This window comes from Salminus brasiliensis, chromosome 2 (assembly GCF_030463535.1).
Source record: "Salminus brasiliensis chromosome 2, fSalBra1.hap2, whole genome shotgun sequence".
NCBI lineage: Eukaryota > Metazoa > Chordata > Actinopteri > Characiformes > Bryconidae > Salminus > Salminus brasiliensis.
In genome coordinates this window covers 13,881,471-13,953,559 of record NC_132879.1, presented here as the reverse complement: position 1 = coordinate 13,953,559, position 72,089 = coordinate 13,881,471, and the positions used below count along the sequence as shown (strand labels likewise).

General features: G+C 40.4%; 1 protein-coding gene across 1 annotated transcript; it reads left to right on the top strand.

Moving 5' to 3' along the window:
- Positions 1–48,857: 48,857 nt before the first annotated feature.
- On the top strand, positions 48,858–59,795 carry stc2a (stanniocalcin 2a). The gene is made up of 4 exons (XM_072673572.1): positions 48,858–48,999; positions 53,679–53,821; positions 56,751–56,962; positions 58,436–59,795. Exons 1-4 carry the CDS (start codon positions 48,858–48,860, stop codon positions 58,782–58,784), a joined length of 846 nt encoding a protein of 281 aa, XP_072529673.1. The 3' UTR covers positions 58,785–59,795.
- Positions 59,796–72,089: the final 12,294 nt, after the last annotated feature.

Here is a 72,089-nt window from a genome sequence, read left to right as displayed (position 1 = left end):
GTATTATTTGACACAGCAAATGTAAAAGGCCTGACTGCATTCATTTTAACACTGTAAATTATAAAATTAAATATTATTTGGACAAAATGCCTGGAAAGTTATATTAATATAACAAAATAGAAATATATATTAATATGTAAAAAATTGTTTTACATATTTTACAAATAGTTCAAAATATCCTGAAAATAAGCCATAAAATCAAGACAACAAATAAGTTACTTAATTTAAGTAACAAAATTAACCAAATAGCCATGCCGCTTTGCCATCAGTGGCAATTGATAACCCCAATTGGCCATGCTCTCTCCGGGTGGGTAGACGATTCTTTCTTCCCTCATCACTCTAAAAGCTATGTTGGCCGGCACAGGGGTATGCTGGGGGGCTGCTGTGGCGAAGCTGGGGATGGAGGATGTATTGGATGAGACATGTTAAGTCCTTACACTCTTATGGCCCTATTGTAGCGATATTTGGTGAGCCATCAACCTTGCATCTTGATTTAGGGCTGTCTTTGCTACCGTAATGGCGGGAAAAGTATGCCTTGCGCGTCTCGAAACGAGCAAAAGGAATGTACTAAGTCTCTTAATTATTCATGAGTGTTTGCTATTTGAATGGTGTAAAGTGGGGGGTGTACATACGTTGGGCATGCGCCTGTGTTGACAATTCACGGCCAAGGTAGCAATGAACGTTTGACAGTTGACGTCTGCCTAGGTTTTCAGTCAGTGGCGCACCTGTGTTTTCCATTGCCAATATATCAACACACCAGACATTTACCTGAACACACCTTATTTCAAAACCACCATAGATAGACATAGATATATTTGCAAGCACCGCTGCCATTTAAACAATGCAGATGTAAGGCATTAAAATCGACTGTTGACGATGTGTAAGATAGCAATGAGCATCGCGGCACACCTTTTGGAAGCATTGCTAGTGCTGGAGGAGCTATAAATGGCAGTAAAATGGGAAAAATCTATGTACAGAATAGTATAAAATATGTGTAAATATGTCAAGATTTTAACCTAATAACTTAAAATAGACAGAAAAAGTATATTATCATTATATTATCAACAATATTCAAAATATCTGGAAAAATTTAGTCCAAATAGTTATTCAGAATATAAGTTTTAATATAAAAAATAAGTTAAAAAGTTAAAAATGTAATCAAATCATTTGCAATTTCCAGAAAACAAGTCTTGTGCTTATGTGGTCACTTACACTGAAAAGCCTGTGTTTGTTCCCCCTTTAGTGAAAGAGGGGGTGTATGTGCTTCTCTTGTTCCATTGCTCAGGCCTAAGGTCTAATAGGGAAATCCAAACCATCTCTTCAGCTTCTGTCGATTGTGTTTAACATTAGGCTTGTGTGAAAATGTGTGAAATGTTCTGCAATTCTAAAGACAGAATTTCAGACCAACACAAAATGACTGACAGATGTGATTGTCAACACTGGCGGCAGGAACATCAAAGAACATCATCATTTTAGTACTGTGGCAAAAAACAGACACACTGACTCACATTGAGAAATGCTTTGATCAACCACTCCAGGCTTCAAACACCGCCGGCCTAGACTGACCAGTGCTGCCTTATCATGCATGTTATTGAGTTGTAATATGTTTTCAGACACACACACACATGCAAACTCCAGTTGCCACACTCATTACTCTGTTCCCTGTTTCTCCTCTGTTTAGTGTATAACAGGGAAGCATGACTTTCATAACACACTGGCTAGGTCAGCCAGTCAAATCGTGCAGCACAACAGGTGTTATGATATACATAATATCGTCCTTTTTGTTGAGCAATGGTCCTACAAACTGAAAAAGGAGACACATTAAATGTTTTAACATAGGCTACAATGTTAAAACCAAGTGATAACTAAAGCTTAAAGCTAAAGCTCCAGCTGCATAGCTACACTGTAAAAATTACAAGATCACCAAATCAAATCAAATGTATTTGTATAAAATGTTTACAACAGTTTTTGCAAAGCGGCTGTACAGAAATCCAGAAAGACAAAAGAGCAACAACATATAAAACATAAAACCACAAATGAGCAGGCCAAAGAAAACCTCCCCCAAAGCTGGATCAAGAAACCTTAAAAGGAACCAAGACTCACAAGGAGAGCCTATCAAGCTATAAAGGTGTATTGATATCATATATATGCTTAACAGTAGTGATAATTTACTTGTAATAATAATAAAAATAATAATAATAATAGTTATTGTCCATCTAAACTTCAGTGTAGTTGTTAATATAGAGTGGACAACTAGCCAGAGGCAGGTAGCAGTAGCTAGAAGGTGAGCATCTGGTCTGAGGCAGGTAGCAGGGCACCGTCTTCCATTCATGTCAGGCCAGACTGGTGGGCCATCATTAACTTGGAAAAAGGTAAGGAGATGGGATTTGTTCTGTTTGGATTAATGAAGTACAGAGAACGAGAACATTACCCATGTGTGGCTAATGACTCCGGCATATCTGACTATAGCAGCCTAACAAAGAGTAGACAGCTAGAAGGTAACACAGACATGGTAGCACCTTTAAATACTAGCCTCTATCCACTCCACCAGAGTGATTATGTGCAAGTTGGAAGACAGAACTAACCTCTCAGTGAAATAAATGTCAAATTAACCTCTGCGTTAAAGAAGAAAAATAATCACATGGTTTTAGGTTTTAGACACTGGTGTTTATCTGACGCTGCAATCAAGCTTTCTCCTATTTGTTCTCAGACCAGGAAACAGTTCAAATACATATGTTCTCTAAAAGGCAAACTAAACACTGCAATGTTTTAGAAGTGTTTAAAAGGACCCCAGAATTTCAAACTGTATTTTCCTGGGCAAAATTGAATAATGAGAGATCTGTACATGGAAGTGATAAACCATGAATCTCAAACACTGTTGTTCTTTCTTCAGAAGAAAATCAAACCAAACCAAAAAAAAAGAGCTGTGAAACGGGCCAATTTCAAAACCCCAACTTGACCAAATGACCCAAAACGTACATAGTCACTAGTGAAAGCCCTAGTCAAAGATGCTGAAGTGGTCAATTGTGAAGACAACTTCAGATGAATATGGTGCAGTTTATACTGGGGAGCAGCACATCAGCACCAGTTAGTTATGAGAAGTTATGAGAATACGAGTTGCTATGTGAACTAGGCCTCGTAAGCGCCACTTTTCCTGTGCCAGTGTTTGCAGAAGGGTAGCTTAAACATGCGATGAAGGGAAAGCCGGGGGAACAACCAGGGATCCACACTTGGCTAAAAACTTAAGATAGTATTCGCTCCCTGGAAAACAAAATAGACTACGTCAGCTGAACCAAACTGGAGGTAAACACACATCAGAGGGGGTCAAGGCTACAATCTCTATAGCTTGCTAACAGCTTTTATTTAATGTGCTTTTGTTAACGTATTAAAACTATGCTATAATATGCGATTACTGTGAGCCATCAGAGTGCCATAAACCTGTCAATAAATGCAGAGCTCATAGGCCCTTTCCCCACAAGCCCTCCATAAAAGGAAAATTAGCAGGTTTCATTCTGAGGCAAAATAACAGGGTTTTAAACAGGCTTGTTAAAGAACATCTGAGCATTTCTCACCCCAACCAAAGTCACATACATACTATTTATACCTGAAAGAACATAACATAACAACTTAAAATACTCAATAAATGCATTCTTTGGCACCTTTAACAATTTTCCAAAGGGAAACGTTCATTGTGTGAACAATGTTGTTATAGACAAACAGTTACAACAGTTATTACAACAGGTATTACAAGGTCAGTATTACTCTCTCTGTAACTGGCAGTATTAAATACTTTTAAAAAGGAAGAAAGACAGCTGGTCGGATCTTATAGGGTTTAGTTTCCGCCTTTCTCCAAATCTCCAAAAAGCTGCACATCTGATGCCAACCTTAATATGTTCCCATTATCTTGCTGACAGAAGGTTTTACTTCTGTAATGACTCTGTGATTGCAGAGCACTGGCATGGATGCAGTTATTAACAAGCTCCAGAATCTAGCCAAAAGAAACTCTGTCTTATGAAATATCCCTATTCATCCTATTAATTCATCAAAACCGAGCATTTGGTGCAGGTGAACGGTCCGAATGGATTGGGTTTGTTCTCGGTGTGACAGTACATGATGTAGGGTCACAAATTCACAGCAGGTTTTTCTTCCTAGCTCAGCCTTGATCCAAATGGCCAGGCCATTATGAGTCTAAGCCAAAACATCATTAGGAATAGATGTATTTCAATAACTACAGGGCACCTTTGGAAGAAATGTAAACACAAGTAAATGGCTGTGCTCTGCACCGCTTGTTCTAGCACAGACACACACACACACACACACACACACACACACAAACACACACTGAAGAGAAAGAGAGAGAGAATGTTCCCAATCCCCGTTAAGCTCAGAAAAGGAGTCCTTGACCGTACGCTGGGCATTTTCCAAGCTGAATAGTGATCTGCTCTCACTCATCAGTCCTCAGATGCATTTAAATGCTCAAATGTTCTGAACTGTCATCCCTCAGCATTTCACACCTGGCCATTTTGACAGTTTGCATATTATACCCATTATAGACACTGTGGACAGGCAGGAGCAGTTCTACTATGTAATTCAATGCATTTCATTTTATTCTTATATCCTATATAGGTGAAACAGATTAACATGCCCCTCCCCGTTCCTTACCTACAGTGTCTATTTACTGGAAAACTGAACACACCAGTGCATGAGTTTAGCATGCACAGTATATTAAGGCATAAATCTACAAACAATTACAATGAATAAACTGAAACGGCTTTTATCACAAACAAAAAAGAAAATCAACATATATACTGCCGTAAGTATTTGGACAGTAATACATTTTCTGTATTTTCGCCTCGGTAAACATCTCAACAAATGTAAAATGAAGGAATTAAGATCTGTTTGAAGTGCAGACCTTCAGATTTAAACCAATGGGCTTAACAATTTTTTTTACATAGTCCCTCAATTTTCACAGGATCAGACGTAATTGGATAATTGACTGGTAAGCAGTTTGATGGGCAGGTGTGGCCTGTGCACTCGTTAATGTATGACAACGTAAGAATAAAAGGTCAGGAGATCATTCCAAGTGCTGACATTTGTTTTGGTAGCTGTTAATGGGAACTATCAATGTAAGGCCAAAGAGGCATCAACAAGTGGCCAAATCAACAGTTCGGTGTATTCTTAAAAAGAAGGAATGCGCTGGCGAGCTCTGCAACACCAAAAGCTCCGAGAGACCATGTAGGTAGTGCAATTAAACAGAATGAATGCATTTATTTTGATAAAGGAAAGCCCTTTCACAACATCAAGTCAAGAACACTAATAAGGAGTTAGGTGTATTATGGTCAATCTCTGCCATTAAAGGATGCATCATGTATTTAAATACTGAGATTTACTTTGCTTTACTAATAACGCTCAACAACAGAAAAGTCAGAATACACTAATAAAAAACACCTTTAAAAGCTTTCCAGATCATCTGTTAAACATGGTGATGGCACTGTTATGGCATGGACATGTATGGCCGCCAGAGAAACTGGGTCACTGGTGTTTATGATAAAAGTAGCAGGATGAATTGTATAGAGCTCATATTCAGTGAAATGTTGCAAAACAGATAGGATGGTGCTCAACAGTACACATGAATAATGACCTAAGACAAACTACGAAAGCATCCCGAGAGCTTTTCCAAGCAAAGAAATGGTTCAACCAAATTGAGCAGCTTTTTACTTACTGTAGACAAAACTAAAGGCCAAACCAGCAGTAACTAAAGGCAGCTGTGACTGTATCTCAATATTGTATGTTACTGTATATGTAACTGCACCTATGTTGTACATTTAGCACCTTAGGAACTGAACTTGATTGTAACTGTTTTGCTGATCATAGCTAAACTCATATACAGTAAGATGGTTAAATATGTGGTCTTCTTGTTAACAAATTAGTTAGCAAAACATGTAATGCTAATTTTAGCTAGATTATGTTAAGTCTTAAAATAATATTTTTGGTGTAATATCCTAAAGCTTTTTTTGCCCCATGATAAGGGACATCCTGCCTTAAATGTGTAATTTTACATTTTTAACTGTAAAGAAAAAACTCTGAAAACTAGATGTGTTTTGTAGTTTTTCTCTCACACATATATTCTAGTACTTTCTCTCACATATTTGGCGTTTTGTTTCTTCTGTAAAAGTTAATACAAGTTCCCCTGATGCAGATTAAGCCCAAGCCAAAAATAAGATGCATTTCCACTATTGATTCACCACTGGCACTGCAATTTAGTCCAAGACTAAACCTATATAAATTATATCTGTAAGACCGGGCCTAAAACCTAGTACAGTGGTAGGACATAGATATTTATAGTGCAATAAACTCACTCCCTGCATTCCACTAAATGTGCAAGGCAGGCTTTTGAATCTGAATTGAAGTGTTGGGTATGTTGTGTACTTATGTGGCTGAACACCACGATACATTCCTACCAAATTCAGGTCTAAACTGACTAAAATTGATTGTGATTCTGATATTATGACCTTATGATAACTGACAGTTTGTACCATCCTGAAATGTGCTAAATGCCTGAGGCAGAGCGTGTCCGGTACATTCATTTCCGAGGTCATCCTCAATTTTACAATTGGCCTACTATTTTTAGCGGCGGTTAAATATATGCTGGAATTTGTCTCCACATCCCTCGACCGCATGCATGTGGGAAATCAAGCCTTATTACAGCAATTCAGGACTGGAAGGGAACGCTGAGAAAGTGAGCAGGGTTTGTGAAGGGTGTGTGTGTGTGTTGGGGGTTTGGGGGGGGGGCTTAAGTGTAGAAGTAGCCCAATGCGCATCTGAGTTGTCATTCCACGGGCTGGGGATTTAGTGAACACATTCACGAGTGCCCAGAGTGCCCAGAGTGCTCAGCGGGAGGCACAGAGTTTCTGGCACCGCTGGCATGCTATGCTGCTGCGCTCTGCTGAATGCCAGTCATTTCTAAACTAGGCCCAAACTAGGCAGCTGACTGTGGGATAGGAATCGCACCGCGGTTCTTCGAATACACAGATATCCACACTCATCTTTGTATCTGCTTACTCAATCAGGTATTCGAATAAGGCATGTGCAGCGAGTAAATCATGCACTGTCTTGCTCTTTTAGATTTTTTTTTTATTCAACATGTTAAATAGGGCCTCAGAGAATGTCAGGACACAAGCAGCTGATATTGTGTTACAAGTTCAGTAGGTCAACACTAGGTAGTTAAACTGCATACGGCCAAATTAAAATAACCAAAAGATCAGATAGATTATCTCTTTAGCTATCTTTATACATTAAAGGTTCCACCTTCTGATTTTATTTATTAGTTCTATTATAACAGTATAAAAGTGATATAAAATGTGTAAAAATGTAAAAGTGACTGTCCTACAGGGTCAAATGCTGATATGGCCTAGTAAATCATGTAAAATGAAAATCTGGAAAATATGTTGCTCCCAATAATATTTTAGCTATGATTCAAAATACCACTCCTTTAATATTGAGTTGAACTGCTTATAGAGTGGTGAACTGGACTGATACAAAATTAACTACTATAAATGCAGACCTAGAAATAAAAAAATCACTTTAAAGGTACCCTACAATGATATTTATCGTTCATCTGAATAGTGACAAACCTGATCCTCAAACACTGTTGTTTTGCTGAAAAGCAAAACCCACATAATTAAAACAGAGCTGTAAAACTGGCAAATTCCAAAAAACCCAAATTGTTCTAACAGTTGTGGATCATTTTATTTACCTCCCCAAAATTTACACACACTCAGCCCACCAGCGAAAGCCTTTCGAGGATAAACGCAGCAATTACTTTGGGAGAGGAATGGCACAAGGCAAAAAAAGGCTCAAAGCAAATTCTAGCCGATTGGGTGAAGCGCTGCTTAGAGAAAGGCAGGCTTGAGAAAGCACTGCTGAGGGTATCTGCAAAATGGCCAGTGAAGCCTGTGAAGTGAGCAGGTGCTACATGGGTGCTAGGCTAAAAGTTAACCCTACCATACTCTACTACAATTTCTTCAGCTAGGTAACCGCACACCATGCTGACTGGACATTGAGTGGACGCAGAGAGACCAGCAATTGTTCAGTACGATTTTTAGTGATAACAATGTAAAAGTGCTAAAAACTATGCTATGCTTTGCTATGAGCGTTACTTCATGGTAATGTAAACCAGCCAGATCAGATCATTAATTTTTCACAAGCCCACCATCAAAGGAAAATCAATGTGTTTTCTTCTGATGTAAAATAACAGGGTTGTAAATAGGTTGTAAATTACATCTGAGCAATTCTCTTCCAAGCAAAGTCACATACTTTCACATACTTACTATTTATACTTCAATGAATCAACTAAGTCAATAACTCAATAAAGGCATTTTATAGCACCCTTAAGTCTACTCACATTCATTTACTAAATGAACAATCAATTAAAAATGAATGATTCATAGGTTTGAAAGAAGCAAAGGCATGCTACATAAAATTTACAAAAGATAAAAACCAATACAACTCAAATAACTAGAACCTGTTGTTAAGATGGATAACCATGAATCCAGTTGATTTAAAGGGAAATAGAAATCATTGTATTTTATACCCTGATAAAATCTCATATCTGTTCAGTCATTCTGAAAGCAGCTAAACTAAATGATTTAAGCTATATTTTTTTAGGCAAAAGAAATTTAACAGCTTAAAAACTGGAAAAAATCTGGAAAATTCGTGACATGACCTGCCAGGCCTGATGGCTGCTGAATTGTCCACATTTGTAGTGATTATAAATATATATAAATGTTAATAATTCATATATATTAATGCTTATGAATACATATTTGTAGTGTTTTTATAAATAAAAAACATGGATATTACAATAGCAAAAATGGCTAGAATGCTCATCCCTCTGGTGGAGCTGCCATCCCCACTGCACCAGAAAAGCCTGTCTGACTGTGTATCTGCCACTGTTGCCCCATGGGTTTGAGCCTGCGTCTCATTACATCGCTATGGGTTTTGATAAATCACATCTAATTGCCGTCAGCGATTTGAAGCAGCAGATTCCCGATGTGAGAGAGCTTTTCGTGAGCAGAAACTGTGGCCATGCACGACAGGTCCAGACCTCAACCCTCCCCCAAACATCACCACCACCAGTCTCACGGCTGAGTTGCGTGGGACGAGAAGCAATGCTGTGCGGTTTGCTCTCATCTTCTCCAAGCACATGTGTCACGTTCGGGAGAAAGAGGAACAAATTCTGCCGAGTTGTGGATCCAGACGAGTAAAATTAAACCCATGCAGATGAACAGCCAGTTCACTTTGTCCAAACAGTGAGGGGGCTGTACGAGTTCAAGGCCAAAGCAGTGGCGTCTGGGTTAATCTCAACTGCCTATTTTTAGCCTGTTGTACACTGATTGGTTTCAGCATCTGAGGCTGTTCTGAGGCACCAGATGCCCAGGTGCTTCTGACAGGCAGCATCAGCATATGGACGCAATTTACTTGCAAGTGAATAAACAAAGGCGAGGCAATATTGAGGCCATACTGTCAAACACAAACAAAACAAATCTTATTTTTCATCTTTTTCTTCTTCTTCTTCTTCTTCTTCTTCTTTTTAATCTCCATCTCCTTCTTCTCCTCCTCCTCCTTCTCTTTCTTCTTCATCTCCTTCTTCTTCCACTTTGTTTTAGTCTTCTTCTTTAAATCTGCAGCCTCTTCCTCAGCACATTTGTCTTCTTATTTTTCTTTGATCTCCAGCCTCCTCTTCATCACATTTCTTCTTTATTATTCTCTGATCTCTAGTTTCTTTTTAATCATGTTTCTTTTTTTGCTTCTTCTTCTTCTTCTCTGATCTCCAGCCTCTTCATCATATTTTCCTTCTTCCTTATCTTTTTCTTCACTGATCTCACCAGTCTCTTCTTCATAATTTTTCTTCTGCTTTCATTTCCAGCCTCTTCTTTATCATATTTTTCTTATATTTCATCTTTGACTCCTGCATGTTTACTCCACATTCCTTTACTTATTTATCTCATTTTTCTCCTTCATCCTCATTGTTGCCTTTTTTGTTTTCTCCTTATTATTATTATTATTGTTTATCCTTTATTATTTTTGTATTTTTTACTTGTCCTACGTCTTCTTCTCCTTTTTTCATCTTCTTCATTCATCGTCATTGTCATTCTTCCTCATCTCCATCCTTATCTTTCCATTTTTCTTTTGTCGTCTTTGTCTCCATTTTCATTTCTTCATTTCCAACCTTTTCATCAGCAGCCTCTTCTTTGTCTTCTTCATGTTCCTGATCCATGAAAACACAGTTCCATCACTCAAACAGCTTAACGGAGCTCTGACGTGTCCAAACATTGTAATTTCAATTTGCTCGTCCAAATCATTACACAAAATGCAGGTATTTTAGGTAAATTGTTTTATTATTTTTAACACACTAATTGCAAGGCAAATTCCCTTAATTGTAACCCCAGACTCTGAAATAAACAAGGCTGAAAAATGTAACCGACAATTATGGTTTTCAAAGGCCTGATGTGGTATTTGTGATGCTTTTGCCAAGTCCGTTTTCATGTTTCAGTTTCGAGTTACTGCCGAACATAGACTCTCTGAATCATTCATCAGAACGCAGCCCTTAATGAATAAGAGTCTGAAAGATTTGCTGAGTTAGGAGACGTATGCATGCAGCTCTGCCTCCACGATTCATTTCTCCACCGGTGGAATGTTCCATATATAATGTCCTCCTTAATAAATCAAGAGACTGATGAACTATCCCTAAAAAGAACTGGCCTATGCCATCGCCATACACTTCATTCCATGTCCTGTGGGCCTAGCTCTTTCATTACAAAGTTATCTCAGGTCATATGCTAATCCTATACACCCATCCTCGTATTGGATCAGCCAGCACTGCACTCAACTCCACCCGTACACACTAACGTCTCTTCTATAGCCATATTGATTTTAAGATTAATTTTCAGGCCTGGCTGGCATGTCCGTGTGGGTGTCTGTTTGAACATCGTAACGGTGCAATTCTGTGACTAGGATAAGAAATTCAGTCTTTACATACACATTGCAATGATTTTAAGGTAACTAAGCAAGTCTAAACATATTTGTAACATTGATTATGATATTGGCCTTCACACAAGAAGGTCAGATGTTCTTTCAGCCTTTTATTCCTTCGCAGCTCACGTTCAGACGACTCTCAGGTAGGTCTGATCTGCTCATCAGGGGCTTTTACTCAAACTTCTGGAGCCTATACATGCTGTCAAGAAAGCAAAAGGAAGACACACCACCAAATACTAAGAAACTCACATAACTCATAAAATTCATGGTACAAATGACAACAGCCTCAATTGAAGACACAGAAGAGGGACACACACATATACAAACACACACTCTCACACACTTGAGAAGGGTTTGGGAGTGTGCTGTTTTTTTATGTGGCACTAAGATTAGCTCAGTGATGACAGTGTCACTCATTTAACGCAGCAGCATTGAGCTGTGTGGGACATGAAAGCCGAACTATGATTACAAACACCGTTGAGTAAGCAGCGCCAGCAATCTTCCATAAAGAAGCCAACAATTGCATGCAAGTTCTTTTTCTGTCTGTTCAAAGGCTTGAACATCTCAACAATACACAAATCAGCCATAACTTTAAAACCAGGCAGGTGAAGTGAATAACATAGATTATCTGCTTCCAATGGCACCTGTCAGGGGGTAGGGTCTACATATTAGACAGCAGGTGAACTGTCAGTTCTTGAAGGTGTTGTGTTCAAAGCTTGACAAATGGTCAAGTGTAAGGACCTGAGCTACTTTGACAAGTACCAGATGTGACTGGGTCAGAACATCTCAAAAACATCAGGCAGGTATTGTAGGGTGTTCCCAGTGGGCAGCGGTCAGTAGCTACCAAAGGTGCTCCAAGAAAGGGCAATCGGTGAACTGGTATCAGGGTTACCTCGCAGGATTTAAAGAATCAACTGCTAACGTCTTTGTGCAGAGAACAAAGGACACCCTCAGAGGTCTTGTGGAATCCATGCCTCGGTGGGTCAGACCTGTTTTGGCAGCATGAGGGAGAACTACACAATATTAGTCAGGTGGTTTTAATGTGTGCAATCAGCACAGAATACTTTTCTGTTGATTTTACTTCTGGCAAATTGGATTGGCAACTACATACACTATATGTCCAAATGTTTGTGGACACCCCTTCTAATTAAGGCAGTCCAATACTTTAAGTTGCACTCATTGCTGACACAGATGTGCAAATGCACACAATAAAAGAGGACTGTCTGGAATGTGTCCTCTGGAATAAGGAGTTGTGGATGAGGTGGGGTGGTGAACATTCAACATCCTGACCTCACTAATGCATCTCCCTGAATGCAATCAAATACTGACAGTAATGCATCATAATCTAGTAGAAAGCCTTTCCTGACAGTAGAGACAGTTACTCCAACAAAAGCAGGATCGACTCTTTTTTACATCAAGGGTGGTCCCTAGTGTCCAGGGAAGGCTTTCTGTATGTTTGTCTGTATGTCTGTCTGTAAATTGCAATCTGCAATTGTGTCAGATGGTGGTGGAAAATCCCAACCTTGTCTTAGAAGCAGAAGTTCCCAGCTCCAGTCTCGGGGACCCCAATGCCCTGCACAGTTTCAAATACTCCTTACCATTGTCTTACAAGCCAGACTTCTGCCTCTTGTCAGAAAGTTTGCATGGTTTGTGACCAAGAATGTGACCTACTTTGACAGGAAGAGGATTTAATTAAGATGTGATGCAACTAATCACAGTCCGGTGTTTTACTGTAGTGTGTAGGATGTGCCTGAAAGGTTCCAGCACTTTATTAGGACCACCTGCACACCAACTCATCAGCCAATTGTGTGGCAGCAGTACAATGCATACAATTATGCAGATACAGATCAAAAGCTTTAGGCTCACCTTCAGCCATCAGGATTTAAAACATTGATCTCAGTGATTTTCAAAGTAGCATGTGTATTGGTGTCAGACTGAATGAAGTAATAAAGAGAAACAAACATCCAGTGAGGGACAGGTCTTTAAAATGGGCCCTACACAGTATTCATATACACTCTTTTAAAAATGAAAAGTTTGGGTGCATGTATCTGTCACTGTACAGCGATATGTGTCCTCTGCATTTTACCCAACTGTGATGGTGAACAAGTGTGTCTAAAATGGCTCATTTTAGACACACTAGTGGAACTAGGGGCAGTGAGCACACACACCCCCACAGCAGTGGACAGCCAACTCCAGCATCCCCAGAAGCAGAGAGGGTAAAGGGCCTTGCTCAAGGGCCCATCAGTGGGGGCTTGCCGAGCCCAGGTATTGAACCCACAACCCTGTTATCAATAGCCCGGAGCTCTTACTGCTGAGCCACCACTGGCCCATGTTCTGTATGTTTGTAATAGAGATGCATAAGAGATGTGCTCTTCATTTGATGTGTGAAGTAAAGTCCTCTTTACTTGATGTAAAGTATCTATCACAAACATGGTTCTTAAGGGAACCAAAGACGGTTCCTTTATGGCATTGCTCAAAAAATCATTTGAAGAGTGTATTGTCCCTAATAAATTGTTTCTGAATGTGTCCTGAATGGCTCATTTTTCATCACAATGTCCAGTTCAAGTAGGAGTTAACTATCGCTGACTAGAAAACTTTTGATTTCTGTGAAAATAATAACAAAGCAGCATTGGAGTGTCAGCCAATCAGAATGCAACTGTCAAAATCCTGATAGTTGTAACCAGCTTAATGCACAATCGATGTGGGATGGGACAGGTTCCTCGTCTAAGCCTTAGACACTCTGGCCACATGTAAACAAAGCATCTGAGGCTGAGACAATGGACCTGTCCCAAAGTCCACACTTGCGGTTTGTGGTTACGGTTAAGTGTACACTAACGTAACGCATTTGCGAATTTACTAGAAGTGTGTAAGTGCTTGTTACGACTGCGAGTGGACGAATATGTATTGTATTTTTGTGGGACAGATCGTTGCCGAATGTTAACATTCTTCCTCAATATTTCCAAAACAGCGTGGTATACTTAGCCCAATAGTGCTTTGATGCGGCATTTGGTCTAGGGTGCGTTTAGTGTGTATTTAGTGTGGTCTTGTGCACTGTAATTTTGCGTGTTTGTGAAATGGGACACACTTGAAAACTTACCGGAAAACACATGAACATGCACACCAGTACATAAAACCGCAAGTACAAACTTTGAGACAGGCCGTATGCTTACCCCAGCACACCTAATCCAGCTCATGAGGGGCTTAGTAAATAGCTGGTGATCTGGATCAGGTGTGCTGAGTCACAGAGTAGATGAAAGTGTCCAGAGCAGGGGTCCTTAAGACAAGAGTGAGTAACCACTGTCTAAGCCAAGTTCTTTAATAAACCTGGTTCTTGGCTCGGATGTATGGTTCCTTTCTATTAGTATACCTTTCTGTTATTCTAACTGAAGAACAAAAGGTTCTTTGCACAAAAATGCTTCTATAAAGAATTCTTTAGAAAACCCAGAACCAAAAAAACTTGTTCAACTCCAAAGCAGGATGAGGACCAGCGGTTGGGAACCACTAACCTTAGCTATTCGTAACCTTTATGTGAGTTTGTTTGTGTGTGAATTCCTATGAATTTGCGACGGTGAGATTCCTGCTGGTGACGTACCTGGGACTTTGCTCAGAGTGCCCACAGCTCATAGCTCCTGCACAGCCAGCCAGGCCTGCTCTGGCCACCACTGCATGCCAGCGCTCCAAACGGGCCTGGCGCCGTGCCCATGTTGGGCTTGGCCAGATGCATCGAATGCTCTCGCCCCTGGCAGTACACTCGCGCTTTTTCGGAGTGTACTGGCTAACGGTCGTCAGGCCTGTCACTCTGAGGGGCAATGATTTAGGAGCCCAAATTAGGTTTTACACTGTGCTCCATTTGTTCCACTGTATTTATGGATCATTAGCAACTGCCATTCCCACTTCTGCAGGGGCCGCAGGCCTGACTAATAGGCAGACTCCCCGAAGAATTAGGATTGATATAGGAGTTGCTTCCCCCTACCTGCTGCATTCCAGTGGGGTAAATTAAAGGAGAACGAGACAAACTGGTCTCAGATCAAATAGGAAGGGCTGAGGACTGTGGGATTGCAGACTGTAAAAAACTGCTGCATTGAACTGATTCAAATGTGTGCTTTATTTTAACAGGGAGCACACTGTTACTTCTTTCACTTGACTTATTTCTACAATAACCATAGTAATGTAGTATGGTTTATTCATGTGAAACTGACAAATACATTTGTTTGTGCAGAACTAAAATGTAAAGCTCATAATCTGAGCAGTAAGTGTTGATTTACTCAGTAAAACACTAATATTAGAATTAATTACTAATATTAGAATAAGTACTAATAACATTAATGCTAGAAATAGTCATTTTACATCACTGTGTTCATTAAATCATCTCCAAAACTCTCCTCATGGAAGTCTAGCATTATTTATAACCATCCTCCAACTCCTGGTTTGGTAAATCAGTGCCTAATGATGTTAAATCAGGTGAGCTGCTGATGGAATTGAACATCTCCACACCTTGGCTTAGGACATGAGTTCTATGTTCTTCACCATGAGAAATTCTTGTTCATTTTTGTGATCTGTTCTAATGTGATAATGATGTTCTAATGATGTTTGCCAAACAAAAACACTCTTACGGCTGAACAATACTTTTAAACAGTGTAATTTTTATATCTAAACATAGCAATTTTTAACATTGCAATGTTTCAGTGACTTAAACACTTATTAACAAGTATTAATAGTTGAAACACAGGCCTTCAGTTTCCAGGTTTCAACATAAATAAGCATATTATTATAAAATATTGACAAAATAATTAAATACATTGACATTTCTAAATATCACATTTGAATTTTCCCTTAATAATATTGAATATTGTTGGAAGTAACACTTCATTACTTCAACAAACTCACAGCACTGCCTGGTTGTCTGTTTTAAATATTAAAACTCAGCCTCATAACAACTTATACATGCAGGCTAACAGAAGGACTAGGGCACTGAGCTGAATCTACAGTGGAATTTTCCCAGCTGCCACTAAATATGATATAAAACCCAGCTTTATACCCTGCCTGCCTGCCTGCCTGCCTGATTTGTTGTGAACCAAGCAAAAATTCATTCTCATATTTTAATAAGAACACGCTATGCTCATCTGCATAAGCCAGTGAGGTCCGGATCTCCGCAGGCAGCCTGCCTTCCAGCCACTGATTTCCCATATTCACGGCAGCCTGGTCATTAGCAATGCCCACCGCTGCTTTGAATTTCTAATGAAATGAAACGTTGTTGTTGCAGTCATTAGTGGAGCTGGTGTGCAATGATAAATAGTCATGTGTAGGTTGCTTTAGAATAAAGCACTATTTGTGCTTTGCTATATGTAAAAACAGGGCCAGATTATAAATAATGTACACTACCATTCGGGCGTTTTAGAGCCCCTCCGTTTTTTCAGTAGTCTACTGGCAGTCCTGCATGGCCCAGGCAAGCCTACTTTCCCTTTTTTGTCATCTTAGTAATGACCTCTTGCCACTCCACCTGACAAACCTGCAGCCCCAGGTCTTCTCTTCACAGCTGAAACTGAACCTTGGTGCAGTGTAAAGCTGTGTCACCGTGTCCTGAGGGCTGCTAATCACACAAGCTGTTGACTCTTAGAAACTTGTCTTCTGGTGCTGTTCTGGATTTGGGCACCAGTTCCAGAACTTTTCAGTTTTGTCCAGTTTCCAAAGTGAGTACTGGAAACTGCTCTGATCTGATCTGTCTATGTGAGAATTGACATTTCTTGTTTCTGGGCTTCCCCTACAGTCAGGAAGTGGAATTAGCACTGATGCAGAGTAACATTAACATCATTTTACACAGTTCTCACAAAGGTTGTCCTGCGTTACTTCTCCAAAGTTACATACTGCAGTTAGCAGCATGCCATATCCAGAGAAGGAAAAAAGGACAAAAGTGGTGCTACTCCCCCTATTACAGATCAGTATGATACACTAGCATGATATTAAACATGGTATTTTAAAGTAGAAATGTTTATATATATATATATATATATATATATATATATATATATATATATATAAAGTAGGTACATATTGTTGTTTACTGAATATAGATGTGGTGTGCTAGATGTGGTGTACCAGAGATGCTGATGTAGGAAAATAAACTTTCAAGTATTTTTTTTTTTTTAAAGGCAACTACTTTATGAGCGCTTTTTACGCTCTTGATAAATGAGCTTTTTTCTGAGACCCAAATTTTCCAAACATCAATTTAACACTCTGCACCAGCCCAACAGTGCTGAATTACATCATATAAAGTTAGAGTTAGAGGATTCATTTTAGAACTGGAAGAACAGTGCTTTTCTGGGTACAAATATGTTTACTTTTACCGTAAAGGCTCCTAAATCCCCTCTCTCTCGCTGTCTCTCTCACATCAATATAGGGCAGTAAAGTCTGGTTTCCGTCCAGAAAAAGCTCCCCCCCCCACCCCCCCACACCATTTTAGAACTGGAAGAACATTCATTTTAGAACTGAAAGAACAGTGCTTTTCTGGGTACAAATATGTTTACTTTTACCGTAAAGGCTCCTAAATCCCCTCTCTCTCTGTCTCTCTCGCATCAATAAAGGGCAGTAAAGTCTGGTTTCCGTCCAGAAAAAGCTCTCCCCCCACCGCCATCATCTACTTTGTCAAATCCACACTTCTTGGCCCGATCCTTTGCCCAGTGCACGGGCTGGGACTGACTTAGCCGCTATCTTCAGACACACGGCGCACTCAACTACAAGCCATAAGAGCAGCTCCCAGCCAGTATTTCACTGCACATAAGCTGATTTCTGGAGCCAGGGGCCAGGCCTGCGGTTGGCAAAAGAAAGCCATTAATATCAACTTTGGTTTCAATGTAAAGTGAAGAATGCAGCTTGCCTATGTAGGCAGAGACCTGGTGGAACGCTACGAGCGGCCGCAGGAGGATTACGCTTGGACTGACATACTTACATGCCATTCATGCAAAAACATTTTGACAGGAAAAACCAAATTCCACAAGGATTTGGTTTCGACTCCTCTCCATTGTCACTCTTGGGTTTTTAAACACTCTTTCATTACCCAGCAGACCATTCTGCAGGGTTTTGAGAGGAGCTGCCAGGTTTTATCAGGCTGTTGATAGCAAAGCAAAAAAGGGGCCTAGGAAAGTTTGTTAAGGTGTTATAATCATTTAAACCTACTGTCATGTGCACTAGCATGGTAAACTGCGTTGAGTTTTGGTGTGTATTCACTCAGGATTGAGTTCATACACTCAATCTTTCTGTAAGGCTACTATATTGTGCTTTTGAACATTATCTTTTACTCCTTTCATCACTACCTTTTCTTTCCTCTCTATTTAACCTATATTTAACCTTCTTTTATTAATAGAATGATTTCTTTTACTGTTTAATTTTCCGTAAAGTACTTAAAGGAATATTTCTATAGCAATTCTACTGTTAAATAACAGCTTCATGATCATTCTGATGGTACTCTGACATAACGTAATAGGGAGAATGGTATCTACGTCATTGCCATTCAGGGCTAAAAAGTTGCTACTGCACTATGTATCTTTAGTGGAGCTGCATGAGACCTCACACCAGAAGTGCTCAATGCTGCAAAACCTGAGTTTTTTGTGTAAACTCCGGTAATACTTGCACATGCTTCTTTCATGGATGTTTGAGGTCGTCCAGTTTGTTTTTCAGGACTAGACAATGAAGAGATGGTAAAAGCTAGCATCGGCTTAGCATTAGATTTGATATTATCGTGGATTCAAATTTGCATCATCACATGTTTGAGCTCCCCTCCCGTGGACACTGGCACAGGAAAAGTAGAGGTCATGGAGGTCATGATGCATGGTTTACCTAGCAACCTGTATTGCCTGTTTCATCAGCTTTGACCAGGGTTTATGCTAGTGGACTGAATTTATGTCAAATTTACAAGGGAATAAATTTGAGGAAACAAAACTGGGACATGACAGTTTTGGGGTTTTGGAATTGACCCGTTATACAGCTATGTTTTGGTTGTTTTCTATTGAATGGAGAGACAGCAGTGTTTGAGGTTCCCAGTATGTCACTTCCATGTACCGAAATCTCATTACTAAAGTATGCCAAGGAAAATTAAAGCTCTAGTGAAAGTTCTACCAGGAAACTCTAATGCAGCATCACTATCCTTCAGCCAATCACCAGCCACCAACTGTGTTAAAAGACCTGTAATTACATGCTTTTTTGCAGCTTGCAGAAGTGACGCCATGTTCCTCCCTCCTTCCTCCCCACCGCCACCAGTTTGGTCCAGACAGATGCATGGGGTAGCCTTCCGACCCCTGCTTCTAAGTTCGACAGGATCTGCAAGAGTCCCGATGGTGCAAGACCTGGGCTGACGACGGGGCCTATGCCAAAGACAATCAACAGTTCTAACTTGCTCCATCTCTTTCTTTATCAAGATCAAATTACCATTTACTGTCCTCATGTCTCCAGAGTCTTCTGGTTGAGATTATGGGGCACCTTTGGGGCAGCGGGTGCCGGAGTCCACCGCAGTTTGCTGATTTCCCTGCTCTGACAGACCTATTAACATGCCAATGAACAGGTGAGGTAAATCAAGTGTGCTTGAGCAGGACAATAAAAAAAAATCCTGTGCAGGAATCTGGCCCTCCTGGACCAGAATTGTCCAGCCCTGCTCCAGCCCTGCTCCAGCCCTGCTCGGGCTCTACAGGTAGAAGGCCCGATGACAGTGCAATCAGTGGCATCTTCAAGAACAACAGGCCTGATTCCGCATCTGGAACTGAAAGCTGTAGGCTGGTATCATGGTATACTTTTCGCAGTAATCAGTGCTTTTGTAAGGTGCACTATTAGGAGGATTTCATACAGACGTTTTGTCATTTATAACTGTTTTGTCATGTAATACTGCTGTGTATTGTATACAATAATATGTGATTTCTCCCAACGTTTACAGGTGAAGGTGCAGCCATGTTTGATTCAAGTGGTTCACTTTTAGTCTGGTAGAGCCTGGAGGTGGCTGTGAACGTGTGTGAAAAACACACAGCACTTCTCTCAACACCACAAGACAGTTAAGCGAAGAATTATTGACCACTCCAAGTTTATTTATGCTCATGTTTTCCTTTTGCCAATCTTTATATGGCCTGGATTAGTCTTCCACGAATGTCTCCAAAGACCAAGCGGCACACATGGACCGATTGTTGCCAAAAAAAGGCAGAGAAGCATTCCTCGACATTTTGATTATGGCTTTGTGGTGATGGCTTTCAGTCTCCGAAGAAGAGCAGGACTTTAAACAAATAATAAAATGAGGAGAACCATGCAGAACGATGGTCAGCAGGGTGTCATGGCTTGGCTGATGGTTAGCAGCTGTGACATATGCACATACACACACACACACGCAGACGCCCACACGCATGACTTCAATGACCCAGAGACGTGAGTGTGACTAAAAATACAGGGAGAAGAAAAGAGCTAATAATAACTGAACCGTGAGAGGAAGGGAGGCAATTGCTGCAGAGATAAGCCACGAAACACACACACATGCACTTGGACCTCAGTGCGGCTGGGGTACAGAAATTGGTACCAGCTGTCCGGCCTGCAAAAAAATGCCGCTGCGGAGAGGCAGAAGTGTCCAAATATGAGGAATTAATCATTCGCTCATAAAATCTGACCACTTAAGAAACCTCAGGCCTTCCATGTATTTATTTCCATTTATGTGCGGCACTTCTGGCTTGCCCCACTCCTTTTTTTCTCGCCCTCTCTCTCTTGCGTGGAGGCTTTGCGGTCCAGCTTTGCAGCGTAGTGTTGAGCGAAGGGGGGAGACGGAGATGTCAGGGCAGTACCAGCCACATTCCAGATGCTTTTGCTGCAAGTGACTCGGAGAACCAGCTCACCACACTCCACTGTGTCCACAGTGGGAGAACGGCACTGCTATCACTCTAAATAAAGACTTTCGTTTGACAGAATAACACCTTCCCTAAATACCCTCTCTGACCTGCACTGTTTCATGAATGGCAGGCTTTAAATAACTGCTTTCAGTCCAGATAACATGGCATGATGAAACAGTATGCTTTCTGGAAAAACGATGCTCTACCACTCCAGGCCGGAACGCTGCTACTGCACTATGTAACTTTGGTAGGGCTGCACAAGACAGCAAGCTCCTATTTGGGTAAAATCCAGTAATTACTTTACCGCCTCAGTCCACATGCTTCTTTACTTCAGAGGCCAGTTCTGTATGTCTCAGAACTGCAATTGTATGTATTCATGACAGATGAATAAAATGTTAAGAAATTACTCTCCTCAGTTCTAGGGGGAGCCCAAGAGCTAAAAACAGCCATTCTTGTATAATGCTACTTTAACCCTGAACTCAGACTAAAGACTGTATGGTAATTTGTTGCATTTTGTAAACTTGTTCACTTTAAATAAATGAAGGTTTACTGTTATTGTAACATAACAACAAGTCCCAACATGTGTGCAAGATGTCTTCTCTTTTATTTATTTTCACAATTTCATCATTGCAAAAACAGCAGCTAGAACTCCATGTCATACAATGCCACCACAATGCCTGTGTTAGCTACCATTGTGCAGAGTGATGGGGGAGAGAAAGGTACAGCCTACCCACCTGAAGAGAATAAGGGCAATGAACATCTCTTGGAATCTCGTCCATGGATAGCTGTGGTATCACCAGGACCTGAATAATAATAATAATAATGATCTGATAATAAGGCCAACACTTAGACAGTTATGCCACTCAAGAGCCCAAGTGGTAATTCTTTTTTCAGTGTAAAAGTGTGCAAGGTTGAGGTAAAGATGTTCATTAACTGTACATATTTAATCAAGTTACCGAATATTTCCACATATGGCTCACATAAGGCTGGGACTACACTATTAGGCTACCACTGATGTAGCTATGCATGACTTTATTACATCAACACTTTTTTCTTTCTCAGTTTTGGCAGTAAGTATGTTGGTGTGTCATGGTTATTGTACTTGGAAATTCTGTGCACATTTAAACCTAACAAATTTAATGTATTTACTGAGTGCAGAAATGAGCACTTGAACCAACACATTTAAAGGCGCCACAGTACACCCAAAGCTCCTCGTTCTAGTAGTGTACATCATCAACAAATTAGGTTGTCGTGCTGAAATACCATAGCCCAATGTGTGAGTCACTTACTGATATAGAGCCATAAGAATGTATGAGAGTCATTACTCATCCTGGTCTGTCCAGTACAGAGACAGTGCAGATGAAGAAAGTGAGTGTCATACCTCTTTGTAGCCTGTGTATCGTCCAGACATTCATTGCACATTCAGTCAGAAGCATTCCTGAAGAAACCAAATATGACTCCCTTTAGTAAATGAGCCATTTTTTAGTGAGGGGGTTGAATGACACTCGAGCTGATGACTCAGTTTGGCAGAAAAAAGACACACATACATGTTCAGTAAAGTGTCATGCAAAAGTTTTAACTAGGCTCCCTTAGTTAAAATATCTGTCAGTGTAAACAGCTAAGTATATAAAATATGCACTGATCTGCAAATGGTGTAACGTTAAAGGGGACACATATCTTAACTATTTTCATAGATTACTTTTCTTTAGTTTCAGAGTATCTTTTACAGTTTCAAAGTAACAAAAAAAAAAGGAAAAGAGCCCAAAGCAAAACGTTGGCAAGAATCGCAGCTTGTAAACGCTTTTTGTAGGAGCTAAGAGTCTTTCAGTTCTTGATTGGGGGATTTTTGCCTATTCTTCCTTACAAAAGGCTTCTAGTTCTGTGAAATTCTTGGACTGTTTTGCTGCACTGCTTTATTGAAGTCTGTCCACAATTTTTCAGTGATGTTAGGTCATGGGACTGTATGGGCCATGGCAAAAGGTTCAGTTGTGTGGTGAGCATGCAGGAAAGGTTTTCCTCTGATGACTGTTCTATGAAGGTCATATTTGTGCAGGTGTCACTGCACAATAAAAGAGTGCACCGCCACTCAAGTCTGCCAAATGTTCCTGAAGTCTTTTTTAAATAGGGTTTTTAAATTTGGCTTTCTCATGCCATAAATGCCATGAGCAGTTCTCTAGGAAAGTTTTCTTGGTGTTCCAGACCTTAACTTGACCTCCACCTTTCCTGTTAATTGCCATTTCTTAATTAGGCTATATAACACCCTGAATAACCAGTTGCTTAAAAACATTTTGCTATCTTATAGCTTCTTCTGCTTTGTGGGCATCAATTATTTTAATTGAATCAGAGTGCTAGCAAGCTGTTTAGAGGAGCCTGTGGTTGTTGGGTGTTGGGACAAGGTTTGAGGAGTCAGAGTATTTAGAAATATATGATTATGAACAAGCCATAGCCTAAAATCTCAATTAGCTGCCCAAACTTTTGCATGCCACACGGTACACATGTATAAACATTAGGGCATGTTTAATTTCATGTTTAATTTAAATGTGTTTATGTTAAATTCAGAGTAGAAGATTTTGTTGATTGGACATTTTTTATATAATTAAAAACAAATTAAATATCATTTATTATATATTGTACTTTATATTGTGTCAAAATTTCATAATGAATGGACTAACAGAAACAATCCAAAATGAGTGGGAAAAATTGTATTATTTTTACATTGATTCTTTTAAGTTTAAAAGGTTACATTTGGAGATACAGGTTTTCATTCTAGCAGCAACGAGATACATATACGGTAAATTTATATGTACATGCCTTAGCACTGTGTGGGTCTTTAGTTTATGTCAGTGGGGCTGCTGCACATGTAGCTCAGTGAAGCCTCTGTTTACACTAATGTTTTTACTGGTCCATAAAATATTATTCAGCATCACTCAGCTCTTGTATAACTTGAAAAGCCACATCTGTGGACCTCTGGCTTGTCCTACAAGACCTTGGGGAATATGTTCAAATACGTTGCGTGCTAAACAGACCTGAGTAAGCTGAATATCCCAGAATCCTCCCCATCCAAAGCAAACATTCAGTGAAGTAAACAGATGTGATGTTTAACCTGTGACTGTCTGAATCCAGCGACCTGCAAATGAATATTACCATTTAAAAAACTGTAACCCAATTTTTGTCATTTCCAAATCCTACCCAGTAGCTAGGACTCTGCCTACCACGCAAGGCAGGAGGGTAAAAAGGGCGAGTGCAAGCCAACAGGGTTAACAGGGTGACAAGTCCATGGAATAATATGGACTAATACAGGCAAATGTAGGCTAGCTTTAGGTAATAGTGTTGCAGTGTACACCAGACACTGATGGCTGTGGCATCATCAGGGATCAAACCAGCAATCTCCCCATAGAGCCAACGCTTAGACAGCTGCACCACCATTTAAGAGCCCAAAAATCACCACTTAAATGATTCAGCTAAGGGTGCAGCTATCTTTAGTGATCAATGGAGTCAAAAGCTGCAGTTATGATGTGATGACTATTCACCGCAGTCTCCACTGCCCTTTTTCATTTAAACAATGACCCTCTATTGCAGCTCAGACTCAGACTCATAAAACGACATTCCTAACAACATGACCATGCTGCAGTCGGGATAATTAGATCAATTATTCCTAATGAAAAAGAACTTTAGTAACAGGAGAGGAATTTATATAGGATTTCTATTAGAATCTGTAGCAAATTGTGGCAATTATTAATATGGCCTACTACAGGACACTACATATGTCTAATGTAGATCACTATAACACAGGGATTTTACATGCAAGTAAAAACGCTGTGTGTATTACAACAAATGTATTAAACAACACTGTACAGATAGTTTCAGAAGGTTTCTTGCAGTGCTCCATCATAAGGGATAAGTCATAATAACATGGTTTTTGGAAGCACATAGACTCTTCAGGGTTCTTAAAGGTCTACTTAGGTCAAGGCCATGGATCTATGTAGAAAAATGTAAACTCAACAACAATTTGAGTGTCTTTTCCTGGTTACACAGTCTATGATGGAAAACCTTGTGTATGTGGTTCTTTAAATATATACATTTTTAACAGCTCTATGTAGCACCAGAAATGCTTCTACTATAATTAAGGACTTTCACTGATAAAAAAAAAATCGATGTCTGAACTATGTCAGCGATGCCACGCATTCCAATGCAGTCAAAAGGAGTAAAGTAATAAAGCCAGCATGAACTGACCTTGTTACAGTTGCATAATATTCAACTGTTGCTGAAACAAAATTCCAATATTTCAACGCAATCTTTATTTGACCTGCACTGAAATGGATGTTCCTTAAATAAATAGATGTAATCAATTAAGATGAAAATTATACGTAGACACAACCCAGTGTCAAAAAACATTGCCATGCACAGTTTTTATTTCTGCCACAAGAGACTTTATCAAGAGGCCTACAGTTCTAACAGAGTTCTTGTGAGAGAGAAAGAATTAAAAGCAGGCCAAGTTAAAATGATTCCTATCCTCAGACTCCTGACCATAGAGGGCTGTGGTGTTGATGGGATTCCATTTGCGGAGCTCTAGAACTGTGAAGTCAAGTACCTTCACATTTACTGAGAACTGTGTCTTTATATGTGATGTAATTTCACAGCTGTGTAATTACACAGCAGAGTGGCACAACAGTCTAACTGCTTGCTCATCAAGTGTGAGGAGATTTATATGTTCAAAGGCCTCAGCGCTCCACTGTCAAAAGTCTCCCAGTCCCTCTCTGGGGATGTCATGTGTTAGAGGGACAGAAACAGAAAACAAATTGACAGGGAGGAACACAGACTAAACGTCTGATTTTAACATCAAACAAGGAAGCAATCTGAGCTGCGTCTCATTTACTAATGTTTTGAGGTTGACTCAGTTCAGTATGTACTGTTGACCAAACTGACATGAGATGCAGAACTGAACCTTTGACTGAATTAAAAAACCCTTAATGCAGACAGGCTAATTTCATTACTAACTATTACTAACTGCATTACTGTATTAACTGTATTACTAACTGTGTTATTAACTACAGGGACATCTGTAGAAACTGGAGGGGCTATTCTCTGGTAATAGAAGTTTGTAAAAACACTTTCGGTCCACTGGTGGGACATAGGCTTTTTACTGGGTTGTGTTGAGTGAACTGTATCATTATTGTATAATTTTAAGCTGGCCTACCTTTACATTTACATTACCTTTACGGCATTTAGCAGACACTAGAGCGACTTCCAAAAGTGCTTCACTGTTTACTCAGAAAATACCCGTAGCTAGTTTGTATCAGCTAGGATCCAAAAGATACTTCTAAGCTTAGATACTACTAAAGGTTAGTATGGAGACCACAATACTTGGCACTAAGTACTTTTGAAAGAGATGGGTCATCAGTTGGCATTTGAAGACAGCTAGCGACTCTGCCAATCGGACAAAAAAAAGCCTGGATGCTTGTCTTCTGTGGATCTTAAAGGATGGCGGGTCAAGAGAGCAAAATAGAGTGACAGTGACAAAGTGAAACAAAGACAGAAGGAGGTTTATAGTGATTATTACAAATCTCAAAGGTTAGGATTTTTTAAATGAATTTAATAATTTTTTATATTAAAAAACATCCAAATCAAAATCATATTAATAATAAAAGACGAAACAGTCCACAACTAGGCAAAGGTGTAGCTTTTACTGTTTAATTTTATATACTTTTATATAATTTATTTATATAATGTTTTATACTGTTTGAATGCTTTTACTTTGGCTCCATATGTGGGTATGATTTTGGCACAGTACCCAAAGTGTTACTTCAGTGGTAGCAGTTTCACTGTGCAGTTTACACTACTGTTAACTTTTATTTCAGTCTTTTTTTGTTTAAAATTAAGCTTTCTGCCAGTTAACTACCACTGAACAAAAAAAGGCTGAGATTGGCATTTTAATCAAGCAGCTATGAGCATTTCCCTTGGCATTACGCAGGGCGTTAGGCAACAAGCTAACTTGGCTAAGTACAGTGGAATATGCTATTTAGAGCTAACGTCTGAGGTTGGCTTTGGCCAGCCACTATTACTGCGGCATCAAAACTCATCAGCGCTCCCTGCTAAGGCCACAATGCAAGCCAGCAGCCTCCTGCCAGGCCATTGATCAACTCACTCTAGATGCATTTGGTTTTCTTTAGCTGTAGCTAAATAATAGCCCGTGCGCTAAAAGATTCTAGTCAGTTGGCTCAGTCTCATGTCCTCCAGAAACCCTTACTCAGCTCTGATTTGACCAGAGCTCCTGCAAAGCATGGCTGACACGTGAACAATCCGGATCGGGAATCTGATCACTTAATTGCAGTGTGTGAAAGCTGGAGGTAGCTAGTAGATCTCAGGAGTAAGGGAGCGGCAGTGGAGGTGACGTAGGTCAGCATGATGTCATCGAAGGCCTATGGAACTAAAGGGCAGTGGATGCCATTGCGCACTGTGCATGCTAGAACAATGCAAAGTCAGACGTTCCCTCACTCACTTGAACCGTCTGAAATGTAATCATGTCCCTTTGTTTTCTCCTAAGAGAGGAATCGTCTCAAGCTGCTGGTGTCCTCCTCAAATGGACGAAAACGCTGCATGCTGCACATGTAAACAGGCCGGGAGTCAAGTGAAGAGCTGCAGTTCTAAAAATGTAAATGATTCCAAAAAAGGAGAAAGGAGAGAGAGAGAGAGAGAGAGAGAGAGTTTTTGAGTGAGGATGAAAGAGAAAGAACCTGGGAGAGAGAAGTGAAGAGAGAAAAAAAATGAAAAAAAAAGAAAGAGAGAGAAAGCGAGAAAGACGGACAGATAGCAAGAGAGAGAGAAAACGGTATAAATACAAGAAAAAAAAAAACATGAGCGCACTAGAGAAAGAGAGGGAGAAAGGGGAGAGTAAATAAAAGAGAGAGAGGCAGTAGGGGAGAGAAAACAGGTGAGAGTAAATAAAAGGGGGAAAAGTGTGCGAGAGAGCACAGGAGAGCACGAGAGAGAAAAAAAAGATATGAGTAAAATAAAGAAAGAGAAAGCGAGAACGAAAGAAGCAGAAAGCGAGAGAGGGGAAGAGAGAGGGGATGAGAGAGAAAAAAGGTGAGAGTAGCAGAAAAAAGAGTAAGCGAGAGAGAGAGAGAGAGAGAGAGAGAGAGAGAGAGAGAGATGCAAAAGAGAAAAAGACAAAAAAAGAAAGCGAGTAAACGGGCCCCCAACAGTCATATCACTCCTACACACACACACACACACACACACACACACACACACACACACACTATATGCCCTTTCTCTACATTTTCTTTAAGATAATATGAGATAATAAGATCCTTTATTAGTCCCACAGTGGGGAAATTCTCAGTGTCACAGCAGAAAGGGATAGCAAGACACTCAGTTACAAAAACGTAGATAAATAATTTACACTATATACACAATATAAATAAGAAGTAAAAAAAGCAATAGCAATATTATTTACAGGCTTATTGCAAATGACTCTAAATTGCACAAGTGTGTGTGGTGGTGGTGGGGGGGGGGGTATTGGGGGTATTTACATTGAGAAGAAAGAAGAAGGTTCTTCTACTAAATCACTATAAAGAACCCTTTTCTGGCACCTTCAGATCTACAAGAGAACTCTGTCAGTGTCGCAGAGCCGCATTCTCTTCTTAATGGAATAAATAAATGAATGTTTGATAGAGACCTACAACCAACATCAAAGCGTTCCTGTTTTCTATCAGTGTAAAATATCTGACCCCCCCAGAGAGCGAATAGCTCTCACGCACACTCCTCCATCCTAATGCACCTAATGCACACACACCTCTCTTCACTCTGCGTTCACCTGGCTGTCCGGCAGAAGGAATGTGTGAGCTATAAACCCCTCTCTGGAAGGGAGGAGCGGACAGATGGCTACCCGAAGACAATAATTATCACATATTTGGTATGCTGGGTATGTAGGGTATGTCTTCGCCATGGCCCTCATAACAATGCTAGGCCTCCCTCTGATGAACACACAGATCATAACACATAACACTCATAACACACACTAAGGTGTATTATTCAGTAACTTTGTAATAACACTTCTGGCCTGTCAGCGGTTCCTAGAGGCCACTGGGAACACATAGGAGTCCATTGAGGTTGGGATGTTGTGGATGGGGGGCTTCAAATAGGCCTAAATATTTGTAAGATCGAGGCAGTGCATGTGTGAGGGTGGGAGGAGTCATCTTAAACTATGCACTATGCAAATGTACATCAGTACATAGACATTCGCTCATTTACTAAAACTATTAAATAGCCTTAATAGCCTGTTTGTGGGGTGGTGGCTCAGCGGTGAGCAGCAGGCTATTGACAACAGGGCTGTGGGTTTGATACCTGGGCTTGGCAATGCCACTGCTGCTACCACTGCCCCTGAGCAAGGCTCTTAACCCTCCCTGCTCCCTGTGCACCACTGTTATGGCTGCCCACCACTCCAGACACGTGTGCTCACTGTCACTGTGTGTGTTTGCTCACTGGTGTGTATGTGTGTGTTCACTGCAAGGATGGGTTAAAGGCGGAGACCAAATACCATCTGTGTCCAACACTATTTGTGAAATGTGGTTATCTTGTCTCGACCAAAGCAGCTCCTTTCACTTTAACTCATAAAGTATAATAAAACATTTTTACCCATTGATTTATTAATTAAAAAAATCACAATAATAATAATAATAGCTCAAATGAATAAATAAAAAATCAGCTGTGTTTAATGCTCATGCTCTCTCTCTCTCTCTCTGCTGCTCTCTCTTAGAAAAGGTAGCAGTCTGACCAACGGTTGACACAGATGCTAGTACAAATAGGCCAGTAGTGGTGGTCAGAAGAGGTGTGCTTAAAACTATAAAAAATCTTGGACATTTTACCCAATTAAGCCGGACCCATTTTTAGATCCCAAAAACAGAACATTTCTGGGGAAGGATGTATGGACACCCTACATATAAGAGCAATGAAATAAAAATATAAGCAGACCCGTTCATGCGTGGACAGGAACAGCCCTGCAGATCTGTGACTCTGTGACTAGTCTGCCCACCGGGGAACTCGGAAGACAACGCTTAACGCCGACGTGTGAGGTGGGAGTTCTTAATTGAGGGCAGCAGTCAGTGTTCTGTCGTATGTGCACTTCCAACAGCCTCGGGCCGCTCAGCTGCGGGGCAGGAACTCTAGTATAAACAGTCCGTGTGAAGTAATGACAGGGAGTGAACTTTCACCTCCTGGTCAGGGGGTCATGTGACTTGCTTGGGAGTGGACATCCTTCCTGCTTTGCTCCGCATGATTAGTGCTGACGCCTCATTACCTGTGGAATCTCATTCTGACGGCTTCTAATAGAAGCTAGAAAACAGTAGCATCTCTAAGCCTGGGTTCGATCTGTAGGGAGATGATTTAGGGATGCATCTGGACTACTGGCTGCATTAGCCCTGTACTTCCAGTGCAGAACTGAAAAAAAGTCTTTGACACTAAACACATCTCGGCTAATCAGCTCTGTTTGGGGTAAGAAGAATATTGTGTAAATCTGATCTTTGACGCAACCGTCTCTTAAATTGGCAAACTGGAGCCCTTATGTTGAACTCACATAATGGTCACCAGTGGCTATTGTTGTACAGCGCTCGGTGAGGGGTGGAAGTGAGGAAACGGGGTCAAGAGCTGCAGCACCAAGGATGTCGTAATTACGAAGAAGCATTCCCAGAATTCCTGCGGAGGTTCGGCAGTCCTAGTAGCTCCTTTTCATTTGGCACAACGTCCGAACTCTCCGCCCCCCTCGGAAAAAGACGGCATGTTCCAGCAAGCAGGAGAAAGAACCTGGGGGATCAAGATTACAGAGTCAATTTCCATGAGCCCCAGTAAAAGTCTCTGTAAACAGAATCCCGAGCGTTGTTGTGAGGATGCCATGGCTTTTATTGGGCTGTTATATCATTAGAGTGTCTCGTGATGCATTTGCGAATGCGTTTGATTCGACTGACCTATCATTAAACAGAGCCAGTCTGCTCTCTTATCAGGCTAGTTTGACAGTCTAGAATTTGACATCAATTTGCTGAATTCCCAGCCATTATGAAATTACAACTCTGCATGGAAAACATTCAGGCCAGGGCCAGTGCTGGAGTGAGAGGGCCGATGGGAAAGTTAAAGGGTGTTTCAGTGTATGAGAGTGCTGAGAAGGAAAAGACACTGTTCGTTCCACAGCTTTCTCCTGATGAACTCCTGCTGTGATTATACAGTTTTATACATGTGTGAGGAACTTTTTAAAGGTCTTTTTAAAGCAGCTAGATGTAAAGTTTCTTTACACTCAGGCATCGCTATACCAAACATGGTTCTTCATGGAACCAAAAGTGGTGGCCTTTCTTCTAGTGCAAATAAACCTTCCCTACCAGTAGATCCATGGATTCGGTGTGGAAAACTCACAACATTAACAAGAATCTCATAATATTCAACTTATAACTTATAATGAGCAGAGTGTAGTCGTAGTAGATTTCTAGTGTTCAGAGCCAACTGAGACCCAGATTGCACTATTTTGAGCCAGGGGCTACAGAAGAAACATGCTGTTAACAAGGAGGGAAAACAAGGGTACATTTGTTCACAAAGGAGAATTTTTTTTTTAGTTTTTCAAAAAATGCTGCTTGAGGAGTCAAAATATCACTGTATTGTCCTGAAGCTCATTAGATACATGCTGACTGGAAGAAAAGGTTGAAGCTGTAGTTTATTGGAGGTCTGTTTGGAAAGTATAATTGGATTCCAACTTCTTCAAGCATGGGGTGTCTTTATCACACACCTTTATAGTTTCAGTGCTTTTTGCCAGTAGCAGTCTCCACTTTTGCTTCCAGAGGGCAATCAAGGTAAGGAACTACAAACTCAGCCATGAAACACATGCACCTGCACCTCCACTGTTATCTGAACAAAACGTGAGGCTTTTATGTTTTGAAAGCGTTTGGTCCAGCGGAATAAAGCATTGCCACTATGACCCAAAGATTGTCACAGGTTGAAATCCTGGGTTATGCTGCCTGCCTCAGCAAACTGAGCCCTTTGAGAGCACAACTGGCCTTGCCAATGCTGGCCGACACGGGCATCTGCTAACCTATGCATCAGAGTTGGGTACTTAACACTCCTTCAAGTGCATTGGCTGGTGGTAGGTTGTCCAGTGACGAGTCGTGGCAGTTAAAATAAAAAAGTTGTATGTTTGTAAGTGTATGGTTGTGCATGTGTTGGAGGAGGCATGTTTCAGTCCTCAATCTCCCAGTGTTGGAAGCATAACATGTGATGGGGGAGAGTATAAATGAGTGGGTTGGGTGGTTGTCTAAAACTTGGGAGGAAAATTTGATTACAAAATAAATGGATAACATATGCTACACTATCCGAATGTTTGTGAACACGACACACACATAGCATGTCTAGTCCATGTAGAGAAGCTATGCCAATAGAATAGGACTCTTTGGAGCAGATAAACATGAACCTATTGGCCATGCATGGGCTAGAGGGGTAGAATGCCCTTAACATTGAGCTGTGAGGTAGAGGAACGGTGTTCTCTGGAATTAAGATGTTTCATTCAATACTTCTGGGATGAGTTGGGGGAGATGAGGTATGAAGTGGGATTGTGGTCATCCAACATCCTTGATCTCACTAAGGCTCTTGTCTCTGAATGCAATCAAATCCCCACAGCAATGCTCTAAAATCTAGTAGAAAGAGCGTACACATACAAATGTTGTTAATACACAGTTCAAAAGGACTAGACGATGCTTCTGTGTTCACTGGAGCAGAACCACACACACACAGACACATACACACAATGTAAAGTTTGGTTAATTGTGTATATTTCTCAGCAGCTTTATTGTTTGTCTGATCTTAACTAGCTAGTTAATGCAGGTTAGTTATTTAGTTAGTTAACGCCAGTTGGCCTGTAAAAAAGAGGCATTTGCCTTACACACTATACAAACACACACACACACACACACACACACACACACACATATGTATAATTTTGTTAATCCACAAGCCAACATCTATAAAGGTACGAGTGAGTTAATATGTGGTAGATTGGCACAAAAGGTCACACTGGCCATGTCTGAACACTTTCTCAGACACACACACACACACACACACATTCACACACACACACACACACACACACACACACACACACACACACACACACACACACACAGCATTTGCATGGACAACAATGACTGATTTGCCCCTGTTGTTTTGAGGAGGAAGACAGTGGTAAGGATTTGGTTTGTGTGTGTGTGTGTGTGGGGGTGTGTGTGTGTGTGTGTGTGTGTGTGTGTGTGTGTGTGAATGTGAGCTCGGAAAGAAGAGAGGTCTAATGCCATGCTGTTCAACAAAAGGAACTGTAAGCTGATCCAGCCCCCTGCCCTGGATCCCAGCAGGAAAGCAGAGGGAACAGACCATTTGTAAATGGCCTTCCTGCCCCTTCCTCCCCCAGGCTGAAAAACCCTTCCACAGGAGCCACACGTGCACACTCTACAGGTCACATCCACAATGGAGGCCTACTCTACCAACACAGCATCTCTCATGTGCCCTGCATGTTGTATATATATTGATATACACATCATTATATTATATATTATATCATTATAACATATATTATTATATTATATATATATATATATATATATATATATATATATATATATACACATATTTACACAATCAGCAATAACATTAGTACCACAATATTACAATAGTAATATTGTAATATTGACCCCTCTGCTGTTTTAGAGGTGTTCTGACCCAGTCGTCCAGCCATCACAATTTGATCCTTCTCATAGTGGCTCAGGTTCCTATGCTGAACTATGCCAAAAAAAGAAATAGAGAGAGGCAGGAAGAGAGCAAGAAGGGGAAGACGTCATACTTACACTACGTGCGTTTTTCTGAGCTTTGTCAATTAATACTCAATCCACTGCCTACAGTGTCACTGGATGTGGGTCACAGCTCATGCAATCACCTATTAATTAACAAAAAGTAAACATGCCAGAAAAGAGAGGTTTTAATGATCTGCTGAGGCCTCCAGCCCACTACAATACACTATTCAGCTCTAATGAGGAATAAGTGTGTCACACTGTGTTGGCTGATCATTTTTGGCCCTTCACCCCGATATATATAGCATCACGAGGTCCGGCATTACGGGATGGGATCGAATGCAGCATAACCCAGAAAAGGCCTCAACACTTTCCAAAAACCTTCTTACATAATACACACTTTGCGCCATTCATTAACCCCCTGCCACAACAGCCACCTTTGCCCATTCGCCTATGAGGCTATGACACTTTTGTGCCACCCACCGCGCAGTCCACGTCTCCCGGTTTCAGGCTCATTATGTGGGCACATTGTGCCAGGATGAGCCATTGTCCCGTCTCTCCCCAGAGTGTGTCCAAACTCATACCACCCAAAACAGAATGACATCAACCCCTCTCCTCATCCACAGTGCAATCAAGGTGAGGGGCCACAGCCAGCGTCAGTACCTCCCCCCCCTTTACTTTTTCACAGCGCATTTATGTGTAGGCAGATAACTGCAGTTAGTGTCTGATTTCAGCAGTGATATTATTCAAGTGGTCATGTAAACAACACACCATGATATAAACTGGGATCAGGTTTCTATAAATCCAGCTATAAAAGCCAGTTTCAGATGGGGTTAAATGTGCACGGGGTGATGGAAGAATTTATCTGTACAGATTGGCCATGTCAGTGTTCGCCATCCTCCCCTGGGAAACTTACGAGTGACCTCTTGTTTTTTTTAAAAAGGCTGCTACTAATCATATTTACTGGCCATCTATATAAACCCAAAAATTGCAAAACAATGGATGCTTTGAAAGAGACTGGGAGAGCATTAGCAGGCAGAGAAAAATAATTGGAAAGACAGTATCCCACAGACTGATTACAGGGGCCTTAGAATGGAAAACTGTTTTTATTTGGCATAGTTAAATAATGAGAGTTACAATATCATGTATATGACACCCTTGTGTCTTCACTTAAAAGAATATTAGGAATATCCAAAACAGAGCTGGAAAAATGCTCCAATCCCAAAACCCCACAACTGCTACGTAACAGTCTCAACCAAATTTTCTTTTTAGGGCTAAACACAACAGCTAATTTAAGAGAATGGAAGTGATGCTAAAAAGGCCAAATGCTCATGGCCATAGCAATGAGCTATGGCTAAAAGCTACCATGCTGAGAGCCACCACTCGCCCGGTCGACTAGCCACTAAGGCTCTGGAATAATGACTGTGCTAGCTGTGCTATGCAGCTACAGTTAGTCTTGCTTATTTCAACAGCTTAAAATACCCAATGAAAGCATTATGCTCAATAACATCATTCAGAATGCAGTGTAGTCTAAGACTAGCCTGTCTGGCTAACCACTCTTATATTCACAAGACAGTAGACTTTTATTTCCATGACATGAACAGCTGCTAGCTATTTCTGCATTTTTTTATTGTGGTCCTTATATTGCAGTGTGGATGTGAGGATTCTATTACTGACTACACTGACTACCCTCAGTCAATGAAATCAGTCTGGATAGGGCTAGAGATGCCTCAATTTTAGCCCAACACCCATGTTACTTAAAACTTGTACTGTATACTGTTAACCTGATTAGTGTTGTCCAGTGACGTGCCTCCCAGTAAGATTGTGTGATAGGGGACTGAACAGCAAAACAGCATTTACCAAGTTCAGTAGTACTCATGCAAAATGATGCTAACAAATGACAACACTGTGTGCAATTGTCAACCATAAAGGTTTTATATAAAGCAGCAACTCAGTGTTAAACAAAAAGCAACAAGATGTTTTAATTCAGAGCACATATTGTTTGATATTTGGTGACTCCAAAGCAACTGCGGATATATATATATATATATATATATATATATATATATATATATATATATATATATATATTATTTTATTCTGTTCATATGAGGGTGACCGTGTCAGATGCATCTTGGCTAAAATCTGTTTTTCTTGCAGTTATCAGATCTGTTTTGTACATGTAAGCGTCTACACTGAGGCCATTGTGCTGCAGCGAAACCTGAAGCATTGTGCGGCTCTCTTCTCCGCTGCCAGAACTACTGCAATATAAATCACAACATAAAGACGCTTAATAATAGCACATTGTTCGAGGTCAATAAAAGCACTGTGTTATTTTCACACTGTTTGGAATGAGAGCGTTGCGCTTGGCGCTGGTAGGCCTCGCTTGTAAAACGCACTCTTTTCACGAGTCAGGTGAGTTTACACACCAGAGAGGGCTTTCATGTTTCAAACTCGCCAGTTCTTTTGCCAGCATAGTAGACACTGCCTTACAACAGTGCACAGTACTCATTCAGCCACACACACACATACCTACGCATACACACACACACACATACGCATACACACAGAATTAAGTACATGTAAACAACAACAAACATAAATCAGGAGGCTATTTTCTCCTCTGCCACTGATCCTGAGAAAAGCCCTGACAAATATGATCTCCCCAACACCACTCTCTCATTCTCTCTCTCTCTCTCTCTCTCTCTCTCTCACCCTCTCCTTCCCACTCCCTCCAACTCCCTCCCTCTCTGTTTCTCCTCTGGAATGGTGGCTAATGGCACTTGTACATATCTGGGATGACTACGAGTGCTTCCATTACCTATCTTGCTTATCAGTACTGCCAGGTCATTGCAGACATAGGTGAGTTGGAAGCAGGTTTATCATCACAAACCGAGGGCCAGTTTTATCATCGGGAAGCTGTAATCTAAAATTTCACAGAGCTAAAAAAAGAATGACTACTCGTCCACATTTGGAGCAATAATAAAATACAGCCTTCATGTTCTTTCTTAAGCTGTGGTCACTCAAGGCCTATGTAGTTGAATTCTTACATTCACTACAATGGAATTTGTGGCACGGAGCAATTTTGCAACCCCTGGTGTGAATACATTTTAGTGACCTTTGACACGCAAATCAACTTCCATGACCAACTGCGCTGCTGCTCTGGCTGTGCTGACCTTCTTAAGGGGCATCCCAGCCCCAGTCAGAGAGAATAACTGAACACAGTTAGTCAGAAGAGAGTATCGCCATCTTTCTGTGATTTTACTGATTGTGGTTACAATCGGCTAGCATGCTAAACCTCAGTGCGCTACTATACTGTGGTGAGTTTATAATGACACAACATTATTACATTTAAGAAAGCTGCTTTAGCAAGCCTGGTAATTGCTGTTAGCTCCAAGCTATGCACAGCTCCACACAGAGATCCAAGCATGGCAGTTCTACTCTGCTAAGAGCACTGTGCTCTTTTTCTTAAGTCACAGTTATCGGACATAAATGTGCACTTTGTGTGTGTGTTATTCGCAATAGCTGGCAAATTAGTGTGTTAGTGTGCTAACAGCTCCACAATGAAAAACTTTTAGGTGACCAGAGCTGTGTCTGAAACCGAGCCCTATTCCTTTTCCCTTACATGCGAAAATCCAATGGGACACAATTGAACAAGGTAGTGAACGATTTCGGACATGATGTTATGAGTGTGAGCTGTGCAAAATTCTTCACTATGTTTTCAGACATTACTGCGAAATGGCATAACCTCAAAGTAGTGCACTATGTAGTGAATAGGACTCATTTTCAGACACAGCTTAGGTTTCCAATTCAGTCCTAGTCTACGTCCATTTCGCCCATTTTGGCACTGGCAAATGTCCAGTGTGACCACATTAATTGTACAGTAGATCCCTCTCTAGTCTTGGTTGAGTTCCTATCAAATTATTGTCGTTGAGTTTTTCACAACAGATGTTGTCACCAAACAGCTTTATGAAGACCCTTGTTTGAGCCTCTTTTGATTAAGCCAGTTGTGAAGGTGGCAAGAAACCATGACAGGAACCAAGACTCTAAATGGGAACCAATACTCCTCTGGTTGACACGAATACTGCTTTACCATGCTTTCCCAAATTTCATAGTGTTTTCTTATAATGATCTAAATTAACTGCTTCCCACAAGTTCTTCACTGCTGTTCACAAACTTCCTTTAGTGGCAGAAGAGTGTGAAGAGTTTTTCTTCTTCACACATTTCCCAACACAGTCCCACAAATCCGTAATGCTGTTTAAATCTGGTGATGGTTTTGGTCATGGTATCACCACCTGAACTTCCACATCACTCCTTAATCCACTCCATCACTTCATTGTGAGTGCTTTGGTATCTTGTATCATCTTGGTGGCAGATCAAGTTCTGTTTTTGTGGTTCCTGAAGTTTTCCTAAAGCAGCTGCTAAATATCAGTGTATGAAATATGTACATTGGAGCGGTTCTTTTAGACTGCCAGCATATTGAGATACAAGTGGTGAAAATGGTCCATGTGTCAACACTGATTTCTCCTCTGTGTGATTCATTTTCTATTTAATTACTGTATTTTTTGTTCTCCTGAATATTTAGATGATTCCATGACTGGGGTGGCAGTGCTTCATGGGTTTTGGCTGAGGATCATGTTACACAGGTATGAGAATGTAGTGTTAGGAGTCTTGCCCAATGACTCCTATTGGTGTAGTGTGGTGTGCTTACCCAGCCGGGGAATCTAACCCTGGTCTACCACAGTGGACGACAATGCTGTTACGCACTACACTACATCAACCACTCATCACTTCAACTTTCAAAAAACTACCTCATATAGAAACAAGCAATTTAACTTGATTTGATATACCTGAAATAAATGCTTTAAATTAGGAAATGATTCCTTTGTTTCAGTTTAATAATATTTGTTCAACTGCCTGTTGCCAAATTAAGTCATTTTGGGGTTATCATACAGTCATATCATACATACGATATGTCAACTCCTCAGGAACAATAATCCACTTGCTTTTACAGGATTTCTTTCATGTTTTGCAGAATATCAATTAGTAACACTATTAGTATACACTATCTTTTTTCAGTGTATTATTTGGGTAACAGGGTTGTACACAATTAAAATATCGGATGCTCCACAGCTTAATGATGGGGGGCTTTATACCCCTCTGCATCTGGCATTAGGCATGGTGCCAATAGGTTCATGTTTATCTGCTCCAGATAATCCTATTCCATTGGCATTACTTCTCTACAGGGACTAGACAAACTGTATGTGCGCATTTGCACATCTGTGCCAGCAAAGAGTGCAACTTAAAGCATTGAATGCATTCATTAGAAGGGGTGTCAGTGAACATTTGGACACATGGTGTTTTTAATATTATCTTTTTCATTTTCAAATATTAAATTTAGCAAATTAAATGTGTGAAATATTGCCATATGTGCCATATTTAGGTTAGTTATGTATTCTATGCATGTGCATGGGTTTCTGCAACCCTGGTCAATTTTTTAATTATGACCTTTCAAAAAACTAGGATATTCTAATTCTGGCAAATGTTTATTTGACGTTTTGACCAATAATGAAAAAAATTGTAATAATAATAACAAATGAACACATATATGACACAAAATTGTTTAACCCCTTAAACTCTGAGTCGCATATAATTATTATTTTCAACGCCACCCCAATCTGGAATCGCCCATATGTTAACAGTCCTGCATGCTTGCCTGCTCTGTGGGAATGTGTATATGTTTGTGTGTGTGTGTGTGTGTGTGTGTGTGTGTGCACTCACCAGCACAAATCTCCTCGTGTGTATAACACAAACCTCGTGTGTCGACCTAAACCTGATTCTGACTTGGTCAAACGAGAGCACTCTGCAGCTAACGTCTGCGCAGGCGTGCAGCCGGGCAGCACGCAGACGGACGCGCTCGTTCGCCCTCTTCTCCCGCAGCGCCGCTAAATACACGGGCTGACAATCACGCGCCCTCCTCCCGTCCTGCAGTCTGCAGCCTGCGGCGACACGCGCCACTGCGCGGCTGCGGTCTGCAGCCCTGCTCCGATTGGCCGAGACCGTAGGTGTGTCTGCATCGTGGGCGGGGCCTCTCACAGGCGCCCATTCAGCTACAGCACTGTAAGGCTTGGAGAGAGAGGGCGTCCAGCTCACAGTCTGTACAGCTTCTTTTTTTTCAGCGCTTTCCCCACTTAGCGCTTTCACCAGCACACCTTCTTCTGCTGTTCAAGGACTTCCCTTTTTAGTAATCCCGTTTTAGAACGAGGAGAAACAAACAAACAAACCTGCAGTGCACGATGTTCCCAGGACTGGGAATGAAAACAGTGGGGGTATAGGAGAGCTCACACCGAGGAAAGAACCTTAAAAGTGTGAATGAACTGATTAAAGATATAAGAGATATTATACGTTTTATGTTTTTCATAGGAAGAGCACTGTTGTTATATATTTTCCCTTTAATAAATGTATTAATTAATACATGTATTTATTATCTATATTTATTTTATAGGGTAATTTTTTATAGGGTCATTTTTCATTCAGCAAATAAATGAAAGCTGTGTTCTTAAAGGTGCTAAAATAACTGCATTTAATTTAGTTTCTTGTAGAAAATTTGTTCTGTTATTGACATTCTACAAAACAGGGGCGCTCAAACTTTTGAATATAACTGCAAATCGTCACCATCTTTTGACATAATTTAAATCTGCCATTTGTGCTTTACATTGTGCCAACATTTTAGGATGAATGGACCAACAGAAATATCTGAAAATCTTTTTTCTTTCTCCACATATCGGTTTCCATATATGATAAGATAATAAGATAAGATAAGATAATCCTTTATTAGTCCCACAGTGGGGAGATTCAACCCAAGCATAGTCAGGTCCATACGTATTTTACACATTTGCCTTTGTACAACACCACGTATATACCTGTGGAAATGTGACAGGTGTGACAAAATCCCAATTTTCAGCTTTAATGTAATTGATTTCATGTAAAAACAAATGAACCATTTTCACTCAAAAGTAATTAGATAAATGACTGACAATCAGTTTTATGGCCAGGTGTGGCCTGTTTACTCATTAATTCATCACAAAAGAAGGAAATAAAAGGTCTGAAGTGTTGAAGTAGTGTTTGGTAGTTCTTTAGGGGAACTCTGAATATGTAGTCTAAAGAGGTGTTGAGGCCGAGTGACGGAGGCCATCATTAGGCTTAAAAACAACACAAACTTATCAGGCATATAGCACAAACTCAGCACTCTGGGATATTCTTAAAATTAAGGAATGCACTGGAGGACCATGGAAAGACCTGAAAGACCATGAAGGACAGCTAAAACATGATTGCAGTTCGCGATTCTTTACTTGGTGAAGAAAAAACCCTGTACAACATTTAGTCAAGAACGCTCTCAGGAAGGTGGTTGAAGTCGTCTTCCTGATATTAAACACACTAGGTTTACTTTAAGAGGGCAAATCACTGTGGAGCAGATTTAAAGTTCTAAAACAAAACTCTTCAGACAGATGAAACCAAGATTAACAGGTCATTAAGAGGTCATGAGCTGAAGCATGCCACATCACCTGTCAAACATGGCGGAGGCACTGTTATGGCATGGGCTTGTATGGTTGCCATGAGAACTGGGTCACTAGTGTTCATTGATAATGGAATTGTATAACTGAAGTGTATAGAGTTACATTTTCTGCTCAGATTCAGTCAAATGCTGCAAAACAAACAGCACGGCGCATGACTGTACGGATGGATAATGACCTTATATTTAAAATTATTTCAATTTCTTCAATTATGTTTGAGGCACCATGGAAACTAACACTGTAAAACTATATTTTACCAGTTCACATAACAATCAGTATTTTGCTATATTACTATTACTTTGCTAACTTCTAGAGGCGTGCCTGTGTAGTGGAAGCTCTGAAGTCTTTTTGCTCGATTTACACTTAAAAAGAAGTCTTTCCATCACATACTCAATATACACATATTTAAAAAAGTCACTTTTGTATATGTACAAGTACATACGTATAAGTGTCATTTATATCTCCTGCTTTAAATGATCCAATAGTATATTTAAATTACCTGCTTGAAACGACCCAATGGTGTATTTAAACGACCCAATGGTATATTTATATGACCCAATGGCATATTTTTGGCTCTGTCATTATGCAGGAGTTAGTGGGTAGTGGGTAACACACTTGCCCAGCACACGACAGACTAGGGTTTGATTCTGTGGGTGAGTACACCACACTACACCAATATGAGTCTTTGGCCAAGACTCCTAACTCTACATTTGCCTACCTCAGTGATTACACTGTAAGGTTCTCTGGAGAAGAGTCTGCCAAATGTCATAAATATAAAAAAAGAAAAGCTGGTGACCAGAACTCAAATGGTTCTGACTGGTTATGCTTATGTTAGCTCAGTTAAATAATTCATTTTTAGTGCTCACAACATAATGACAGTCAGTGTAACTAATTATTTACAGACGCTGGAAAAAACAGAAAAAGTCAGTGTAAATTAGTACTCATTTTCTTCCAGTGCATGCTGTGAGGCTCCATGTAGAAAAAGGGAAAAAAACATCAAGAAATGTGAACTATTTCAAGTCTGATCCCTTCATCAGCAGGCCTCCGCTGGGTTCAGAAGATTCACACCATGTAAAAACCCGAGAGTTCCACAGCAGAGTGCAGGCATGTGGAGCCAATGCCTCCCCTAGCTGTGAATTCTCCTCTTGAAACATTTCCTGGAAAGCAGCTACCACGGCCAACCCACTCGTTTAATGGACCGTCATAATCCCAGGCTTTTTATTCCAAGTGTATCTTCCGTAGGTGGATGACCGTTGACACCCTCATAAAACGTGAAGCTGTTCTAACAGTTTAAACCCCAGTCACTTTTCAACACGAGAGGCAAATCTGAGGAGCAAATATTTGTGTACAACTGCGCATGGAGTCCCCAGAGAAACCCGAGCAGTGAAGAGTTTCTCAGTAATCCCAGACCAGTGGTCAACACTCGTGCTCCTGGAGATGTACGGCTCGCCGAGTTTAACTCTGACAGCTAACCCACCACATTTGATCCTTGTAATGATCATTTTTAGAATCAGATTTAGGTTGGATATGAATCCATGAGCAAGGCAGATCTCCAGGAAGAGAGCTGGTCCAACAGGCTGGTTGAGTGTCCTACTTTCTTAAAATAACGGTTCCTAAAGGTCCCCTGACTCGAATGTATAGATCTAGAGAAAAAATAACCTAATTGGTATAGAACAGATACATTATGTGGGGGATCCTTAAACTTTATATATCCACCGATCAGCCATAGCATTAGTACCACTGACAGGTGAAGTGAAAAACATTGAATATCTTCATCTACAGTGGTGTCTGTCAAGGGGTGGGTATTAGGCAGCAAGTAAACAGTCGGTTCTTGAAGGTGATGTGTTAAAGGCAAGCATAAGGCCAGACTAGGCCAGAACATCTCCAAAACATCAGGCAGGTTTTGTAGGTTTGTAGGTTTTTTGCTATGCAGTGGTCAGTACCTACCAAAAGTGCTCCTAAAAAGGACAACCAGTGAAAAGGCGACAATGGCATGGGTGCTTAAGACTCAGTGATGTGATCCATAGAGGCCACACAGATACCACAGGACACCTTCAGAGGTCTTGTCGAGTCTATGCCTCAATAGTAGGCAGGTAATATTCATGTAATGGCTGACTTGTGTATATATATGAGTCCAAAATGACCTTTTTTTTTAAGGCTAAGTTTCCATACATTGACTGTATGATCTCAGTAAACAAGTGTTTACATACAACAGCATGTCCATAGAGTCCTCCCAGTTGTCTGCAGTTTTGCATTTGGGAGGCCCTGGGGACTTGCTAGGCTAGGCTCCCAAAAGCGGTTAATTTGTTGTATCATTTTAAAGAAACCCATCTGGCAAGTGTATTGGTTAGAGATTAGATCTGGGGCCTTGTTCATTAAACATACTTGAATTACATTCTGAATTTGTTGTCAATATAAGATGTTAACTTAGGTCTGTTTTTGTGTACGTGTAAATACACTATAAAAATGATCTTCCCTTGCCTTCACATGCCACAACAAAATGTTCACAGTGAATGTTAGAAACTTTTCACATGTGAAGATCAAATCCATGCATACGAATGTGTCATAAACGAGGCTTCTTGATGGCAGAAGATTGTCAGAGCATGTCTGGACATTTCACATCCATTCTCTTTGGTAAAGTCAGCACTAAGTCTCGAACTAAAGTCCCCATGGAGGAAATTGTTTTGGAGATGTTCTGTGGTATTTTCAGAACATTCCTTCATTAAGGGCTTGGCTGTCTTGGCTAAATCGCTCCTCAATTATGGGGCTAATTTTCCGCCTACACAGACTTCACTTAAGGATCAATGGAATCCTCAAAGATATGCAGCTGGAGCAATCATAACACAGATTGACCTAGATAAGAGCCTATATGGACCTAAAAATATCCGATCGACTAATCCAGTGTTTACGACTCATTCATGAACATGAAATTCGACGGCAGTCAACGCAGTTGTGCTTCCTGCCAGTTGAAATGTTTTATCAACCTCCTAAACCCAAAGTTAACGATTCTGTTATTCACCCTAAAACAAAAGCTACCATATAGCTGATTTTCTGGAGTGCCACAGGGTTCTATTTTAGGGTCTATTAAAGTGATGTCATTTATGAAAGTAATGAAGTGTGGGCATGCATACCGGGTTTAGAGGGGTTAAGGAGGTTAAGCTTATCAGGTGTTGTTCTGTAAAATGATGATTAATTAGCCAGCAATAGCAGTAATAATAGTAATAACAACTTGTTAACTTGAACTGAAGTTCTGAGTCATCTTAAAAGTACATTGTCATCTTGGTAGTATTAGGTGTGTCCATATAATGAGTACTGTTGCCAGAACTCATCGCTGAGTCAGTCAGATTATTCAAATGAACTCTCCTGTTCCACCTTTTTACAGTGAATTGTTGATGTCATCTTTTTTATTATGTTGAAGCAGTGTACAGTAAATGTGTTGAACAGGTAATGATGCATACACAAAAAAAAATCGACATAATTAAATGATTAAGACGTAAACAAAATAAACAAAGTCATTCAGGGTCATTCAAAGTGGTTTGGTGTGAAAGGCTTCATCTAGAGATCCCTACTGACCTGTGGAACTAGACGTCCAAAGACTTCAATGCCTCTAATCAGAGAAAGCTGAAAGTATGCTGTCTGATGTCTGAGACACTGTTTTCGAAAAAGGATCGCTGGGTGATTTTGGCCTAAAACATTTTTTAAAAGCCATTCATGGTGGAGGGATACGTCCAGGGTGTCATGAGGCTGGTGTGGCGCAACAGATAACACCACTACCTGCCACTGAGATACCACACCATGTGGGAGACTGGGGTTCAGTTCCTGGTCTGGGTGACTATGCTGCGCTACACCAATAAGAGTCCTTGGGCAAGACTCCTAACACTACATTGGCCCACCTCTGTAATACCAGTAACCTTGTAAATGTAATGAGGCAAAATAGTCCCCAAACAAAGCATATTTATTTTAGATTTTACACTATTTTATCAGCAGCATTACCTATAAATCTCAAAATACGGGTGTTGTGTTGGTTCACCTGCAGTTTTGGAAAGTAAATAAAGTGTTCATATCTGGGCTGTAAATAAATAGACCGAATGGGTTAGTTTAGTAACTTAGAAGCAGGCCAACTTAGTCACATCAGAAGTGTATTGTCATCTTGGTAGTTGGTAGGTGTGCCTTTATACTGTTGGTAAAATTTGACTATTCAACAGGTTCCTGTGTGTGTGTGTGTGTTTGTGTGTGCGTGTAACTACCTGTGAGTCAGATGTGCACACATGATCATGGCTTTTGTGTATGTATGTGTGAATGGAGAAGCTGCCTTGGGGGTGGGGGTGGTTTGAATGATGCAATCCCTGCCAACCATTAGCAAAGTTGTCCCCTTTTCTCCACTGTGTGAACTTGGCACGTACTGGCTGGACTGACACAATAGAGGCAGAAGATGATTAAGCCTGTTGATTAGTGACTTTCCAGAGCGGCGCAGTGTAAAATGTCACCTTCTGTTCGCATCCATGCGCATCACACTCATTCACTCTGGCAGGCAGAGACACTCTTTGGCCGAGGCAATTTTAACATACAATCCCACATGTACTATGAATTGACTATGAATTAATGCTTAATGTATACAGCAGCATTATGGATGAGCAGAAGAACAGACAACACCCATGTTGAGCTTACAATTCAGGAGTTGTATGGTTTCACAGATATACAATACAGATCTCCAACCCAACAAATCAAAAAAAAAAAGTTTTAATTTGTCTAGAACCCAATGCAGCCATAACAGTGTGATCCGGTGTAGCAGGCTTCCTTCAATGAATGGAGTAACTTTAGCCAGAATTCACATTGAAGAACCAGGGAGCCCTGATCTCACTATCAGAATTGGACCACATCTGCCTATATGGATGGGATGGGGTGGAGATTAAAGTTGACCTGTAATACCATTCTATTTCTATTAACTATTATTATTGACTATTTCTGTTCAATGACCATATGGGTGATCTAATCAACAGATATAAATAATGTCCAACTTTTTGCTGAAGTATAAGAAAAAGGCCATAGCAGAGAGTTTACATCAGAAATTGATACTTGATGTTAAAAGTATACAATTTTTGAGGACTTTTTGGAGGTTTTTCAGTTTGAAAATGTGCAGGAACCTCATATGGCACATACACCTTTTTCTTCTACAAAGAATTTCCTCCAAGCATCTTAAGAATGTCCTCCACACGTTCAAATTGAAGAACCTCCAGAGGTTCCTCTAGTATCTTATACTTTTAACAGTGTAGTGTAGTAACAGTGAAGATTTGAAGACTTCTCAACCGTTTCAAATAATTCCTTCTTCTTCTATTGTATCTACTCCAGCTTTTTCATAAGAAAAGGATTTTTGTTTTCCATAGCTTTTAGTCCTTCACATTCAGATCCTAACTCCATCTTCTGGGGTTTGACTTCATTCTGTTACACTCTGTACCGCTTTTTACACTTCGAGCTGCAGCATTTTATTTTAGTCCAAAATTATGGCAAGAAAAAAGAAAAATCAGATCCTCAGTCATTAGATTAGATTCGATTCTTTATTGGAAATGTGTTTATTAACCTGTAGTTCCTACTGGATGTACTATTGTTTAATAAAGTAAAAGAAAATCACTGAATTCATGATTGCACATCAGTCTCATGTGCAAAAACAAAATACACTATGAGTGCAGGCATTGCCAGAAATAGAGTTATTGTTAAAAACAAGTTGAAAATACAATAATATGCTGTATAAATGGTTTGTCAGTTGACAAAGAAATGACTTATGGTATTAGCAGTTTAGCTTGGGGATGGGACACACGATACAAAGGCACTATTATTGTACACAACATAATACACAATTACTTTTTATAAGAACAGAAAAACAGCCATAGCATTTCCTAATATAAAAACAATGGAAAACTATGAATACACTCATTTTATTAATTTCACACACTGTCCTGCAGTAACTCAAGCCCAACAGGATTTATTATCGATGCTGTCCAATAAAAAAACATTTATATCCATTTTTGTCCGTTTTTTGTTTTCTCCACTGTTTGAACCTGATAGCTGCTCTGTACACTGTGTAAGTAACGATGGACCAATAGAAATGCTCTGAATTACTTGGAATTACTTACACTGACGTCCATTCAAAGTTCAGAACATTTTTGCCCTCTTCTGTACAGTCACCTTTTGGAGACGCTGTGCTCTCTTATCAAGCTCGTTTTGAATCGTGCAACTGATCAGTGTTTTATAAGCTCTAAAAAAGTGTATCATGGCATAGTGTATTTCGCTGTCAACGTTTTTTATTGACCTGCTTTTATTAAATTCCAATAAAGAACAATGATGTTAAGCTAAACATTTAGGGTAATGAACTGAAGCAGTATTTTACATCAATTCAAATCCTAAGACTGTATTGTAAATTCAGTGTGACTGTTTTAGTAATGGGTTTGAAAGAAAAAAAACCCTCTGCACTATTAAATGGTTAAGATCCGTTAGAGGGGTTTGGTGTGAAATATCCTGTTCTAGAGAAACTCTTTCTGAGTACTGTTTACAGTGTTTCTTTTTTAATGCCTCTAATGAGAAAAGGCTGAAAGTTTACTGTCTGATGCCTGAGACCCTGTTTTACAACAGTTACTCTGGAGGATTCTGGATTGATGGCAGATAAATACATAGTCCCCACAGAAAACTATTCTACTATCAGCTACATTACACATAACATCAGAAGACACGCGTAGGTTCTCTATAGCGGTTATGGCATTTTAAATAAGCTGTCAGTAATGGTGTTGTAAATACCGAGACGCCTGGTTCCTATCTCCTCCATTGTAAAGAAACCAGAGTGGGTACGTATCTCAGCAGTGAACCACTTCACAGAAAACCCAATCTAGGAGAGGGTTTACATTTAAAAGACTGGACTATTGAGGATTTTAAAAAACCTGGTGGAGTTCCCCTTTAAGGTCCTGCAGTTGTGTTTTGGTGTGTACGTTTTTTTACTGCTCGCACGAAGTGAGAGAGAGAGTGAGTGAGAAAGTGTAAGAGTATGAAAAAGTGTGTGTGTGTGTGTGTGTGTGAGAGAGAGAGAGAGAGAGAGAGAGAGAGAGAGAGAGAGAGGGAGAGGGAGCTACAGGGTGAGTGTGGGCTTTTAAAGCTGCTTCTACCCACCTCTGCCTCCCCCCAGCCACCACCACACACACTCGAAAGGGGTGAACACACACTCTCCACGTTGACACACCCCTCAAACTTGGACGTGGATGTCCGCGCTGCTGATTGGCTGGCGGCGCGGCGACTGACAACACCTGCTCCGCCGATTCATCAAACAGTGACACGCGGCCCTCGGCGAGATATAGGCGGCAAACCGCGCGCGCTTCCACGCTCTCTAAACTCCCGCGTCCGTCCTGCAACACGCTGCACCTCTCCCACTCTCTCTCTCTCTATCTCTATCTCTCTCTCTCTCTCTATCTCTCTCTCCCTTTCTCCTCTCTCTCTCTATATATCTCTCTCACCCTCCCTCCCCCTGTCTCTCTCTCTCTCTCTCTCTCGCTCGCTCGCTCTCCCTTTTTTTTGGGCTTTTATTTTTTTTCGCAGCAATGCTGATCGCGGTGCTGCTGCTCGTGCTCTCCGTGACGGCGCGAGCGCACGGCGGTGGAGGAGCGGATACTTCTGACGCGCACGAGGGTCACGCGGAGAAAGCGGCGAGCCAGAAAGGACGGCTGTCCCTGCAGAACACAGGTAAGGCGAGGGACGCGAGCACCGTGACGCGGACGTGAGAGAACGCAGGGGCGCCCCTTAGCACAGCCTATATGCACCCTGTCTCTCACGCACGCGCTCACGCACGCACGCACGCATACACACGCACGCACGCACGGGAAGCCCACCGTTCGCATTTGCACGTGCTTCCTGGTGTTTTGCGTGCTCTCCACGAAAGCGCGAGACACAGACGCACGGTCCGCAGCGCGGCGCGTGCATCTCTTTGCATTGCGTTTCGCGTCGCATGCAACAACAGCGCTTTTCCGTTTCTGAAGGAAGGCGATCTGTCGCGAACGCGAGCGCGCGCTCGCTCGCGGCCAAACGGAGACTGCAATTCAATCTCTTCGTAAACTATTAATAGCACGAGCACAAGGTAGGCTAAGATAGGATAGGTAATGCATACGGTGGGGTTCTAGGTGTGTGTCAATGTGGGTGTGGGTGTGTATGTGTAGGTGCATGCTCCAATGTATACGAGAGTTAGTGTGTGTGTGTGTGTGTGTGTGTGTGTGTGTGTGTGTGTGGTGTTTTCTGAAGCACGTCGTCACAGCGGTGTGTTCAGGTGTTCATGTGTATGTAATACATTTAAAGGGTCCACGCAGCTCATATTGTGTGCAGTAAAGCTCGCGAGACAGTGTGTGAGCGTGTCTGTGTGTGTGTGTGTGTGTGTGTGGCTGTAGACCAACTAATCAACTGCTGCAACTTTGTTGTAGCAGGAAGGAACAGCCTGAGTGATGCAATGACCTCTCCCATTGCATACACGTTTTTTCTCTAGGTGGATCAGGGATAAAGCCTCTGCCCTGGGCCAGATCCTTGGCTATTTTCTGTACATGCCTTTTAAAGAGTTAAAGAAAGCTGAGGAATCAAGAGAGGCATGCCCTTGGATTTCATTAAATGTAAGCTTCAGTTGGCCCAAAGCTTCTGCTGGCTGCAAGCAGTGGTCGAAGTGGTCAGGTTGGGAAGAAAATCTTCAGGGAGATGCTTTCTCATCTAAGGGGTTCTCAGGGTTTTCTTGTTGGTTTAATGCATACTATGGCTAGATGGTTCATACAGAACACTTTAGAACCCACTATAATACATTAGACTGTTTACATTAACTCTGATTTCATCAGGTTTGACTTAATCTATACTCTGATTAGACTGTACCAGACCTTTAGAACTTGTTAAAGTGTTCATATTGAACCTGACTGTAACTTGTTGATGTAACTGATACTATAATTAGACAATTCATGTAGAGCCCACTGACCCCTACAAGTCCCACCAAAGAACCTGATTATAATTTAATTTATGATTAGACTCTTTAAATTTCACCATTCAGAACTCATTGGAATCCATTAGACTATAGTTCCTATAGAGCTTGACTGCAACTTTGTAATTAAATGTATGTTATGATTGGACTGTTGACATAAAACCTTTAGAACCCATTACAGTATGTGTAGAACCCAGTTCTAACTTCTTGTTTTTTATTTATGTGATTCGAGTATTCATATAGAAGAATACATTAGACTGTTCATATAGAATCCGACTATAACTTTACATTTCATTTACACTGAGATTAGACTGTTCTTTCAGAACCTGTTAGACAGTTTACAGAAATTACTGAAAACAAAAAATGTTGGTTTAATGTATGCTATAATTCATACATTCATTCATACCAATTCATACAGAACCCTTTGGAACCTGTTGGACAGTTCACAAGCTGACTTTATCTTGTTGTATGATTTGAGCATTCATATAACACCTGTTATAACCCATTATAATACAATAGACTGTTCATATAAACCTGATTCTAACTTGATTTAATTTATACTGTGATTAGACTGGGCATATAGAACCCTTTAGAACCTATTATACGGTTCATATTGAATCTGACTCACTAACTTGACTAACTGACTGACATGTCGGCTTAATTGAGTCGCTAAATCATACAGAACCCTTTAGAACCCATTACTAGTAAACATTGAACCCAGCTGCAACTTGGAACCCAGCTGCAATCTGGTTTAATATGTGCTGTGATTGGACTGCTCAAATGGAAACCAATTAGAACCCATTATACAGTTCACACAGAACCTGACTGTGACTTGTTGGTATAGTGTATGTAACTATGTTAGACTATTCATATAGAACCTATTGGAATCTATTGAGACCCATTAGACAGTTTATAAAGAACCCAGCTGTAACAGTATGGTGTAATGTATGCTAAGACTGGCCAGTATAGAACCCATTAGACAGTTCATATAGAACCCAACTGATGGTTTAATTTATACTGTAATTAGACTATTCCTATAGAATACAATAGATAGTTCACATAGAATTTGGTTTAATTTATACAGCGATACGATTTCCGGTAGAACCCTTTAGAACCTGTTGGTGTTTGAACAGAACCTAGTTGTAACCTGTTTAATTTGACACTGGTTAGACTGCCCAGTAGACTTTTTAAGTATGAGCTCTATATCAGTATCGTTATCACATCAGAATTGATAATGGTGTGTCAGCATATATGCCACAGCAATCCAAGGGGGATGATTTCTGGGCATCCTCTTGCATCCCTCCTTCAAATGGAGTCCTGGCAGTAAGCTTGTGCAGGGGCTCGTTGCTGCAGCATGGCTTTAATTCGCCCTGGAGTGTCTGATCCGAAGCAGATTTGCATGCTGGAGTCCCTCGGCCGGTCACAGCGCTGTGTAATTCAATGCACGCTGCGGCCAGCTCGTACGATCCAAGCACATTCCCGCACAAATGCCAACACAAGCAGTGCAGACAGCGGCTCACTTTTCCTGCGCGCTCCAAAAGTTCAGCTCGGTACCCCCTCCCCAACCCCACCCCCCTCACAGAGGGTCCTTCTGTTGACAGCAAACCATTGCCTCAGTCAAACTAATAACCTGCTGTTTGCTTTGTCCGCATTTCCTTCGTTATCTTGGTGGACGACCCAGGTTTGCGGCCGACCTCTGTAGCTGAACATCAGCGTTCTCTTCTAGACTTCAGGCCTAAAGGAGAACATCACGTTTTCTTTCTCTCACAGGCCAGAATGGCTGTTTTTTCATGCTTGCCAACATTACTATTGTGAGTGCCAATGAGAAGATCAGATGGATTTGTCCTAATTTGAAGCCATTTAAAACGTCAACCCTTGCTGTCAGAAACAAAACAAAAACATCATCAGGGCACATGGTTCCAGCCGTCTTGGCCTTTCTTTAGTTGTTCTCTGGCAAACTTGAGTCTGGCCTTGATGTTTTTTATACATCAAGGGATTCCTCCATGCACACCTACCATGAAAATTCAACTCATGCAGTCTCTTTCTGATGGTAGATGCTGTACTTTGACATCAGCCTGCAGATCCCGTGATGACGTTTTAGGATGGTTGGAGACTCCTTTACGCACCTTGTGGTCGCTGCTCTTGGGCTGAACTCGCTAAGACAGCCTGACCTGGCCATGTTGCCAGTTGTTTTAAATGTTCTCAATGTTTTCAACCCCATTCCTAGACCATTTAATCTATAACCTTCTCTCTGAAGGCCTTAGAGAGCGTATTTCATCTCTATATGGTGATACCTTTCACTTTCACAATCAAGAGCAAACCAAACGAAATGTCTGAGTTTTAAACAAGACAGGCTCCTCCAACATCCCTTCTAACCATGTTCTGACATCTGCAGTTGATTATAAGTAGTTATAACTCCGTTATAAACTAGTTATACATTTTCTTCAGTTTTATTTGTTCAGTTCTATATTACCCTTCATCTCTCAGTATAGGGGTTTTCATGAGGAGTGTCGTTGTAATTGTTTGCCTTGCCTTGCCTATATAATAATGTGTTTTCAATGGCATTACATTAAACTACTAAGCTTGACTGCAGAACACAAACGTTTTACCTTGCAAGCATTTTCCCCTTTCCCCCTCTACGCATCTGCTAAATGAATCCTGCTACTAGTATTAGAGTTCATTATGGAATTTAATGGAGACCTGGGGTTTGATTTCACACTTACTGGAAAGGCACCTGCATTGCACCACCTGCCTAAGTGGGGAATCACAGTTTAGAACGTGTTACAGGGTGGCAGTCGCATTCACGCTTTCACAGCTAACCCGATCGCCTGCCGAGTTTCCCGTGTCCTTGTGTATCTTCTGCAGTTCTACAGCAGTCCTTATTAATCCCTGCAGTGAGATGAAGGCAATCATCATGCTGTCCTATATACAGTTAACCTTGCTTTTCCACAGCTCGGGCAGCCACCGCCAAATGCCTCCCAGTTTGATGGACTTTAATAGCATACCTTAATTACCTCAGTGCTCTCTCTCCATGCTAAATTTGTCCTCTAAATACAGTTCCTACATTTTCAGGGGAGAAACAAAGCCCAAAATAGGTCTTAAGCCAGCGTCTTCCAGCTTGCAAGCATGTGAGGTGAAAGGTTGTGTCATTATGCTCACATGCTGCTCAGCTTTATTTCACGCTAAATACAGCAAAGCTTTGCAAGTAGTAATCTGACATCTGACAAAGGCGTTGGAGCACTTTGTTTGACCAAATATGTCTTCGAGCATATTCAGGTTCTAAGCTCTGTGGAACATCTTAAGTATAGGCTCCTTCGAAGTATGTTCTGAAGTGACAAATTGCACTCTCTCTCTCTCTCTCTCTCTCTCTCTCTCTCTCTCTCTCTCTTTCTCTTTCTCTCTCTCTCTCTCTCAGCCGAGATCCAGCACTGCCTGGTGAACGCTGGTGACGTGGGCTGCGGCGTGTTTGAGTGTTTCGAGAACAACTCATGTGAAATCCGGGGACTGCAGGAGATCTGCATGACCTTCCTGCACAACGCCGGCAAGTTCGACTCCCAGGTACAGTACAGCAAGGGTCGCTTCACAAAGTCCTTTTCTAGCCCCCTCAGCGCTCTACCGCTCTCCCACGGAGGTCGTGTCCCTCCACAACAGGCAGAGAATGACCCTGTGGCCGGCCCGAGCCAGCTGGCATCGCCTTAGGCCTGGCTAAAGTTTCACGAGGTGCAGGTGGATTTGGAGCGGAGGGTTTGCAGCCTGAAACACAGTCTTAAGGTGCTGTTAGCTCTACGTCACCATGGCCCATAACCCCCTACGTTAAAACATAAATGAGTGCACTCTCGCTCGGGTTCATATGATCCGTAAATGCTTAAACTGCAGGAGGTTGTTCACTCTAGTGACAGGGTAATATTCACATTAGTTTCATAGTAGTTACTGGATAATACATGTTAAGATTAATAACTAAATAATAAGCATGCTGCTCATAGAGTTAAAAAAGAATGTAACCCAGCAATCACCGCCAGCCTTTAGACAATTTAATGGAGCTGTTTTTTAGTCCAGAATGTAAATAAACTTTGAAAGCTAATGGTGACGTGTTGACTGACTCACGACTCTGCTCTGACACACCCTTAACTGACTCTAGGCTTGAGTCGGACTCTAGACTGAAGGCTTGCAGAATTTCAGACTGAAATAACTGATTAAATGAGGACTGCCTGTCAATATGAAAAAATGATAAATTACTAATTACTAAAAACTTTCCTGCAGCTCACTGTTTCGAGGAAGAGGCAAAATAGCTTAAAGCAGTCAGCTAGCAAATTTAACTCTAAAATCAAGTAAATGATACAAAAGTTATTACATGAGCTTCAGTTGTAAGAAAAGTACATTTGAAATGTACTGGATTTCTGTATTGATTAAAGACAATCTAACTAAACTAATAACACACAAACATATGTACTGCTTATGCGTTTTACTGAGCACATTAAGTAAACATCCACAATGCAGGCTAGAAAAAGTAAGTGAACCATGTTGACCTGTAGATCCCCCTTTAGCAGCAATAACCTCCACCAAACATTGTCTGTTGCTCCAAAAAAGATTTGCACAAAAGTGAGGAAGTTTGGACCATTTCTTCCTGCAAACGTGTTGCAGTTCATCACTGTTTCTGAGATGCCTTGCATACACATCCCTCTTCAGGTCATATGATGGTACCTTAGTAGGGTTAAGGTCAGGATGTTATTATGCAAATCTTCCTTTTCAGACATTCTTAAGGTCGTTTACCTTTGTGCTTTTGGTCATTGTCTTGTTACAGAATCAGAATCAGAAATATTTTATTGATCCCCGGAGGGAAATTACAGTTGTTCCAGCTGCAACTGTTCGTGTAAAAATAAACACTCTATAAATAAACACTCTATAAATAATAAATAAAATACATTTAGAAAAAATAAAGAAACAAATCAAGAAACTTGAAATGTAAATATATATAAATGATATGAATTTAGTAAAGTGGCATAGTGGTAATAACTGTGATAATAAATCTGTGATAAATTATTGCACACATTAAATTGTCACCAAATATCTCTTCTGCTTGTGGACACGGAGTGCTGTCCTTACATACTCCTCTAAAAAGTTTAGATCCACCTTTCAATCATTAAAGGTACAATGAATTCAAAGGTGTCTAGGCCCTGAAGCAGCAAAGTAGCCCCAAGCCATGATGCTCCCTCCACCATGCTTCACAGCTGGAATGAGGTTTTGGCGTGCTTTATTTTCCTGTCCAAACATAATGTAGTGCATTTGCGCTTCAAAGTTCCACCTTTGTCATTTTTGTCCATATAACATTTTCCTTGAAGAATTGTGGAACATGCAGGTGGTCTTGGGCAAACTTGAGATGAGTGCAATGTTTTTTTTTTGTTTTTTTTTTGGACAACAGTGGCTTCCTTTGTGGTATCCTATTGTGAATACCATTCTTGATCAGTGTTTTTTCTGAAAGTGGAGACATGAACAAAGGTTTTAGTGTTTGTATAATACTCTATAGGTCATTGGCTGTGACCTTTGGGTTCTTTCTCAGCTTTTTCAGAATTACCTTTTGTGTTCCTGGGGTGATCTTAACAAGACACACTCCTAGTGAGAGTAGCTATGGTCCTGAATTTTCTCAATTTATGGACAATTTGTCTAACTGAGGTACATTTGGGTCTTTTTAGCCTTTTCTAGATTCATGCTTCTCTATAACACAAAAATTATAATAAGATCTTCTGAGTCATCTGCACCAACGTATGGTTCACACTAACCTGTCTTTCTTGAGAAGAACAGAATTGTAATCACGGTTTCTGTGCCTTTATATAAATGACAAAGCACCTTTGAAATGCACGCATACAGTCCTCTAATTGAAGCTGCTTTTGCCAATTAGCTCTTTGAGAAGTCATTAACACAGAGGGTCACTTACTTTTTTTAGCCTGCATCGCAAAAGGTTCAGTCTCAACTATGTGGTGTGTGGGTAGAATTTCAAATACGAATCGAAGTTAAGTTTTACACTAGGACCTTGTGATGTGCACATAAATAACCAATAACCAATACGTATTCTTTTATGTGTATGGATATTTTTTGGTGGGGGGGGGGAATGCAGCTTTTGGCCAAAAGCTGCTTCTGTATCTGCTCCATTGTTCAACAGTTTCTCTTTTTGTACATTTCCACCTGTAGCATGATGAGAAATACTTTCAAAAGGAATCTAGTAGCAGTCTTACAAATAGTAACCCTGCAAGATTCTCAGTCATTGCAAAATTGTAAAAACTCTTTTTTAGATTGTCTTTATCTGAGTCTTTATAAAGTCTTCTAGTGTATGGTAGCATAAGACTCGTACCCCACAAAATAGACACTCGTCCTTGCACTTCAGACACTTGACTCAGACTTGCACCAGTATTATTGTTTAGGAATACCTGCTTTGCCTTGTGCATTGTGATGATGGCATGTGTGACAAAATCAAACCCTTCTGTCTTCTCAGGGCAAGTCCTTCATCAAAGATGCTCTGAAATGCATGGCCCATGGCCTGAGGCACAAATTCAGCTGCATCAGTCGAAAATGCCTGGCCATAAAAGACATGGTGTTCCAGCTGCAGCGAGAGTGCTACATGAAACACAACTTGTGTTCAGCGGCTAAGGACAACGTTAATGTCATCGTGGAGATGATCCACTTCCAGGACTTATTCCCTAAAGGGTGAGCGTACGCACCTACAAGCCACTATTTCACGTGGCTTTCTGCACGTCCCCTTCTTTAAACAGAGCGCTCTTTAACGAATCTCGTGTACCTTTTGTGCAAACAAATAAACAGCCCACTTTCTGCTATTACGTGCCATTGAATTAGTCTATATAGAACAATGACAGCCACTGAGTGCTGAAACCTACCATATACCTTATGTTTGGGAAGATTATTTCCCAATTAGCAAATGGGTACTCTTTTACCTGGAAAAACATGTCTGCAGCTAAATAAACCCCACCAAAAAAGCAAAGCGTTAATATTTTGGTGCATTTGTTTTTCTGCCTGATGTTTGCGTATGGAATTGAATAATGGGCTAAGTGAAACGGCTCTTTTTACAGTCTCATGAAAAGGGCCATGTTGTCACTGGTACTGTGACATAACCTTCCACTGCAGTGGCCCTGCTGCTGTCGTTCCTTTTTCTAGAGCACTGAGCTCGAGCTCCAGCCTGAAGGGCAGCACACAGCAGAAGAAAGTTCTTTCATGGCTGGCAGAGCGAGGCAGCAGGGAGCACAGCCTGAAGCTGCAGGCCTCTCGCTGAGAACATGAAAGTAGAACAGCAGCCGAACAGCAGGGTTCCTCTCCACCACGGCCCATTTTGGCTAAATTCAGATTATGAGCCTTATTGCTCAACTCTGATCTGATCATTCCTGCTGCCTATATGGTTCATATTCGTGTTTGTAAGTGACCCACATTTGTCCTTAATACACCTGTGCCCTAAAAGTGTATCGTCAAGCTGGCTGCTGTTGACACACTGCTGATTCTGAAATTTATGAATCTTTACACCCCTAATAACTACAAATCTGGCACAGCTTTGTGGCATGTTACAATGATTGCATTTACATGCACTTCATGATCTGATGACTGCAGAAAATGCTGCTTTGCGACCTGCCAATAAACTCTTCATGCTGCAGCTTTTTATTTTTTTTACACATCAAGCTACAGTGTGAATATACATCATCTAAAAGATGAAGAATCTTTAATTCCTTCAGTTTTTGTGTTGCTAAAACTACTCTGCTTAAGAGTATACATGCACTGAGAAATCCATTGACTGAGCTAAAATCCAGCTCTCTTTATCAAATTTCTTTATCAGCTTTCTAGACCTTACTCTGATCGGAGTATGCTGTTTACATGATCACTGGAGTAATCAGATAACTGCAGAAATCTGAATATAAACAGATATATTTGTATATGCACTCACTGTTGCTAGGTGTGGCACCTGTTCATCTGAAATAGGCATGTGGACTAGGGTTATCGCAATACCAGAATTTAGATTTCAATACCAATATCAAGTATAGTATAGTGTTCCATAACAAATGACAGACAATTAAAAACACTCTTTACTGTCTGAACACCAAGTGTTTATTTGTTTGAACAATTTACATTTTAATTTACAGCCAAATTAACATTTTTACCATGTCATCTTGCTCCCAGGCCATATGTGGAGCTGGTGAACATCCTGCTGGGCTGTGGGGAAGAAGTGAAGGAGGCCATCGGTCGAAGTGTGCGTGCGCAGTGCGAACAGCATTGGGGTGCTCTCTGCGACACTCTGAGCTTCTGCCCTTCAGCACCCCCCGCAGGCGGTCCAGAGCGCCGCCCGGCCAGCCCCTCGCACCCCGAACACGAGCACCCCAAAGGCCCGCGCCAAGGCGAAAAAGAGAAACCTGGAAAGGGGGGCTCCGGAGCCCACCCCAGGAGCCGTGGACAGGGCTCCCGAAGGGCCAGCCTGGACGCCGCCATGGCCGAGCAGGAGGACCCTGAGACCACTGATATCCGGAGGTGAAGGGTCAGGAAACTGCAGTCCTGATCGTGACACCATCGTCCCAGTCGCATCCCAGCACCGACTGAACAACGAATAAAGGGCACACTGAAAGAAAACTAGTGCTTTGAATTTACCGGATTCAGATATGCATGTTGGTTCCACATGAATACATGTCATCACCGTCAGGTCAAAAGCTCTTAACACAGTTTAAAAAGCTTTTTTGCACCATATAGAGATGAGCTCCATTGTGTGAATATTTCATGATGAATGGACCAATAGAAATGGTCCAAAATGACTTGGAAAAAACGTACATTAAAGTTAATTCCGTTTTTCATTATTTCTACTGTAAAGTTATTGTTTTACAGTAACAATACATGACATACAGTTATTATATTTACTTCCTGTACACACATGGCAGTTGTTGTGTTTATGTCATGTGTTCTTTTTTGGTCACGTGGACCCACGTGCATATTTGAATGGGGTAAACTGAACGCACTGTGCTTTTTCAGCGCAGTCCTCACCCAATGAAGCTCTCCTCCTCTCCTTTCTCCTCTACCAGTCATTCCAGCACTACCAGACTGTACATTTTATGCAGGGTATTTGTGATGTAGCTCATTTTGATACTGCAGATATCATAGATCCGATAGTTCTTCCTGTTATCCTCACAGCGCAGCGGTTATGGTTCAGCTCTAACATAGCCTTTCTATTTCTCACCCTCTGTAAGATTTGATCTCTTGTTATTTATTTTATTCTTTATGTAATTGTTTGAATATAAAAATGTACATATAAATCCATGTATATCTATATTTATATAAACATGTATAAATATAGTCCTCGTATGCAGTACGGATATACTATATGTAATATAGTATATATACTAAATATAGAATGCTTGTTGTATCAGTCACATTATTGCACCTACTACAATCGAACTGTAGATATGTAACATATTTCTTTTTCTCTTTTTTGTTGGTTTCAAAGTTGGAAATGTGTGTATTGTAATTTTAAATACTTGATTGATTAAATATAAACTGTACAGTAAAGTCCTTGTCCGGGATTAAGACTGGGAAAGAGGTTAACAGCAGCAGTGGAGACTCACCAAGCACCCTTATGTAGCCTTACATCTGACATAAATACTTTTCTTAAATACTGTCCAAGCACATCCAGATTCATGTTATGCGCCTTATTCAGACTTTATACAGATGTATTCATATTCATGCACCTTCCTGCAGTTGGCATGAAGCAATAACAGCCACTCTCGAGTCCTGGAATGATGAAGTGTGTATGATTATCTCACTAATGTGTCACTTATGTGCAGCTTGGGATTTAACCCCAAGCACATTAGTCTGACACAGGAACGCAGACAGCTCGCAGAGTGTGTCATGGAAAGCCAGGCTGCTTTCGCTCCGGCCAACTTTTCAGACAGCCGTGCAGCTTCCAAGTTAAAAAATAGCAATTCTTTCTCTCTCTTTAAGCCTCTGAAAAGAGGCAGTGGTTGGAGCCATAGTAAACTGGCCTGAGAGCCAGGAACTGGGTTAAATCTACACGAGAAGCAAAAGCTATTACTGATACTACTGTTGAGAACATCGCCGCCACCGCAGCGGCCTTGACTACACAAGGGTTTTCGTTAAGAGGGTTAGAGGTACAAATAGGGCAGTTTAGAGAATGTTGTACCTCAGTTTAACAGCATTATTTAATCCCTACAATTCGCCCAATCCATTGCCTCTTGCCATCGCAAGGCAAAATGACATTCAGGCAAAAAATAGGAATCTTAGAATGAAAAGTCTTTTCCAGACACATCTACTCATGGGCTGAATTACATGAAAGAGTCATATAAGAGTCTCCATTTACAAGTGTCTTCTGTCTGGTTCTATGTTTATTTTATCCTGAAAACTAGCCCTTTGAGTTTGAGCCCTCAAATACACTTCACATTTTACTAAACAACGATACTAAAAAATGATGGAAGACAAGTCAAGTCAAGTCAAGTCAAGTGGGTTTATTGTCATTTCAACTACATACAGAGTACACAGTGAAACGAAACAACGTTCCTCCAGGACCATGGTGCAACATAGACAGTGCATACAAGACACAAGTGCAACACAAACAAACAAACAAGTGCGGACAGACAACACAGTACAGACAGAGGATAATAAATAATGACTGTAGTGTGCAAGTTGTGCAATGTGCGATAAATAGAGTCCAGTGAGGTAGTAAAGTTATTAGTGCAAATGCTTGTGCAAAAAATGCTTCCCATGTTATCTGGGGTAAATGGTTGGAAAGAGAGAGAGAGGGAGAGTGTACATGTACCAGAAAGATATCAGTTCAGAAGTTGAGTTGTGTTGAGGAGTCTGATGGCTTGGGGGAAGAAGCTATTGCAGAGACTATTCCTGATCTCAAAATAAGGTCATACTATTACATTTCAATAACATGTCCCTTTATTGATTAGGTTAATTAAAGAAAAATCTCAAATATAAAGACAAGAAGTCATTATTTAAGTCTTAAAAAATATATTTTGGATAATAAGTCATAAAGTAAGTCATAATATTACAAAAATAAGTAATTCTTTTGGGATACTAAATACAAAATATTTTGTAAAGATACCAATATGTCAAGACATTCTTTTGGAATACTAAGTTAAAATATATTTTTAAATGTACTTTTATGAGATACGTTAACATATCAAACATAAAAGTCTTTCTTTTTTGATTCTAAGTCACAGTATTCTGAAATTGGGTATTTTTTTGTGAGAAATTCAGTGATATTGTAATGTTGCCAATTTCAAATGTTTAAACAATAAACAAGCAATTTGAGATAGGACATTATACTATCATTGTTTTGGATTAGTAATTCATGAATTGGATTAGTAATTTATGAAATAATTTATTTCAAGATAGTGAGTCAAAATTCAAGAATATTTGTTATTGATGAGTATTTTGAGATACTATGGCACATATTGTTATAGGCTTGCTGCTTAGGGAGTATTTATAGGGTTGAAGAAACCATCAGTTAAGACTTCTGTAAAACTTATCCTCTATATTAATTTTCTGTTAAATTAATTAACGTATGCTAATGAGAAATATGAGGAAGCCATCACAGATTTTGTAGTGACTTACTGACATATTGTCAGTTGGCTGGAAACACTTGATGCAACAGTTTCAGTATAGCCATACTGGTCATGTTCACTGATTACCAAACACTGTGATACCGAACAACATCACCATATTCTTATGAATATGTATAATAAGTATAATGTATAATTATGTATAATCATGAATAAGTATATATATTATGTATAACTATGAAAAAGTAAGAGTTGTCTTATTAAATAGACTTGTATCACGTGTTTCCAATGTGCTTTTTTCTCTATTTACTAAGCAAAGCATGGTCCACACAGTATCCAGCCGGCACACCCGCCACAGCGTCTTGATTTACACAGCAGAGACGATAATTCCACACCAGAGAGTACACAGGCATTAATCATGCTACGGTGGGGTCCAAGCAGCCGCGGATTCTAAGAATCTGTTCTCCCTAACAGGAAAAAGAGCGAGTCTTAATGTTGCTCAGAAGCAGCGGGAGCCAGCAGCCAGTGATCTGAAGAGCTTTGCTCTAAACTGGCGCATAAAGCTGTCAGGGTGTGTGTGTGGCATGGCCTTGGCGCCAGGCTCTACTGTGGCAGCTGCAGAAGCAGACTGCTGCACAAGTCCTGTAGTCTCAGGAACCATCTTCTGACTATCACCAGAAAGTGTGGTTGGCTTCATCGTTCAATGTGGCCAAGAACTGCCTACTTTGATAGGATTGGGCCAGTTGACTGACACACAGCAGCCAACAACAAACCTTTATGTTTGCGTGATGTGTAGACGCAGTTGATTACTGTGTAGGGGGTGTCAGGCTTATTACTGTGTAAATCCCTCAGGTCAAGGTCTGCTGTTTAAACAGCTTCAAAAATACCTGGGAAGAATGTTTACATCAGGAGAACACCCGGTACTACCTGGTCCACAAAGATACACACATAATTAATTCATTGCTACTCATGGGCTCCCCCTACAGTCGGGAAGTGGATTCACACTTTGAGCTACGACTAAAAAACATGCTTTACACATGCATTTCTGGACAAGCTGAGAGATACAGAAAACACAAAACCACAACGTGTGGACTTAAATGATAATGGTGCTAAATGGCTAAAATATTAATATTAGTTATTAAGTTTGAAAGCAAGACCACGTCTGAAACTCCATAGCCCTACTCCCCATACACCCTACACTTCTTTCCTTCACTTGCTCCTACTACAATCTCGTAACTCCACCACCACATCTCCACCCTTTTTTCACTCCAGCCCAAACTTCTCAGAGTTCTCTTACGTAGGCTGCTCTTGCAAAATGCTAAATTTCTAGACAGTCTGATAGGTCCAAGTTGGGGATGTGTCAAACAGTTAGTGTGGCCACTGGCTGTCTTTTTAAGGTATTCAGCAGTCATGCATAAACAGAGCAGGCTAACATGTAAAATAGCAGTTGTTAGCCTATCATCAGTGTCACTCGAAAACTTTGTATCTCCAAAATGGCAACTTTACAGCAGAAGGAAAAAAACTTAACTTTCAATGGAAGTCAATGTAATCGATTGTCAATTTTATTCTAAAAATGGACAAGTAAGGTTTTTGCCTGACAGCAACAATATGCTTTGCAATGCTGAGCTGAAATGATTATAGAATTTTACATTTATGAGATTCTGTGAGTTTAACCATTCACAAATCATACATTTGCACCAACGCTCCATAGTCCAGTTTATTTGGACACTCGGTTCAGAAAGGATTATGTCAAGTTCTACTTACTTCAGAATTCTCTTTGGGTTTGTCAAAACAGTGCTACCAAAATAAAAAAACACCATCAACAAGCATTCCCACATACTCTGTTTACTTGTGACTTACTGCAAAATAAAATCTTTAAATCTTTTAGGGTGGGATGCCATGAACTTCACACACATTTTCCAATGCAGCAATAATGTCTGGCTCCAAAAAGCTTCATTAATCACTACAGTGACTAGCTTGCATTTAGTTTGACAAACACAAGTACAGCTGCATCCAAAAAGCCTCATGCTTCCATACTATATACTACAGCAGTGAAACAATAATTGCAATGCTAATGTATGCTGTTGTATAAAAACCTTGTACTACTGTTTTTGCTGTTTTTCACTTTTTGACATAGAAGTTTTTTTTCCTTCTCCTGTAAAGTTGCCAGTTTGGAGGTTTTCACTAGACAGCGCCGTAATCAGACATTACTGTTTAGTATGTTAGTATGCAGTTTAGTACAGGGCCATTAGCCCTGACCCAAAGGGTGCCATAAGACCTAAAGTTCTAATATAAGTCCCCACTTTGAGGATGTCAACAACATTGTGGGTGCAGAAGTTAAGATGAAGGCTTTAGGTTTCAAAGCATGCCTTTAGGTCAAGATCTGCAAAGTCTGTATGTACTTTATCCACTCTGATCAGTCCTAGCATGTATCATAAGAAAGTTGGGAGGCCGCTGATGAGTCTACATCGATGCAGTCTTCCCAAAAGGCACCACTTGTGAGCTTCTCTTTGAAAGTGTGCTGCAGTTTGTCTTTGCTTACATGCGCACTTTTGTGACGTATTTATGGATTAGGCAAAAGTGCCAAACACCAAGCACTTATTATGACCAGGCACTCGTTAAGTGTGTCCATCTCTGTCCATCTGTCCATCACAGCATACAGCACACGTCGTCTGAGGCCGAGTCTACGCTGGGAAAAGTGCTCCCTCTTTCCCTCTTGCTGTAAAAAAGCTCCCCTACACTTTGGCTCGGGCCCTGCTGTCACAGGGCTGGAGATCTATAAACAGGCTTTACAAGGCTCCGGTGGGCACGGCTCCGCAGCAGGCCAGCTGCTTCTCCAGCCAGGGGCGCTGCACCTGAAATATGACAGCCCAGTGCCGCAACAAAGTGGCCTTTCTGAATGCTGCTGAATTTACTGGGCTAGAGGTGTGGGTGATCTGGTCAGGGCAGTCAAAAGACGCACAGTCAGGCTTCCAGTAGGCCTGGGAGCCCATTCTCTGTGGAGGGCGGCGCGGGTCAGGGTAAACACGCTTACGTCATGTTACAGCCACACCACAAGCTTTTATTGCCGGGACATCATACTGAAGACTCTGTCCAGTTTCTTAAAAGAAGCTGTTGCTTAACTGTACCTCCTATATCACACTATACCAACATGTCACAAGCTGGCACTGTAAGACGTACGGAGCGTTAGTAACGTGAAGCTTTTCCAGGCTGTTTTCAGTGTCTGTAGGCCTGCTTAGCATCAAGATGGTGAATTAGAGACACTTTCAAAAGGCAGTCTATATGGACTCAGTCTGGAACAAGCTGTGGTTTTAACCAGGTCCACAACAACTACTGTAACTATTGGGTGGTATTAAATATAGCAGCTTCTGACTGCATCATCTGCTGCATGGTATTTGACATCAAGTGTTTGTAAGGTTAGAGGGCATGATACGAGGAATGGTACAATCCTATATTGGGAGGATATTTGTAGCTCAGTGTTTCTGAGTTCTCTGCTCATGTCAATTTTTGACCTGTCATGACAATGTCTTTTGCAACTCATCGAGTAATGATTAAGCTAAATGAGACATACGATAAACAATGGGACATAAAAAATATCCAGGGCCTCATAACTGACTTTAAGAACCACTGGTTCAACACAGATCTTCTCTCTCAAAGACGAATCAGCTCAAACCAGAAAAACAATGATGCATTACTGCCACCTAGAGGACATTTGCAGACAACATTTTTAAATAAGTGAAAATTATTTTCATCTTAATACTAATATTCATATATTAAAGATGACAAATCGAAACACACACTAATTCATGTGTAGATAAAAGTATAATCTTATAGTATGGTGTGTTTAGTAAACATCCACGTTCATGGCCAAGGACCAATGGCCAAAACTTTCATGGCCTGCTTTAGAAGTGATGTGACTTCTATTAACCTTTATAGCCTTTGGGGAATGTTTTTCACAGTGGTGAAAGTGTAATAACAAAAATAAAAATTATGGAGCAGTTATGAACCTCTTGACTTTTTATAGAAGGAAAAGAAGCTTTTGGTTCCGTAAAGTGAACTCAGAAAACTAACCAAGGGGGTTATTTGAATTAAGTGCTAAAAATATACTGAAACTATACAATTTATATATCAACATTACATGCAAACCTAATATACCAACAATAACTCCAGCTGCAAGTCTGTTGTCTCATTTGTCTACAGAATAAAAAGTAGTTTTCATAATAGAATATTGTGGAAAACAATAAACAGTGGCATGCAAAAGTTTGGATACTTTGTCAAAATATCTGTTAGTGTGAATGAAAAGTTAAAGATGACCTGATTTCATAGATTTCAAATGATGGCACATTTATTCAATATTGTAAGCAAGACACAAAAGATAAATGCTCAAAGCAAAAGTGTGGGCATCCTGCATGGTCAGTACTTAGAAACGCCACCTTCGGCAAGTATTACAGCTTGTAAATATTTCTTGTGGCCAACACGTCTTTCAGTTCTTTTCTTGTTTAGGGGATTTTCACCCATTATTCCTTACCAAAGACTTCTTGTTTTGTGAGATACTCAGGTTCTCTCCACAGATTTCTGATGGTGTTTAGCTTAGATGACTGTGATGTCCATGGTAAAACCTTCAGCATGCTCTGGAGGAAGTCTTTTGAGGATTTGTCCAATTATTACTATAAAAAAGTTGGTTGGTCAGTCCAGTTAGTGCTGTAAAACATGTTTATGTGAGCACAGAAAACCAACCGGCTGTAGTCAATCATGGTCACTGTGATCACATGAAGTGAAGAGGCATTTGCCTTGTTAATACATTTTTGAGCTTTCACCGCCACTGAATTAATAATCTAAGAGGAGGAATGTATATATATTTTTTGTCACTCCAAATAGTTACATAAATCATTGAAAGGTCAATATTGCCATTGCATTCATGCCCATAATGAGTGTATGTAAGCCTGATCAGAACTATACACTGTCCTAAAGTAAATCAGAGTAAAACATAAGCTGATTACCTATAAAGACAAAGTCACCTTTATATGCATTGTAAATACTGTTGTCTTTTGTTGTCCTTTGATAGGTAAAGACCATGATCTAACAAATCATCATTATTTTCCCTGTCCCTGGGTTTGCTAAACATGCTACAGCTTGTAATTGTGCATATACCGTATGTTATTTGGCCCCATTTTATGAGCAATATATATTATATTTAAAGGAAAGCGCAATTTACAAAATTCACTGCATAATTAAAAGCTTAAGACACAGACAAGCATTCAGAGTGTAGCACTAAAGCTACAGTCTATGTTAAGAACAAAGAAATGACTGTGGAAACCTTAGATAGACGGTCAAAAATATACATTCCTTCACTTTGATTATTAATCCAGTGGAGGTAAAAGCTCAAAAAAGACTTCCCCTCTCCAAATCCATGCACAGAGCTCATAGACAGTGTGGAGCTCCACTGTGCTTGGTTTACATTATCTGTGTTTATAACAGGAATTGACTAAAAGACCAAATGTTTGTATACAACATTATGAGTTTTAAAAAAGTCAAATGTGACTTTAAACTCTGTACCACTGAGCAGAATTCAGCCATGAGGCCTAAAATATAAAGAAAGCTATTCTTTGATCCATTATTTGACTCCATGGGGAGGATAGTGTCTCTGAGTAGTGCTTATAGCACTTTGCTGGCCGTTTTGCTGTAGTATGCATTGCTTTTCACTCCTGACAATGTGTACCTTTTATATTTAACAATTTTGAGCAGCATTGCTCATTTTCTTGCATATTAAGTTCTTCAAATGTATAAAACGTTAGTTCGTATGATGTTTGTTGACTTGACATCCACTTTGAGAACCCAAAGCCTTAATTGTTCATGTTGTGGTCTGGATAAACTATTGATGTTGAACTATTGAACTAGAAATGTCAGCATCTCCATTTTTACTGTTTCAAAACAACAGAAAAGGGACAATAATCAGAAGCAAAAGTTTGGGCACCCTGCATGGTCAGTAGTTAGTTACATGCCTTTTGGGAAGTATTACAGCTTGTAAACTCTTTTTGAAACCAGATATAAATCTTTCAGTTTGTGTTTGGAGGATTTTCACCCATTCTTTCTTGCAAAAGCATTCTTGTTCTGTGAGATTCTTGGGCTGTCAGACATGCACTGCTCTATTGAGGTCAGTAATGATGTTTAGGTTAGGGGTATGTGAGGGCCAGGTAGTCTATTGTGGAGTTTAAGGTGTGTTTAGGATCATTGCCAGCTGTAGAAGCCATCATTTGTTCACTTTCACCTTTTTTACAGATAGTGTGATGTTTATTTTCACAATTTGCTGACATTTAATAAAATCCATTCCTCCCTCAGTAAAATGTTCATTGTGCAACTGGCTGCAACACAAGCCCAAAGCATTATTGACCCATCCAAGTGCTTAAAAATTGGAGAGGTGTTCTTTATATGATATATTTTGTCATTTTCCCCAAACATACATTTGCTTATTGTGGCCAAAGAGTAGTGTTTTAAATCCAGCAGTCCAGAGGACCTTTTTTTCCAAAATGCATCAGGGCTGGCGAAGAATTTTAATGCAGTTTGTGGTGAGGATGCAAGAAGGTTTCCTTCTGATGACATTAGAACAGTGCATCACCGTTTCAGAGTCCGCTAAATCTTTCTAACTAAGGAAACTAAGGAACCAGCTACCAGAGAAATGCTTCTTATAGCCTTCTACTGCTGTGTGAAGACAAGGTTAGAGGACATAGTTTTATAAAGCTTTGTAATCTACTCACTCACCCACTCACTCATTTATCAGGCTAAATGATAGCTGTTGATGCTTCACATCAGTGACACTGTGTCCTTCTTAATTATTGGCAATACTGTTTGCTGGTGTATGTTGTCCACTCCAACTTGTGAAATATTGTGTGAAATATTGTGATACAAAATGTCTTTCGTAATGGCTCCCCCCCCATGTTAGCTCAGGCTTATCCCAAAAGATCTTAGTACACCACAAACAGACCATTAATCCCAAAGTAGAGAAAGACAGCAACAGGCTGCTCGCACAGCCTAACAAGGAACAGATACTAATTCTACTCTACATGGGGAGCGTGGCAATAAAGATGACAAGCAGAAAACAAAACTGTCTGACTCTGAAGATCATCCTTACATCAAGCATGCCGTGCTGGCTGCACAGCCTTGCTGGGATATAAAAAGAGATGGCAGAGGCTCCAGTGAGGGGAGACAAAAACCAAACACACGAGGAGATGATGGACAGTGCGCTGATGTTCCTCACACGCCCAGGCAAACACTGCAGAGTTCAGTGGGAGAGGAGGTGGAAGTGTGTTAGTTCATGCTTGAGCTTCTATATACAGCTATATAAGTGAAACGCCAAACAATCTAGCAATGTCAGTTTCTATAATGCTGGGCCATGTTTTGTCTTATACGTTTAGTCCATGTGGAATATAGTACCAAAACAAGGATCCTATGTAACAATTGTAAAACCCCAGTTGGTGCTGCATTGAAACTATTGTTTAAAGAGTCATATATTGGGTTTGAGCTTAAAGAAGAACTCTATAACCAGACAAAGAATCATTTTAGATTCCAAGCTGTTCTTTGAGTTGAGATTGTTTTATATATAACCAAATATCCCTTGAAGAATGTAACCCTCACATAAGGTGGACTTAAAAAAAGGTTCTTCACGCTCTTACACATCTCATTTACAAATATGCTTTTCTAAAGAACCATATTTTGCAAAGTGGTTCTTATTTGGCATTGTGTGAAGAGCTGTTTTTGGGACCTGACATACAGTGGTTCCAGACCAGATCTTTTTTTTCAAGGAATAACTCATCCAGTTGTTTTTTTTATGTAATTGTTCAATAATAATCTTCAGTATAATAAAAGTCACAGAATTTAAGAGGCTATGAGTGTGAATGATTATCCTGTTTTGGTGTCATCCTATTTCCATTACTAAACTACTAAATCACAACCATCACCCCACTTCCCCAAACACTTTTAAAAATTAATAGCCCCTAAATGCTACTTGGCTTGAACATACAGTTCTTGGTGTTAGTAAGAGTGTGGAAAAGCATAGTGGGTAATATTACTGCTCTCCACATGGCAAACTGGGGTTCGGTTCCCTGCCTGGGCAAGAACACACAATACACAAGAGTCGTTGTGTGAGAGTCCAAATGCTACAGCCCCTGCTTCTGTAACATGACTAAATTATACTTTGTTCTGTAAAGGTGCATCTGCCAAAATGCCATAAATATAAATCCAAATGACTTGAAATACAGTCAAACTCCTATTATAAGGTAAGAAGATTTTGTCCTTCTCCTGTATACTTACCTCGGCTGAAAGCACAGTGTGGCCAGTATGACCAAGATTTTTGACCATCATGACCATGCTGGATGACTGGTCCACCTATATTCTGACTAGCCCGACCACACTGGTCCACCAGTATAACTAGTTTGACCAACAACTTGAAGACCAGCTTGGTCAAGTGGGTCATGTTTATAGACCAGCATGAACTTCAAATGAATGGAATCGTTATGCTGGTTAAGAGCTAAGCTGGTTAACTAGTTTAATCCTCTTGCTTTCCAGCGCAGTGTGTGATCTCATTTCGCTTTTCAACCACCAGCAAAGACCATCTTAGATAATCTGAAACCAGCTAGCCAGCAAAGGCTGAGATTTTTAGCAGGGACCTTTTCGAGCAACAATATGCTCTAATGATTGGGACATTTGGCCTTAAAACTCTCAAGCTGTAATTTGTACCTGCATTAGTGCACTGTGGTCTTATAATGCATCTAACTGTGAGAAAGTAAAGAAGCCTGGGAAAAGCTAACATTGAAAGCAGCAGATTTGTCTGGATCTAAATACACTATCCAAGGCTGTGTCATTCTACAGTGGTGTGGTCTCCACTGTCTGGACAGAGCTGAGCCCATTGGGGGAACAAAACAGTATCCTATCTCTGACAGATTCTCAAAGAGGCCCACCAAGGCCTCAACTCAAGCCTGCATTAAATATCATGGGTGATATTTAATGAGCACGGCTGCTAAATGTAGGTGGCAGCTTTCTATAAAGGAATGGTCCCAAAAAGTCAAGCCATGAAAACAACATCTGCAGGTTCATCTGCTATAACAGAAAATCCCCCACAGGAAAAGTATCGGCTAATTATGATTAATAGGCCCTAGGTGCAAGGACTTTTTGGATGTTTAGAAACACGAGAACCTGAACATCAGTTCAATGTGAGCAAGTAGTCAAAACTATTTCCTAACATCTAACAGAGAACTGGTCATCTACCTCCCACTGGGAGCCTCCATGTCACTCTCTGCCCATTAATAGACTCTCTAATCTACTGCCAGACATCTGAACATGAACCAGTGACAAAAACAATGATCCTCTGACAAATGGAGAACAAATTGTGAGATGACAAAAGACTTTGGCTTGAATTTACTCTAATTATTTAGTCAATTTCTACTGGTGTCTTATTTTAAATGTTGTGTTACACATTCTGTTTTGATTTTATTTATAATTGTGTGTTTATTTTCTAGAAAAACAAAAGCAAAAATAATCACCTGTTTTAAATGATACAGGTCAAATAAATTAAAATTACATTTGATGATGCATTGACATTGATGATTTCAGTAATCACTGATCTGACTGCAAAATCTCTAGAACAATTTGAAAGTAATTAAAAAACATTAAGTAATTAATAACTGGATTTTAAAGTAATTGACAATTTACTGCACAATTTTGAATATTTTAATAATAATTTGTTTTACAATGTGTTTTATTTTTTGTTTTTGTTCAAATGTACAAAGATTTAGCTTGAAATTACCATGACCTCATACCATTATTTGATAAATATGTTGTATTTATTTATTTAATTTCCTAGCATTATAATGAAATATGTATTCATGTGATTATGACCACATAAATAAGCACCATGCAGACTAATGCTTTTCAGCTCAAGTGAAATAAATAGTTTTAGTAGACATTTTTTAACAATCTCAAGCTGAAAATCCCAACCCTGACTGATTCCATATTCCATTTTTGGTTCCATAATGAACCCTTTTTGTAAAACAGGTGTGAGAAGAACCTTTGAAATCAACCTTTAAAAGGTTCTTCACACACATATATACACATTTTACAGAAAATGGTTCGTTCTTGAACCAAAAGTGGTTCTTCTATGGTATCATTCAAAGTACGCTTTGTAGCACCTTTATTTTTGAGTGTGGGCAAAATACGTGACATGATCTCAAAAAAATCAAGTAATGATCCAAGAACATTGTTAGTGCACTACT

Excerpts from the sequence above, each read along its gene's own strand:
- stc2a (XM_072673572.1), top strand. The coding sequence starts at position 48,858 with ATGCTGATCGCGGTGCTGCTGCTCGTGCTCTCCGTGACGGCGCGAGCG. Across the intron at positions 49,000-53,678 it reads GCTGTCCCTGCAGAACACAG|CCGAGATCCAGCACTGCCTG; the intron begins GTAAGGCGAGGG and ends TCTCTCTCTCAG. Across the intron at positions 56,963-58,435 it reads CAGGACTTATTCCCTAAAGG|GCCATATGTGGAGCTGGTGA; the intron begins GTGAGCGTACGC and ends TCTTGCTCCCAG.